Below are 72089 nucleotides of genomic sequence, written 5' to 3' on the forward strand. Positions count from 1 at the left end.
TAATACAATTCTATTTTAAAGCGGATCAAATTAGTTAAGTCATATATAAAGTTCATCAAAATTATTACATTGGAATGTTAATAGTCATTTTTTGACCAAATATTTCATAATTTTGTTGAACATTTTTAAAATTGAGTTGAAACAAAGAGAGAAGGAAATTTGTGCAAGATGATCGACTAATCACTTAATGGTGGTGAACCATTTCTAGTATTTTGTGTTTTTTTCACAATATGTGAAGAATTTTTGGTGCTACCTTTATGATGAACGACTAGTTCCATGAGACTTGTCCATCTTAAATTTAAAATTTGAATTCATTTGATTTGATTGGTTATTGATTTCAAAGGGTGTCAAATTTCTTGATTGTTGCGACATGTCAAACAATGAATGAGATGGATGTTAATTGAAATAAAATCTCTAATTTAACAACACTATAAACTTTTTATTTCAGCATTCCTCAAAATTCATTTAATTTGTCTTATTTTTTCAAACTTTATTGTTTTAAATTTTTTTTTAATAAGTATTGGTGCTGGACAAATTGCCGAAAATATCTTTGATTTCCACGTGTGCGGGGACGTTTTCGATTTATCCAGGTGGCTTCAATCTATCTATTTATTTATATCTGTTTTTTCTGGGTTAATAACATGGTTCCACGAAAGCTCCAGCGTGACCCGTGTTACAACTTAAATTTACCCAGCACGCACCGAGTCTCTGCAACTCAAAAACACTCCCAACTGAATCCTCTCTCTCTCTCTCTCTCTCTCTCTCTCAATGCTAATGTCGCTTTCCTTGCAAGCTCCGCCCTCACCAGTTCTCTCCTCTTCGTCTCTTCAGGTGAATCTCAATCTCTCTCTCTCTCTCTCTCTCATGGAATTCATTCTTGTTGATTGAACAGGAGGGAAGATTGAAGTTCTTAGCTCGATCCGCGGCTCCTCATTCCCTCTTCAAGCTTCGGAGGTCGCTTCCTCAAATTCGCGCTATCGGCTTCTCATCTTCCCTCGACGCTGGTTCTCTCTCTCTCTCTGATGTTCAAATTTGCTATCATTGATTGCGTATTAATCGCTGGTTTTCTTATATTTTTCCGGTTCTTTCTAGGTGTTAGTAGTGAGTTGGATGCTGTTTCGAGCTTCAGTGAGATCGTTCCGGACACTGTCGTTTTCGATGACTTCGAGAGGCAAGCTTTATAATTTTCGGAATTTTGTTTGATTTGTAGTAGCATTTGATAATCTATTGTGATTTTTTTGAAAGTATAGGTTTCCACCAACTGCTGCCACTGTTAGCTCCTCTCTTCTCTTAGGTATCTGTGGCCTTCCTGATAGTATGTTTAGGGTAAGTCATCAACTTTGCTGAAATTAATTATTACATCTTTGCATGCACCTGTTTATTTATTTTGGTTCATGTTGTGAGTGTAGAGTGCAGTGGAAACGGCCTTGGCGGATTCACAGTGTTATGCAGCGGAGAGTTCAGTTCGATTGTCCTGTTTCTTTAACAAGGTTGCTTATGACTGTAGTGTAATCTTCCCCATTAAGTGTATTAAAATTTATGTTATTACTCGTTTGGCTGACTGTATGTACAAAAATTGATATTGAAAGTATAGGCCTTGGTGAATGTTGGGGCTGATCTGGCAAAATTAGTCCCAGGTCGAGTCTCGACTGAAGTGGATGCACGCCTTGCCTATGACACGCATGGCATTATTAGAAAGGTAACCTTTCTTCCCTCTTCTTCCTTTTTCTCATGTTGATTTATTGGTGTTTCGTTCTGGAAATATCTGTAGGTTTTATGGTTTGTTGAGTGATAGAATTAAAACACCTGGATTTTCCTTTTTCTGCATTGAAGAAGCCAAAAATTTTTTATTGGTTGTTTTATTTCTCTTTTTTACATATTCAGGTTAATCTTGGGTTGGTAAATGATAAATTGAGAATGTATGCTAGCTCTTCCTCTTCCTCTTTCTCTCCTGCTTTTTTTTTTTTCTAGCCAAGAAGATTTGGTGTAGTGGGATGCGAGCGGAAGAGTAAAAGGTTACCCCTAATAATTTACGACCCTTCTGTACAGCTTAGAAAATTCTGAAATAATTAAATATGCCCAAAATGATGACACGAGGATCACCCCTAAAATACCATAAAATGCTGATCCTATTTCAACAGGGAACAAAAATCACAATTGGGAAATTGCCAAAAATAACATATATCTGTCAATGTCTATTGAAACAACAAAATTTGGGGTCTAAGTTGGCTCAAGTCTTGTAAATTCATGCTGAAGATCATAAAAAAATTAACACCCTTCTAGGCAGCTTGGAAAATCCTGAACTAATAGTTAAAATAAGCCTAAAAGCATGGCAGGAGGGACACTCCTAAAGTTACGTAAGATGCTGATCATGTCTCTACGGAAAACAAATATCACAAGTGGGAAATTGCCAAAATAACATACATCTGTCAGTGATCTGTTGAAACAACCAAATTTGAGGTCTGAAATTGGCACATTAAACAGCTACATTTTTGGGCTTATTGGGGCTTTCTGTGCTTATATTGTGGTCTTTATAACTCATCTTGTGTCAAGTATGACCATTTGAAGTTAGGCCTAAAACATTACTTCTAGAGACAAGATTTTTGTGATCTTGCTCGTCCATGAAATGCTACTGCAGCCTGTTTTACATCGAGATCATTGAGGAGGATTGATCCAAATTGTATCCCAATTGCATCTCGACCATTTGAGAGCTGATGTGAGACCCTGCTGTCATAATTTTACTAATAGAACTGTTGCAGGTTACCTTTCTTGTATTCATTTGACAAGGAAATGCTTCTATTGTTCATATCCTTTCTTGCATAGCTCCATTGTGAATTAATTGTTTCAAAGGATCATGTTACTTGCATAGAGAGGAAGAGAGATAGAGGGATGAGAAAACTTATGTATGTGAGAGAGAGTGAACCTACACACACATGCACACTAGTGCTAGATCCTCTTTATTTACTATTAAACAAGAGTATGCAAATGGAAAATATGCCCTAAATCCTTTAGCTCATGTATATGCGTGTGTGAGTGTGTGATATTTGTTCTATGAAAAATATCTTTTTTTAATCGATCCTCTGATCTCATGCTTCTCTTGAATAAAATGATAGTCAATCTCAACATGTTTGGTTTGTTCATGGAGTATTGGATTAAATGCAATATCCTTAATATGCTTGTTCATTCACTAGATATTGGATTAAATTCAATGTAGATGGCTGCCTAACAATCAGACATAGGGTTCATGGGTTGTGACTATTGGAAACCAAGTTCCTGTACCTTGCACCTTAGCAAAATCAAGTCACATGTAGTGTCTGCTATAACTTTGTATTCAGACTTGATCTAGATTAGTAGTCAGGGCTGGGCATGGTTTGGTTAACTGAACCATATCTGTTGAACTATTAACCGAACCAAAGTTTTGGTTCGCTAGAAAATGCGGACCGAATCGGAACCATGTCAAATGGTTGACCAAAGCTCTGTTAATCAGTTTTTAGACCAATTTCCTGTGGTTAACTGAGTCAAACCATTGGATCGAATTTAATGAGTATTTTTCATAATCAAAACCGAGCGTGACCAATAAGGTCACCAGGTTTCGTGTTTGGGGTTTCAGTTTTAGGGTTTAGAGTTTATAGTTTTGGGTTTAGGGTTTATTCTTTAGTGTTTGGTATCTGGGATTTAGCGTTTAGGGTTTAGGGTTTATTGTCTAGTGTTTAGGGTCTAGGGTTTAGGGTTTAGGGTTTAGGGTTTAGGGTTTGAGGTTTAGGTTTTAGGGATTAGGGTTTAGGCTTTGGGGTTTAGGGTTAGGGTGTAGGGTTTTTGGTTCGGGGTTTATGGTTTAGGGTTTAGGGTTTTTGGTTTAAGGTTTAAGGTTTAGGATTTAGGGTTTAAGGTTTAGGGTTTAGATTTTTGGGTTAAGGGTTTAGGGTTTATTGTTTAGTGTTTATGGTGTAGGATTTAGGGTTTAGGGTTTAGTGTTCATAGTTTAGGGTTTAGGGATAGGGTTTACGGTTTTTTGTTTAGGTTTTAGGGTATAGGGTTGGGGCTTAGGGTATAGTTTTAGGGTTTAGGGTTAGGGCTTAGGGTTAAGGTCTAGGGTTTCGGATCTAGGGTTTAGGGTTTAGGGTTTTGGTTTTATGGTTCAAGATTTATAGTTTAGGGTTTAGGGGTTAGGGTTTATTGTTTAGTGTTTAGGGTTTAGGGTTTAGGGTTTAGGGATTGGGTGTAGGGTTTTTGTTTTAGTGTTTCGTGTTTAGCGTTTAGGGTTTAGGGTTTAGGAGTTAGGGTTTAGGGTTTAGGGTTTAGGGTTTAGGGTTTAAGGTTTAGGGTTTAGGGTTTTAGTTTTAGGGTATAGGGTTTATAGTTTAGGGTTTGGGGTATAAGGTTTAGGGTTTAGGGTTTATGGTTTATTTTTTTGTGTTTAGGGTGTAGGGTTTAGGGTTTAGGGTTTAGGGTTTAGTGTTTAGGGTTTAGGCTTTATCTTTTTAGTGTTTAGGGTTTAGGGTTTAGGGTTTATTGTTTAGTGTTTAGGGTCTAGGGTTTAGGGTTTAGGGTTTAAAGTTTTGGGCTTAGGGTTTAGGGTTTAGGGTTTAGGGTTTAGGTTTTAGGGGTTAGGGTTAGGGTTTAGGGTTTTCGGTTTAGGGTTTAGGGTTTATAGTTTAGGGTTTAGGGTTTAGGGTTTAGGGTTTAAAGTTTAGGGTTTAGGGTTTATGGTTAGGGTTTAGGGTTTAGGGTTTAGGGTTTAGCGTTTAGGGTTTAGGGTTTAGGGTTTAGGGTTTAGGGTTTAGGGTTTAGGGTTTAGGGTTTAGGGTTTTAGTTTTAGGGTTTATAGTTTAGGGTTTAGGTTTTTGGTTTAGGGTTTATAGTTTAGGGTTTGGCGTTTAGGGTTTAGGGTATATTGTTTAGTATTTAGGGTTTAGGGTTTAGGGTTTAGGGTTTAGGGTTTAGGGTTTGGGGTTTAGGATTTAGGTTTTAGGGATTAGGGTTTACGGTTTAGGGTTTAAGGTTAGGATTTAAGGTCTAGGGTTTAGGGTTTAGGTTTTAGGGTTTAAGGTTTATATTTTAGGTTTTACGATTTTGGGTTTAAGGTGAGGGGTTAGGATTTTTGGTTTAGGGTGTAAGGTTTAGGGTTTTGGGTTTTGGGTTTAAGGTTTAGCGTTTCATGTTTGGGGTCTAGGGTTCAGGGTTTAGGGTTTAGGGTTTAAGGTTTATAGTTTAGGGATTAAGGTTTAGGGTTTAGGTTTTAGCATTTAGGGCTTAGGGTTTAGAGTTTAGGGTTTAGGTCATAAGGTTTATTGTTTAGTTTTAGGGTCCAGTTTAGGGTCTAGGGTTTAGGGTTTAGGGTTTCAGGTTTAGGGTTTTGGTTTTAGCGTTTAGCATTTAAGGTTTGGGCTTAGGGGTTAGGGTTTGGGGTTAGGGCTTTGGGTTTTTGGTATAGGGTTTAGGGTCTCGAGTTTAGGGTCTAGGGTTTAGGGTTTAGGGTTTAGTGTTTGGGTTGTAAGGTTTAGGGTTTAGGGTTTTGGGTTAGGCTAAGGGTTTAGTGTTTAGGATTTAGGGTTTTTTGTCTAGGGTTTAGGGTTTAAGGTTTATGGTTTAGTGTTTAGGGTCTAGGATTTAGGGTTTAATGTTTTGGGTTTAGGGCTTAATTATTAAAATTTGAACACCAATCTTAGAGTAATACAATTGTTTTTTTTTTTTTTTGTCAATTTAAATGATTAAATTTATATATAATGTTATATATAATATGTGTTTTTATGTATTTATAATATATCGTCTCAGTTTTGTTAACCATGATTGTTGAATGTGCTGAATTGAAACCAACCCGATAACCAAAAAATTAAGAATTCCAAACCGAAGCCAAACTGAAAAAATGGTTGACCAATTTTTCTATTTGATTTGTAGTTTGGTTTGGTTTTTCAGTTTTTCTTGCCCACCCATAATGGTAGTTTGTTTCTTACTTTTTTTTTGGCACCAAGTTACCACCAACTAACGGGCAATGTGCAGTATTGGATCTTCTATCATCTTGGGATCCAACCAAGTCAGCATTAGTGTCAACCATCAATAATGCCACCTGGTGTGAAATTAGGATGTATTCCCAAGAGGGGGGTGAAATTGGGTTATTTAAAATTTATATGCGGAATTCCTTTTTATTTTAACCCTTAATTATTTAAACTTCAACGATTTACACAAACAACATATCTATGCAGCGACCGTACTATACCAATCAGGAGTCTTAGATATGAATATAAAGATCAACACAAATGAAATAAAGAATTAATAAGTTCAGTGAAGCAATTATTCATAATATGATTTTTCAGCTGGAATCAATGAGATTTACAAAAAATGATTTTAGTATTGAAGGTTGGTTTATCTCAGCAAGTATACTTCAATAAAATGATTAAATACCAATCCTTTTTACTTCAGCTGATTTAATCAAAGATTTAAAACCCTAGCTATTCTGATTTTTAATCCAACATACGAACAGCAAACTATAGGAGTTCTTGTTTTAATCAAAAATTAATTTTCAATCATTCAACAATTTTTCAATACTCAGCAATATCAATGTTCGGCATTTTCTCAAATATACAACAAGATTCAATATCCAACAAGTGTTAATATTCAGCAAGTTCTTAATGAAAATAAAATCATGTACGCAGTTTATATCTTGCAGAAATTAAAAGAGTAGGGAAGAAGAAGCTGAACACCGTATTTTTACAAGGTTCGGCCGCAGCCTACGTCCTTGCCTCAAGCAACCTGCTGTGAGGATTTCCTTTCCCAATTTCGTTACCAGGTGAAGTAAAACCTCTCTCTGTTTAAGGTGGAGTTCGCCTCTCTAACGAGAACAATTCTCTCGCTAGGCAACAATTCACAATACCTGAATCGTCAAAACAATATAACCAAAGCAAAAATGCTTGTACAAGAGTAAGCTTCTCAAATGAGCAGATTAGTACACATTAGAATAAAAAATATTTCAAATAAAACAATATGAAAGTTGAAGCTCGAAAGTATATCACTAAAAATCTGATTTTAATCAGATTAATGTGAGTTTTCAGCAAGAACACAACAGCCTTTCAGAAGAGTATAACCAGAAAATTTTTCAGAGTTTGTGCGTGCCGTTGTCTCTTCTCTTGTCTCTTACCCTAATGTGCGAGAATAGTATGTTTAAATAGTGCACTTGGGTTTCAAAAAGTTTCCCTCAAATTTTCTCTCAATTTGGAAACCAATCACGCAAGTTTTGGAAACAAGATCAACGCTGTTAAACGTTTAAACATTCACCCGTCGACAGGACTCGAAGGGTCAGACGCTTGTGCTCTTTTAAAAATAGCACATTCTGAAAGTTAGAATGGGGTCAGTCGACTAGTCCCGATAGGTCAGTCGTCTGTGCCTATTCTGTTTGCATATTTTCAAAGTTAGTAGCACTACAGTCACCTGATGAATTATCATCAGTTGCCTGACCTTTCAGCAACACTTGTTTTTCAATGTTTTGGTTCCAAACTTAAATTCATACCTTGGAAAACTTAATTTGGACTTTGAGAAAATATTTTCCATGTATAAAATCAAGTATCTAAGTCTAATGATATATTATAGGAGCTTCAATCATTCAGTATTGAAATTTGAAGTACTTACATGAGACTTTCATACGATTATTCAATCTAAGTTCCTAGGTCTTCATGTTGTGAAGCTTCCAAGATTCTTCTGAGCTTTATGCACTGCTTCAACGAACTTCATGTCCCACATGATTTGATTGCTTTATATCCTTCATGATTCATGACTTTAAGTGTACATATCATTTAAGCTCTTCAAGTACGCTCACTTGATTTCACAAAAACACTCAAGTTCTGAAACTCAAATTTAAATAGACATCTTAAGTAACCTTGATTTGCTATCATCAAAACGAGATTAAGCCTTGTTAGGTCAACAGTCTCGCCCTTTTTGATGATGACAAATAAGGAGCAAACATGTGAAAGCCTTAAAAAGACTCCCCCTTACAATAAGCATATCCTTAAAAAGTCATACACTCATATTAGAATATTTCAAGTGTTCAGAATATCATGCTTTCAACATTCATATCAGCACAATTTCAAGCATTCAAAATTTTCAATAGATATCATGCTTTCAATACTCATATCATTCAAGCATTCAGAATTTTCAATATCATGCTTTCAATACTCATATCATTTAAGCATTCAAAATTTTCAATATATATCATGCTTATAACTCCCCTTGAATATATGTTCATATGTCAATCATAAATTCAATCACAAATTCTCATTTTGCTAATATTTCTCCCCCTTTTGACATCAACAAAAAGGGCAACTGAAGAAAATTAACTTGCATTGCAACATAGGACCTAAAGTCAGAATTTAGTTCACAATCATAGTCCATAATTCAGCATGCAATTTCTCAAATCAAACATTTATCAAATATTCAGGCATCATGCAAAAAATATTCAATAGAATCAAATTCTAGCATGAAAAGAGTTATATTCAAGATAAGCAAAGATAAGAAATAGTGTAAAGAGCTGTAAACAGCTCAAATATTACAACTCAAAATGTTTTAAAAGATCAAAAGTAAACAAAGCTAATCTTCATTGCCATCATTTGATTCAGTGGCTTCCTCATCATCATCATTTTCATCTTTTTCATTTCTAGAGCTTGTTTCTATTGGAGCTTTGCCTCGTGATGAAGAAGAACTATCCATGTATCGTTCAATACGACCAAGCCATTGGTCAAGGGAAGTGTAACTCGACTGAAGTGAACTGAAACCAGTACGCACTTTACCATGGAAATCAGTCAACTGCTGCTGATAAGATAAAAACTAGGAGGGGGTATCATCTGCTGGTGGTGCGTCTTGCTGGGGTTTAGGAGCCTGTCTACATCCCTTACCACCCTTGGGCAACCATCCTTGTGGATGTTGTACATATCCCATTTGCTTTACCGTAGTAGAAGAAAACGTATCGTAATGGGTTCTTTTAATGAATAAGGTAGATGGTGTGGTAAGGCCTAGATGGTCAAAAATTTGGTTTAGTATTCCCCCATATGGAATAATGACCCTTCTAGCCTCTTCTCGTGAAATCATCCACTTTAACACAAACTGTGTAGATCAAGCTTCTTGCCCTTTAACAGACACCACATCACAAAACAGTCAAGGTAGGAAATATGGTCATGTGACCCTACCCTAGGCAATATATTATACGTGACGAGTTTCTGTAAGATTTGGGCCTGCAAGTTCAGCTGATGATACAACGGAGGATGACCAAAATAAATAGGAGTTTCAATTATAATCAATGGTAAAAACTCCTCAGGGGTAAAATCTTGTGCCATTATCCAAGATGTGCCAATAGGTGCACACTCAAATTCACCTACTTGGATTCTAAGCCTAGTGGCTAAAGTTTATGGGGATACTGCAAACAATTTATCCATAATCTGAGTGAAGCATGCAGTTTCTCCTTTCACCATATTTGCATAAAAGAGTTTCACTAGATTTGGATGCATGCCCCTAGCTTGATAAGTTATGAATCTTTCCCAACTCAAAGCAGTAAACATTGGCAAAATATCTGGAAACTCATCTCTAAAGAACTCAAGATCTAAAACCTTATCAAAGATGGGTTTGGTAGAGTGAAGATGTTTTTGATAGACTTCCTTGGCGTGAGGTGTCATCAACCATCGCTCAATGTAATTTGAATCATCCCTTCCGGAGGAGGGACCTCAGTTAGCCATATGCTTGGTTCTAGGCATGGTTTTGGGAAAAATAACCGGGTAAATCCTTCAAAAATGAAATGAAATGAAAATGAAAGATAGAAGGATCTTTTGAAGATTAATCGGTGAGATTTTCTTCAAAATGGACTTGGGAACGAAAGAGATACACTTTGGGAGAGTGGAGATATACGGTCAGTTGACTAAGGTGTGAAAAGTTAGGGTTTTTACAAGCAGTAAATACTTATACCGCCGCAAGTCAGTCGATTGTGCTCGAAGAGTCAGTCGTCTGACATGTGTATTTCACAAGTCAGTATAGGTTCAGTCGACTGATAATGAATGGTCAGTCGCCTGATCTTCAGTATTTTTGACTGACATATTCTTTTAGCTCAACCACTCATTCGCATTAAAGTCTCCTTCTCAAATCACCTCTTTACTATGTAATAAGCCTAATTCTCGTCGTATTGAGATAAACTTATCCTCTGAAAGAGGTTTAGTAAAAATGTCAGCCCATTGTTCATCTGTATTTACGAATTCAAGAATTATATCTTCCTTTTGCACATGATCTCTAAGGAAATGATTGTCGAATGTCAATATGCTTGGTTCTAGAGTGAAAGATGGGATTTCTAGAAATATTTATGGCATTGGTGTTATCACATTTTATTGGTACAGCTGAATATTCCAAATTGAAATCCTTAAGTTGTTGTTTCATATATAGAGTTTGTGCACAACAACCACCTATTGCTACGTATTCAGCCTCAGCAGTAGACAATGCCACAGAATTCTATTTCTTGGAGAATCAAGATACCAAAGATCGTCCTAAAAAGTGGCAAGTACCACTAGTACTTTTTCTATCTATCTTACATCCGGCATAATCTGCATCCAAATAGCTAATCATTTCAAAGGCAGTATCTTTAGGATACCAGAGACCTAAGTCAATAGTACCTATTAAATATCTCAATATCCTTTTTACTGCGATTTGGTGAGATTCTTTAGGAGTTGCTTGAAAAAGAGCGCACATGTAGACACTGAACATGATGTCAGGTCTACTAGTCGTCAAATAGAGTAAAGTACCTATCAAGACTAATAAAAGTGCTCATTGGAGTTCCCAATGGCTTGCCACCTTCTATATTAAACTTCTTAAGCAAGTCTCTTATATACTTTGATTGATTTATGAATGTGTGCCATTCTTAGCTTGCTTGATCTGAAGACCAAGGAAATATGTCAACTCGCCCATCATGCTCATTTCAAACTCATCTTGCATGCATTTGGTGAAGTCTTTACATAAGTCCTCATTTGTAGCACCAAAGATAATGTCATCAACATAAATTTGTATGATGAACATTTCATTATTTTTAGACTTTATGAACAGGGTGCTATTCATTTTCCACCTAGAAAAATCATTTTCTAACAAGAAGCCACTTAATTGTTCGTACCAAGCTCTAGGAGCTTGTTTCAATCTATATAAGGCTTTTGTTAATCTAAATACATGATCAGGAAAATGAAAGTCCTCAAACCCAAGGGGTTGTGCAACATATACTTTTTTATTTATAAAACCATTCAGAAATGCACTCGTCACATCCATTTGATAAAGTTTGAAGTTCTTGTGGGATGCATAGGCTAGTAGCATTCTAATTGCTTCCATTCTAGCTATTGGAGCAAAGGTCTCATCATAATCTATTCCTTCTTCCTGATTGTAACCTTGAGCTACCAGTCTAGCCTTATTACGGACTACAATGCCGTTTTCATCCTTCTTATTCCTAAACACCCATTTTGTGCTAATTACTGAGTGATCAGCGGGTCTAGGAACTAACTTCCAAACCTTATTCCTTTCAAATTTGTTTAACTCCTCTTGCATGACTACTATCCATGATTCATCATTAATGGCTTCATTTATGTTCTTGGGTTCCTCTTGAGATAGGAACGCGCAATGATTGCACATATTCTTTAATGATGATCCAATGGACATTCCTCATGAAGGTTCACCAATAATTTGATCTTTGGGGTGATTCCCTACGAACTTCCACTCCTTAGGCAATTCTTGAGAGTTATCATTTAAAAGTGTGCTTATTTCATTACTCTCATATTTTATTTCCTGAATTGCTAGATCTTCTAAACTTTTTCTCACGTCTACTTCATCAACATCAATTGGTTTATAAGAGAATGGATTAGTCTCATCAAACGCTATATGAATTGATTCTACAGCTGAAAGGGTCCTTTTGTTGTAGACTTTAAAGGCTTTGCTGTTCACAGCATATCCTAGGAAGATTCCTTCATCTGATTTGGCATCAAACATTCTTAGGTCCTCTTTGTCATTTAAGACAAAGCATTTGCATCCAAACACATGGAAGTAAGATATGTTCGGTTTTCTCCCTTTCCAGAGTTCATGTAGGGTCTTTTCTAAGTTGGTCCTAAGTGAGACTCTGTTCATTACATAACACGCGGTGTTCACCGCTTTAGCCCAAAAATATTTAGGCAGGTTATGCTCATTCATCATGATTCTAGCCATCTCTTGAAGTGACCTATTTTGCCTTTCAACAACTCCATTTTGTTGAGGCGTACGAGGTGCTGAGAAGTTGTGAGATATTCCATGTTCAGTACAATAGTTCTCAACATATTTAGTTTTGAACTCTCTACCTCGGTCACTTCTAATGTTTTGAATGCCACATCCTTTTTCATTTTGAAGCTTCTTGCATAAGTTGATCAACATCTTACATGCTTCATCCTTGGAGGATAAGAAAGGTACCCTAGTAAACTTGGAGTAGTCATCAACTATGACGAATGCGTATTGCTTTCCTCCTAGGCTTTTAGTTCTGATGGGGCCAAATAGGTCTAGATGAATAAGTTCTAGTGGCCTACCAGTAGAGATATGCTTCTTCTTCTTGAAACTTGTCTTGGTTTGTTTCCCAAGTTGACAAGCATCACATGCGTTGTCCTTTACAAACTTAGTGCTAGGTAAACCTTTAACTAAGTTCCTTTTTGCTAATTTGGACAACAAGTCCATACTAGCATGTCCTAATCTCCTATGCCACAGCCAACTAGCTTCATTAACAGCTGTGAGGCAATGAACTTCTTGAGATCTTAGGTTTTCAAAGTTAATGCAATATATGTTATCAACCCGATTTGCGATAAACAAGGTGTTATGCTTTTCACTGTTTTCGACTATACATTTGTCTTGTTTGAATGTTACTTCATACCCTTTGTCACTTAGTTGACTAATGCTTAGCAAATTATGTTTTAACCCTTCTACCAATAAAACATCATCAATCTCCAAAGAGGGTTCCTTACCGACTTTACCGATGCCGATAATTTTACCTTTTGCATTGTCTTCAAAGGTGACATATCTACCACCATCCTTTAGTGTCAACGAGGTGAACTTGGACTTGTCTCCGGTCATATGCCTCGAGCGACCACTGTCCAAGTACCATTTGTCTTTTGTTGGTGTGGCCCTAAAGCATACCTACAAGAAGGGATTTATGGTGTTACTTTTGGTACCTAAACCTTCTTAGGTCTTTTTTGTATTTGTTTCATTTTTAGTTTTCACTCTCCATATCTTTTTAATTTTAACATATTTTCTCATGTATGAACTTCGAACTTTATGTGCCCCTTCTCCTTACATAAGAAACACATAGTGTGTTTATATGTATTGACTGAAGATGTATTATCATAATTTTTAGAGGCTTTTACAAAGTATCCCATGTAGAGGTTCTTTTTCTTCGTGTTCTTAACTCCATTGAAGCCTATTCCTTCTTTATCCAAAGACATTCTTTGAGCTCCAACAAGTTTATCAAAGTTCTCTTTCCCTCTAGTAAAATTGTAAATTATTTTAGTTTGATCCTTTGTTAGTCGTCCCAGCCCATGGAGTATATACGTGTGCCCCGGAGCGGATATATAATAGAGTCAAGAGGGGGGGTGAATGACTCTTTTCGCGTATTAAAAGTTTTCTCTACAAAACAAAACTCTTGGCAAGGTTCAAGCGATTATATCACAATGTATAAATTAAAACAAGTACAAGACAAGTAAATAAAAGAGTGTAGGGAAAGAAGAATCAACATCGGAGATTTTACGTGGTTCAGCACCAAGCCTACATCCACGCCTTGGGACCAACCCAAGGATTCCACCATCCAATCTCCTTCACCGGAGGAGAAGCCTTACACCTCGGGAACAAATCCCTACACTTGGGAACAAATCCATATCGCTCACAAAGAGCCTCTTCGGTTCACAAAGAACCTTCACCCAACAACGGTTCACAAAGAACCTTACAACAGAGAAATGGAAGATTACAAATCAATGCTCCTCAAATGAGCAAATATGAAATACAACTCAAACCACACACTATTCTCTCAAAAATTGAATCACACAAGATTTTCTAAGCAAGAGAGAATTGAGCACTTGGAGATGAATAACTAAAATGCAAGTGTTGAGTGTTAGGTTTTTGGAGTCAAATATATTTTTCACCAATATGATCAATAATACTCAAAAACCTTCCTAAACAAGTTTAGGAACATGTATATATAGCCCAAAGCCCCTAATAGCCATTAACTAGCCGTTGGGAGCACTCCTCAAACAAGAATAGCCATTTTCTAGCCATTACAGTGCTGGGCATGAGGCCAGTGGTCGACCATTCACTTTCTATGGTCAACCATTCACCCACTTGTCGACCATTGCCCTGCAGTGGTCGACCATTCACCTGGTTTGTGAGGAAAAATTAGCTACTGGAATGTCTGGTCGACCATTCCCCTGTAGTGGTCGACCATTTTCCTGTTTTGGTCAACTGTAACCCTAAATCAGAAAAATTCATCAACACAAAAGTTGTGGAAAATTTTCTTAGCTTTCCATAGACACCAATATCGTCCTATTTGGACCTTTCTAGCAAAACTTATGCCCCAAAAACCAAAAGGTGTTCAGGACTCGAGGCTGCACCACGTTAAACGACGATTGCTTGGTTTTTCCTTGTCAAAAGGCCTTTTGATGACTTAAAACATTTTTTAGACAAAATGTGAGAAAGATATTGAGTCTAATGAAGTTCAAAACTTATCCAAGTGAGTTTCCCCTTGATTATAAGATATCTTGTTAATAAAAACCCATTTGAAAGCTCGTTTGATATCTTATATGCTATTATGTCCTTTTATGAAAAATATACTTTACTTTCTTTGCACCCTTAGGACATAAGACTCGTTTTGATATAATCGGGACTAAGTATGAAGATATTCAAAATACCAAGATGTTTGAAAGCTTGTCCCTTTGAAAACATATCTTGAGTTCATGATTCTTTTAACAAACTCTTTGATTTTAACTTTGAAAACTATGAATTGAGTTTGTGACTTTTAATGCAATCCTATAAACTCATGTGTCCTAGTATGCATGTGCATTGCTCAACTCTTGCTCAAAGATCATGCAGAAACAAAATGCAAGAGTTACAAAAAGTTCTTACCACACACATAACCCTTATTACAAATAATTCTACAATTAAGCTTCCAGTTTTGCATGGGTCCTTCGGAGTACGTGTCCATTTGATCTTTCCTTCTTGACGTCTACTCAGTCCGATCTTTGCCTTCGATCTAGTACTTCATGTACGAGTACCTGTGCTAAGCATGATCTGCAAAGATAGGAAAACACTAGGAACAATATATAAGTTAATATCATCAAAACACTTTAAACAATGATGGTGAAGCCACCAAGGCTAACATCCTCAATTTTACTTTTAAAACTACAAATTTCTGAGTCTTTTACATTTTTACCATTCACTTGTAACTTAACTAGCTCGTGAGACATTTGATTTATTTTAATCATGAGTTCATCAACAATTGAGTCTTTTTCTTTTTTAGCTGATTTCGATGACTTTAGTTGATTTACTAGTGATTCATTTTGTTCTCTTAGTGCTATGTTTCTCTTGGACTCCTTTATGAATCTATTATGTAATGAAAATAATTCAGCTTGGATTTCCCTATATGAAGGCATACTTTCACATGATTCACTACAAGATTCATCACTAGTTTCATAAGATGAGGTTGAATAGGAATTTACCTCGTTGTCTCTCGCCATGGAGCACAGATTAGCAATCTCATGATCATTTGATTCACTCTCAGAGTCACTTGAGCTTGAGTGACTCATCCCAAGTTGCTTTCATCCCTTTCTTTTTCTTCTTCTTGGAGTCTTTCTTAAGCTGCGGACAATCAAGTTTGATATGTCTTACTTTCTTACAGTTATAACAGGTAGGGGGTTCAATTTTTGTTTCTCTCTTATTTGTTTCACCCTTATCTATTTTTGACCCTCTAAATTTTCTAGCAAATTTTTTGTTCTTATTAAAGAATTTGCCTATCCATCTAGTGAATAGGGCTAGATCATCGTCTTCTGCCTCATTGTCCTCTTCCTCACTAGAACTCTCCTTTGAAGCTTTTAGGGCTATTGTCTTCTTTTGTTTACTACCCTCAGCAGTTCTTTCATTTATCGCCATCTCGTATGTGAGAAGCGATCCTGTAAGTTCATCTAGGGAAGTATTTTTCAGATTTTTGCCTTCAGTTATGGCAGTGGCCTTAGGTACCCAAACAGGAGGAAGTCCTCTTAGAACTTTCTTGATCATCTCATAGGTAGAATAATTCTTACCTAGTGCATTAGGGGAATTTATTATGTGGGTCAATCTAGTGTACATACTAGTGATAGACTTTTCTGGGTTCATCTTAAAGGCCTTATACTCACTGTTGAGCATGTCAATTCTACTGTCCCTAACATTTACGGTTCCCTTATAGGTAACTTCTAACTTGTCTCAAATTTCCTTAGCCGATTTACAACCCATAACTCTATTGAATTTGTTGGCATCTAAGGCACTATATAGTGCATTAATTGCACTAGAGCTAATTTGTAGTTGTTTCATGTCTATGTCATTTAATTCCTTTTCTTCTTTAGGGATTTCTTTGTTATCTACATTTTTGGTAGCAATCAAGTCATCATGTGTGGCTACTTTCCATACCTTATAATCCATGGTCTGTAAGAAGATCCTCATTCGTTGTTTCCAAAAGGTGTAGCTTACACCATAGAAAATGGGAGGTCTTGATGAAGATTGGCCTTCACCAAAAGGGGATACTCCTAACTGTGCCATAGGGATCTTTATGTAGCTACTTGTTAAGATTTACTACAACCCACGCTCTGATACCAATTGAAATTAGGACGTATTCCCCAAGGGGGGGTGAAGATATGAATATAAAATCAACACAAAATCTGAATTTACAATATGAAATAAAGAATTAATAAGTTTAGTGAAGCAATTATTCATAATATGATTTTCAGCTGGAATCAATGAGATTTACAAAAAATGATTTTAGTATTGAAGGTTGGTTTATCTCAGCAAGTATACTTCAATAAAATGATTAAATACCAATCCTTTTTACTTCAGCTGATTTAATCAAAGATTTAAAACCTTAGCTATTCTGATTTTTAATCCAACATACAAATAGCAAACTATAGGAGTTCTTGTTTTAATCAAAAATTAATTTTCAATCATTCAACAGATTTTTCAATACTCAGCAATATCAATGTTCAGCACTTTCTCAAATATTCAACAAGATTCAATATCCAACAAGTGTTAATATTCAGCAAGTTCTTAATGAAAATAAAATCATGCATGCAGTTTATATCTTGCAGAAATTAAAAGAGTAGGGAAGAAGAAGCTGAACACCGTATTTTTACAAGGTTCGGCCGCAGCCTATGTCCTTGCCTCAAGCAACCCACTGTGAGGATTTCCTTTGCCAACTTCCTTACCAGGTGAAGTAAAACCTCTATCCATTCAAGGTGGAGTTCGCCTCTCTAATGAGAACAATGCTCTTGCTAGGCAACGATTCACCATACTTGAATTGTCAAAACAATATAACCAAAGCAAAAATGCTTGTACAAGAGTAGGCTCCTCAAATGAGCAGATTAGTACATGTTAGAATAAAAAATACTTCAAATAAAACAATATGAAAGTTGAAGCACGAAGTATATCACTAGAAATCTGATTTACGAGTGTAAGTTTTCAAAGGAACAAATCAGATTAATGTGAGTTTTCAGCAAGAACACAGCAGCCTTTTAGAAGAGTATATAACCAGAAAATTTTTCAGAGTTTGTGCGTGCTGTTGTCTCTTCTCTTGTTTCTTACCCTAATGTGCGAGAATAGTACGTTTAAATAGTGCACTGGGGTTTCAAAAGGTTTCTCTCAAATTTTCTCTCAATTTGGAAACCAATCACACAAGTTTTGGAAACAAGATCAGCGCTATTAAACGTTTAAACATACACATCAGTCGATTGGACTCGAAGGGTCAGTTGCCTGTGCTTTTTTAAAAGTAGTGCATTCTGAAAGTCAGAATGGGGTCAGTTGACTGGTCCCGATAGGTCAGTCGCGTGTGCCTTTTCTGTTTGCATATTTTCAAAGTCAGTAGCACTACAGTCGCCTGATGAATTATCATCAGTCGCCTGACCTTTCAGCAACACTTGTTTTTCAATGTTTTGGTTCCAAACTTAATTTCATACCTTGAAAAGCTTAATTTGGACTTTGAGAAAATATTTTCCATGTATAGAATCAGGTATCTAAGTCCAATGATATATCCTAGGAGCTTCAATCATTCAGTATTGAAATTTGAAGTACTTACATGAGACTTTCATACGATTATTCAATCTAAGTTCGTAAGTCTTCATGTTATGAAGCTTCTCAGATTCTTCTGAGCTTTATGCATTGCTTCAACGAACTCCATGTCCCACATGACTTGATTGCTTTATATCCTTCATGATTCCTGATAAGTGTACATATCATTTAAGCTCTTCAAGTATGCTCACTTGAATTCACAAAAACACTTAAGTCCTGAAATTCAAACTTAAATAGACATGTTAAGTAACCTTGATTTGTTATCATCAAAACGTGATTAAGCCTTATTAGGCCAACATGGTGCACTATTGAGATACCTGAAAATCCAAACAATTGCATCCAATAACTTGTTTTTGGTGCATCAAGAAATTGTTTGACAACAGTTACAAATGATAAATCTTGATATACATGGTTGGCCCATAATCTAACAATTTAAGTTTTTAGTTGAAATGGTAGCATGGTGTTAGAGCTATGGTTGCTAGGTGGTCTTGGGTTCTGGTCTTGTTGTTGCGTTTATTTTTTGGTGGTTAAAAGTTATCTTAGTCCCTATAATTGATGTTAATTACTGTTTTTTTGTGGGGAGTGTTAAATCTTGATATACATTGTTGGCCCACAAGCTAACAGCTTAAACTTTTAGGTGAAGTGGTAATCTAACAACAATAGAGAAGATATATGGTTTTTCAATTTTCCAACCAACATTCTATATGGATCAAATAGCAGCTTGCCCTCACAGGTACAGGTTTTGTGTTTGCATTCATTGGAGTATCCGCTTTACCCCCAATATTCCTGTTTTAAATTGGTAGAAGAGATAGACTATTTAAGTATTTATGCAGTGTAAGTGGGGGTATTTTCGTCTTTCTATTTTTTTATTATTATTAATATATAAGAGAGTAGACCTGGAGCTGAATGTAAGGCTCCTAGGGCTTCGAGAAATTGCCACCTCCTTGTTTTTTTTTTCCCCTCTTGCTTTCTTCTTCTTTTCTTCTTCTCTCCTCCATCTCTAACTTTACAACATGGTATTAGAGTGTTAATCTCATCTAAATCTGATTCATATGAGTTGTTTTTTAGACTCTGATTTTCGTGTTTTTTTTTTCCCCTTTCCATAATCAGATCTCAGATCTACTTTTTCATCTTGGTTTGGCTGTGCAGCATTCTTGGTTATTTTTTGATGTGAAGTTAGTTATATTCTATTTATGGCATTCTTCTGTTGCTCACTTGTTGGTTGTCATGATGATGCTGAGTGTTCATGATTGATTGCTTGCAATCTTGTATCAGTTTTTGCTTTTGTTTGATGTTCAATGACTATTTCCTATTCTTACTGGCACTTCTAGCTGGTGCCAGCCATTATACCTGTTGCTGCTGTACTGTCAGGTCGTTTATCAAGTGCCTGTGGTGCTTATTGTGGTCTGTCCGCTTCTGCATGGTCAAGTAATTGCTTGTAGGATGTTGCAACTTAAGTTCTGTGGTCAGAGCAACCGCTTTGAAGTTCTGAAGTTCAGATTCTTTGCTTGTGTGTGTTGCCTGATTCGCATTGTTGCTGCATTGTTCATTCTTAATGCTAGTCTACACTTATTGTGGCGTATTGAGGGTGCTTTTGATGGCCTACAGAGAGAGCTTTGATTGATACTGCACAACCATTAAATTGGTTGGATCCTCCAACTACAGTTGTGGTTTGTGTGTGTATATTAACGCGAAAGGGAAGTCCAAGTGTTTGCTGCATTCTCCTCCTTCTCTAGACTCCAAAATTATGAAGATTGGATAAAAGAGAATTGACATATTGCTTGTGTGGTTTGGTATAGCATGGAGCCAAGATTGCTACTAGTGTGATGTTTTGTAGAATAGCCAAGGTTGTATGGGATGATCTCCCTGAAAGCTCTCCCAATATAAAAATCAAACTTGTGTTTTTGACCTATATGAGAAGTTTTTAAATATGACCAAGAGGGTAGGTCCATTATTGAGTTTTAAACCTTGCAAAGTAATATAAGAGCAACTCAACATCTATAAACCAAATTAAGAGGTAAAGGGGAGAGTTCTTGGCTACCAATTTTTTAGAAGGGTTGAGTCCAGAGCTTCAACAAATCTGCAACGATGAATCCTTACCATATATGGATTAAGCATATGCTGGAATTGATAACCAAAGATGGCTCTCAATGTTCTTTTAAGGCCTCTTCCTGTGATTGTTCAACCATGGTTAGCACTACGTTTAACTGTAGTTGGGGAAGTGTTGGAGGACGAGGACGAGGTTTTGATGGCGATCGTGGAAAAGGTAGTGTATCAAGGCGAGGAGTTAGTTTTGGAAGTTCTCACATTTGCATACATTGTGACTAGGACAATCGTACTATTGATAGTTGTTAGGATCTCGAATGCAAAACCAACTTAGGCCAATCAATTAGTCTTTTGCTGAAGGTGATCCTAGTGACACTTCAAGTGCACTTGGACACTCCCTTGGGGAGTGCTATTGTGGCCCATTCAGGTACAACCAAGCTTTTATTGATGTTGGTGGCTCCTACCATATGACAACTAGTCTTAATTTATTTCTGTCCATAAAACCCACTAAATTACACTCCAAGTTTGGTGCAGTTATGCTGGCCTTTGATGTTGTAATATTCTTTCTTTTGCTTTTATTCCTTGTTCTTCTATGTTATATGTGCCTAAATTTCCCTTTGAACCTATTATTAGTTGGTCAAATAACTATATCTTATAACTATTTTGTGACCTTTTCATCTCATTGTTTTATTCATGATCTCCAAACAAAGAAGAGGATTGGTGGAGGGTTCAAGAAGGATGGTATGTACTATTTTAATGTGGTGTTGGTAGATCTAGTTCTTGTCATACGACTTCTTCAATTTCTACCCGTGGTGTTTCTTTGGACAAGTGACGTGCTTGTTTGGGTCAACCTTTGCTTCAAAAACTGCAACAAGTTTTTCCTATGTTTAAGTCCACTTTTTGTTTTGGGTGTTTTGCATGTCAAGTAGGAAAGCATATTAGGACATTTTTTCGTTTAGAGTTAAGAGTCCAGTGGAAAATTATTGTTTTCTCTGATTAATTATATATTTGGGGTCCATGTAGAGTTAATAATTTGACTCGTAATCAATACTTTGTGTCTTTTGTGGATGATTTTTGCATATGACTTGGATCAATCTGGTAAAAGATGTCTGAATTTCTTAATGTATTTACTCAGTTCTATGACAAAAACCTAGTTTGGCATTAGTATTCAAAATTTACAATGTGATAATGCACCTGAATTTGTTCAAAATGAGTTTCAATTTTTTCATTGGCCAAAGAAATTATTCATTAGAAATCATGTATATACCCCTAGCAGAATGGAGTAGCCGAAGAGAAAAACAAATATTTAGTTGACATAGCATAGTATGTACTTTTTCATACGCATGTTGTTAAAACCTTTTGGTTTGATGTTCTTCTTACAACCTTTTTTTTCTTAATAGAATGCTCTCAAATGTTCTAGGGGTACAAATTCCCTTCTGTATCATGTACCCAAAAACATCCATGTTCTTTATTGTGCCTGGTGTCTTTAGGTGCACTTGTTCTGTATATTTCTTGCATACGGGTCAGGAAAAGTTCTCTCATTGGGTTGTGAAATGTGTCTTTGTTGGGTATTTTAGAACTTAGAAAGGAATAAAGGATATAGATCTTATGATCCTCACACTCGTAGGAAAGATGTTAGTGCAAACGTTACCTTTTTTTAAGGGGACACCTTATTACTCTAGTATTGGGTCCTTTAATGATGATCTATTTTGAATCCAATGATTTTTTGATTCCCTTCATGCATGGATCCTCGTGTCCCTACCCTTATCCCTCTAGAGAGAACTTCTGCGCCTCTTCTGAATCCATCAATTATCTACCCAAAGAAACTATTAGATTTCCACTTTACCTAAAGGCTTAAGCTGTGAGGTTATGGGCTAATAATGTATTTTAAGCCTTAACAGACCCCTGCATATGCAGTTTGACAACATGTGGAACGATAAATGACACCCATTGTAGAATACAATAATTTTTAAACTCCACATAATAAACGCGGGCAATGAGACTATAACCTAGGACCTCCTAGTAACCAGCTTTGATACCATGATAAATAATTGGGTAAAATGGAAGACATAATCACAATAACAGCTTTCCCCCTCTATTTACAATATATGTCAAGTACTTAACAATGACCATAATACCCTTACTAAATCCCACTTGTTAACATACCACTAACACACTAATAATGCTAAATGACTAAAATAACCATCAACACTCTTTGTCAAGCCGGAGCAAAGATATATCATATGCTCTTAGTTTGTCACAAATGAATTTAACGAGCATCCCCAAGGTTTTAGTAAATAAATCAGCAAGCTACAAACCAGACTTCAGATTAGTGGTGGTAATGAGCTTCTACACAAGTTTCTCTTGAACAAAGTGGCTATCAACTTCAATGCCTTTTTTCCGTTGATGGAAGACTGGGTTGGAGGCAATATGAATGGAAGCTTGATTATCACTCATCAACTCCATATTCTATTGACTGAACACTTGACTTGTCCATCAGAATTTGTTTCTTATTCCTCCAAGAAGCCAAATTACAACCAATAGAGATAGAGTACCTGGTTGTGGATCTTCTGTCGAAAGGTGACCCGACCCAATCTGCATTAGTATATCCCTGATATGAGTGTGACCTCGATCCTAATATAAGAGACCTCTCCTAGATGCACCTTTGAGATATCTCAATATGCAAAGTATTGCATCCCAGTGACTTGTTCTTGGAGATTCAAGAAATTGGCTCACAACACTTATTGCGAAAGACATTATTTAGCCAAGTGACTATGAGGTTATTCAACTTTTCAGAAAGTCTCCTATATCGTCCTGGTTTGGGAAACAAATCACCAATATTGGGTACACTTGTTTTTGGCATAACATTTGAGTTTGAAAGATGTTGGTCCGCCACCAATTCTCGATCTCTTTAGCCTTGTGGGAGGAGAGCATACGTCAAAGCACTAAACAGGTTCTCAAATTGCCATCATCGTCTAAGTCACTTGGAATTTTTGTTTCAGCTTCTACTACTTGAGTATCATCGTCATCATCTTCTTCCTTTTCTGCAATAGCCATGAAGTTAGGACATTGTGCAGCTTGATGTCTAAAACCTTGACATTTAAAGCATTTGAATGATGGTTGGCTCTTAGAACTTGTTTCAGAATGGTCAGGAGTCTTCCAAGAGGTATTAGTCTGAACACCTTTACCCAATTGATCAACTGTCTTCTCTTATACCACTCCACTAGTACTCTTTCAAACTGAAGGGCTGATGTAGCCCTAGGAGGATTGCTTGCATGTCTTCCTCGATCTGAGTGGCAACCTGTGCTGCATCCCCAATTGTGATGAGATGACATGCAGCAAGTTTGGAGGCAATAGCTGGCTTCAACCCTTTTGTGTACAAAGCTATCATAATGTTCTCTTTCCATTCTATATCGGCACGAGTAGCCTAATGATAGAATCTACTAGTGTACTCCATGACTGTCTTTTCTTCTTGCTTCAAATCAAAGAGCTGGAGATGAACATGCTGCTGATAATTGGGAGGCACAAATTGCTCTTGCATGGCTCTCGCTTCATCTCATCCCACGTTGTGATCTCACCAAATCTCCTTCTTTTGAAGATTTCCCTTTGTTTAACCCACCAAATTCAAGCAGCTCCTTTCAATTTTGATTCAGCAAAGTTTAACTTTCTAGCCTCATTCATGTCATGCCATCAGAAATAGTACTCCAAAGAATACACCCAATCATCAAATTCATTGAGAGAACCATCACCATTAAAATCTGAGACTTCTACTTTAATTCCCTTACATAAATGATTATTTCGGCCTCCACACAACTCAAAAACATGATTGACAGCAGCTATTCCACCATCTTGTTTGGTAGGAAATTCCATGGGCCTTTTACATAAGGCTGCAACTTTGGTTGTTAGCCTATTCAAAGCATCAGTAATAGTCCCCAAAGCATTTTCCATATTTTGTATCCTACTGAATAACAACTCCATTTTTGCCGACAATTCAACATTGGTCACCATGATGCTCTTATATGAAGCAAATCACAAACTTCACTTTCAATTATTTAAGAATATTCTTCAAGTTGCCTTTAATCTTAGTATCACGCAAAAATGAAACAAATTCACTAGAAAAACTCACAAATAGCAGCAATAAAACCTGACTTTTGATGCTGGCAGCAACAATTTGTAGGGTTTCATGCCAAATTATCATGCTTGTTTACAAAAATTCAAGTTAGGAACCGAAATATCATGCTGCAAATCAAAATATCATGAGAAAACACCAATTTCTCGTGATTCTGGCGGCAGGAGGGAAGTATGACAGAATCCCACTCGCAGTCGCCGGCGTGTGGGGCGCATGAGTCGCCAGCGGTGACTTTACGGCAATGATTTTCTGGTGAGTGGTAGATCAAAGAGTGGTGGTGGTGTTGAGAAAAGCTCCAACAATGGTGGATTTTGAAGGGGGTGGCGGCTGGAGAACTTCAGGTGGCGCGTGGGGGTTCACAGCTGGTTGGTTGTGATGAAATTTTTAGGGGAAAGGTTTTGGGGGGTTCTGTTTTTGGTGGTATGGGCGGTGTTGCAGGATGGTGACTGGGAAGTGGCGTTTTAAGAAGTGGGGACATAGATGGAATTTTCTGAAAAGTTCTGAAATTGCAGAACTGCTTTTCGGTTTTGTTTTTTTGTTAAACTGAAATTTCAAAAAGGAAATGATGAGATGAGAGAGTAATAGAGAAGAAGAGATTAATGGAGAGATTGGAAGATGAAGAAGAAAAGAAGAAGAAGATGGAAGAAATAGAAAGATTAATTGCTGGACAGAGACTGCTGCAAGTAGAGGAGATAGAAACAGAATTTAGAAATTAGATAGTTTAGAGAATTATGGAAGAGAGTTAAGAGAAGAAGAAGAAGAAGAAGAAGAAGAAGAGAACAAGAAGAGAAACAGACAAGAAGAAGAGGGCAGACTGCTGCTGGGAAGCAGGGAATTATAGACAGAACAGGAGATCAGAAACAGAGAAGAAAGAAGAAGAGAAGGAAGAAGGGGAAGAGGAGGAGAAAGGGAACAGAGGAGAGATGAGATACCAGGGGAAAACTCACATTCATTTCAATTCAAATTCATCAACAATTGCCTACATCATGGCTTTCACACACTATTTATAAGAAAGCCGCTAAACATATGAAATTACACATATACCCCTAAAACTACATTACATAACAAACATATGCTTAAACAAGTAAATAACAAAGCACATTTGGGTTTTGGATCCAATAAACCATTCACCCTATTTTTTGACATAGGCCTCCTAATTGGGTCGAAATGATCCATCCAAATAACCACTTCTTGCCCTACACCACTTGGCCTGCCATCTGGTCCAGTCATGCAGTAGAATGATCCACCTCCAAGCAGTTATTTAGGATTTTTGTATGCATATGGAAGATGATAGTTTTAGGCAAAAGAGTATGCATTTGTGATGGATGAATGGGTGATGAGCTAGTCTTAGCGCATGTACATGAATGTTAGTCCTTTTCAAAAGTTTCGCGGGTCACCAGTGGGGTAGGGTTGTATGAGTCCTTTTATACAATTTTGCATTTCACTATGTAGGGTGGGTTATGCAAGTCCTTTTCCACAACTTTGCACGAATGGGGGGAACATCCTTCAAAAGTTGGAGAGGCTTGTCAAATTTCTTACCTCAGTTCAAGTTTCTTTGGATCCCCTCTCTTGTTGCATGTAATCTCAATCAGATCACACTCATCAGCGCACTATTTTGTTCATGGTGCAAGTCTCAAACCATTTGAAATGTTGTTCCACTATCTCTATTTTACAAGCACCATTCCTAGTCTACCACGGATGTGTTCATTTCTTAGTTTACCTTTAGAGTAAGATTTCTAATTCATCTCAACATCTTCATTTAAGACGCGCTTCTTTTTTTATTTTACTATCTTAAGTTTGGAAACAATTTTTATGGAGCATATTTTTACATGTTGATTGCTATGCTTTTGGTTTCTTCTTTTTAGCTTCCCATTATCAACATGTACACTAACGACTTACCACTTGTGTTTAGAATATCTATATGGCAGTGTGACATGCTATTAAATTATATTCAGTTTTTAGTGCAAATTGGTTATATAATGAGTTATCTTTCATGCAACATGCTGCTGATGCTAACTGTTCAGTACGAATGTACTGGGCATGTTATGCCTATGTTGAAGGCTTGAGATAGGTATTCACTTTCTGTTTATTGAAAAAATGCCATTTAAAGATGTCCATCAATATATATTGTAGTAAACATTTTTCAAATTGTTTTGTCATTTGTAAATGTTGTGGAATTTGTTTCATAACATTGCATTGGTTGGATATTGAAATATACTTGGCATTTTTTGCTTTCTATTTAGTCAGAAAGAACTAGTTTGGGATAGTCAAAGCTAGAATGCAGCCAGAAAACTGGTTAATAACTCATAATTTAACCTTCTAATTAATTGCTTTGATTAGTAATTTAGTGCTCTACTACTCTCTCTCTCTCTCTCTCTCTCTCTCTCTCTCTCTTACTGATTAGTAACTTCTTATCCAAAAAGCAGGTGCATGACCTGCTGAAGCTGTATGATGATATCAAGGTCCCTCCTGAGCGTTTGTTGTTTAAAATTCCTTCAACGTGGCAGGTCAGTACATGAAAAAAATGTCTAAAATTTTGTTCTTTCCTCATAAACATGACACATGGAATAGAATGTTGCTTATTGTTTTTTTATTTTTTATTTATTTTATTTATTTATTTTATTTTCATTTTTACTTTTTTTTTTTTAGGGAATAGAGGCCTCAAGATTGCTGGAATCAGAGGGCATACAAACACATATGACTTTTGTTTACAGGCATGTTTGTGTTGCCTACTTGTCCTTTTTGTATCTTATTCCCTGTTTTCTGATGTGGAAAATGGTTTCTCATAATTTGTGAGAAAATTGCCGTGATTTTTTTTTTATTGGTAAATGACTTGACGATGGTGCCTCGAATGTAGCTCAGCATGTAAGTTTCCGAGGTCGAAGTATTTCTATTGTTCTCTGTGAGTCTGCCCAAAGTTTTTCATTTTGTGTTTTTGTACCTGTTCATGAAAGGGGTGCACAGATGCATCATCGACCATTGAGACTTTATTGCTAAGATGTTACTTCTTTTAAATTCAATTAAAGACTGAATTGCTGTCCTCTGTTTATATTGAGATAGTCAATTGAGAGAGATAGATTACAGAAAAAAAATGTTAAATTGCTAATTTATGATTCAGCTCCTTCCCTTGTTTGGGAATTGGGCTGTATCTTCCTTCACCTGCATTGTATCCTTTTCTTCACATTTTATTGTCTTTCTGACTGGCTTTATATATCCAATGACAAACATTTTCTGTCTTTGTAGAATATACAACTATAGCAAATTGCAATCTAAAACTTGTCTCTGGATTATTTGACCATTTAATGGTGGTTCTTCAGCTTTTCTCAAGCTGCGGCTGCAGCTCAAGCTGGTGCTTCTGTCATTCAAATTTTTGTTGGTCGAATTAGGGTAACTTACAACTTTCTAATATATGATGATTTGTATTGCCTGTGCCTTGTCATTGACGGAGTCTTAATGTTGTTCAGGATTGGGCACGCAATCACTCTGGTGATCCTGAGGTAGAAGCTGCTCTCAGAGAAGGAGAAGATCCTGGTTTGGCTCTGGTTAGGTTTACAAAATTTCTGAATTTAGGTTGACTAATAACTACCAAGTCTCTTAACTCAAGAGAGTAACTTGGGAGTAGATAACTATCAAATGCTTATGTCATGTATGTTGTCCATAATTGCAGGTAACGAAGGCTTATAATTACATCCACAAACATGGTCACAAATCAAAGTTGATGGCAGCAGCAGTTCGGAACAAGCAGGATGTATTCAGTCTTCTGGGGTAAGTGTGGGGCTCATTTTTAGTAGAAGCTTTCTGCATATCTCATTGTTTTCTTCTTGTTCAGGATTGACTACATTATTGCACCATTGAAAATATTGCAATCTCTCAAAGAGTCTACCACGTCTCCCGATGACAAGTACTCTTTTGTGAGGAGACTATCGCCCCAGACTTCCGCCAATTATAATTTCACTGAGGAGGAGGTATGCCTGCATTCCATTATTGCATTAAAGCTTTTGATATAGTTTACTAAATAAAACAGAATTATAAAAGGGCATGTCATCCATTATAATAAAATAGAAATGAGTTGAAATAAAGTTCTCTCCAAGAATGCATGCATCAAAATGTACCCAAATTAAGGCTCAATGTAAGGTGGTTCTAAGGTTGTCCCACTTGTTGACACTTTACTTTGTCAGGGAGATAATTTACTGAAGAAAGAGAGTTCTTAACGGTTATTTTGGTCATTTAGCATTACTAGTTTGTTCTAGATTATGTAAGTGTTAGTAAGGGTATTATGGTCATTGGGATGTACCTGACATATATTATAAAGAGAGGGAGAGATCTATCATTGAGCTTAGGTCTTCCATTTTACCCAATTATTCAACATAGTATCAGAGCAAGATCTGATCTAAATTCTAAGTTCAAACCAAAATCAAACCCTAAACCTCAAACCAAAACAAAACTCTAAACCTCAAACCTGCTGCTGTAGAAGGATAATCTACACCACCAAAGACCTGAAGCAAAGTCCAGGAGTTGCTGGAAGACATTGTGGTCGATGGAAAAATCCTGGATTTCAGAAACTCAAAGAAGCACTTTGTATTTTGCTAAGTTAAAGTCACGTTCAGAATCTGCTGATCTGCTGCCCGTGAAATTTCACAGCCGTAGAGTGTCCCATGCACTGCCACGTGCCGGCCGGAAGCCAACAGCTCCAACTCCACGTGCCAGCACATGAGTGTTTTTGAGCAAGATTTCTGCTCTCGTTTTGTTCTAAATACCTCCATGCATCATAATATCAAGTTGTTCGCTATGTGTTTTGTTAAAAAATTGAAATTTTTTTGATTCTTCACTCAAGGCACTTTGTTAATTGTTGTTTGGTACTGCTAGAGCTGTGTGCTGGTTTCTTGGGGCTGTGTGTAAGATTCTTGGTGCTGTGGAAGCATTATGCTGGTTTAGTTGTAACTTATACGTGGTAGGTCACCTTGTTCGTGGTTGTTCTAATTCCTTCTTGGTGCTTTGGCAACCTTATGCTGTTTATTTGTGACTTGTTTTGGTGGGTCACCTTGTTCGTGATTGTTCCAACTGTTAACTTATTGTCATTAGTCTAAGTTTGTAAGTATTGGGATGGAGTCCCAAATCCCAAAAGTATGTTTCCCTTGTTACTTGATTCACTATGTTTCCCTTGTTACTCGTTTGAGTGAATCACGTATTGTGACTATTTTTGAGGAGTATTCAAGGTTTTTGCATCCAACATTTTATGTCATCTAATATCTCTCCCACTAGTTCGATTTTGTTGCCATTGATCGTATGATAGGTATAACCAACTTATTTTTTGTCCTCTAGTATCCTAAAAATCTACCCCTAAGTTACCCTTGCTGACGGGTCCACTACTACTGTTAAGGGGATAGGAATAGTAAATCCTACTCCTTTTCTTTTGTTTTGCACATTCCTAGATCCCCTTTCAATCTCATGACAGTTAGTAACCTCACAAAGTCACTAAATTGTTTTGTAACCATCTTTCTTGATTATGTGGTTATTAAGGATCTGAAAAGATGAGGAAGGAAATTGGCATAGAACACGATGCCGTAGAATTTACTATTTTTAAATTGCTCTCTCCTCCCATTGCTTGCCACAACTACACCACCTCAAGTCCATTTTCTCCTTGGTCATTCATCCTTGGACAAGTTGAAACAACTAGTCCCTATTTTGAGTTTTATGCCTAATCTTGAGTGTGAGTCTTGTCAATTAGGAAAGCATCATCGTGTTCCCTTTGCTTCTTTGGTCAAAAATTGGGTGGTTAGTCATTTTATACTAGTCCATTCCAGTGTTTGGGGTCTTAGTCATGTCATGTCAAAGTTGGGGTTTATGTACTTTGTTACAGTTGTCAATGACTACTTCAGGATGACTTAGTTGTATTTAATGAGAGATTTTTTTGAGTTTTTTAATATCTTTTGTGCCTTCTGCTCTCAAATAAAGACTCAATTTGATATGACAGTCAGGATACTTTGTAGTGATAATGCTAAGGAGTACTTCAATACCCAATTCACTACCTATACGATTAACATTGGTATGATCCATTACTCATCTTGTGCCCACACTCCATACAAAAATGGAGTCTCCAAAGTTTTTTGGAGTGATGTCGTGCTCATTACTTTTTCTCATCAATAAAATGCCATCCTCTCTCCTTGGTGGTAAAATCCCATATTCAGTTATCTTAAGGCTCCTCGTTCTCCTTTCCTTGTATATTCCGCTATATCCTTTGTCCATCATTTAACTATAGGAACAAATAAGTTTGATACTTGTGCTATCAAATGTATTTTTTGGGGCTATTTCTATACTCAAAAGGGATATTGATGTTGTAGCCCTACTTTACATCGATTATTTGTCTCTGTTGATGTCACCATTTTTGAGTCTACACCATACTACTCTGATGCCTTGAATTTTGTTGACCTTGAGAGTCCCTTCCTTTGCCTTACCTTCTAGATCCTAGCCTATTATTTGTGTTCAATCCTATTGCATCTAGTTTGAAACCTTCTCATCAATTGGATCATCCCAATTTACAGGTATATGCATGGCGACCCAAGGGATGACAACCTTCTCTAGTTTCTACTTCCATGCCTTTAATTCCTCCCTCAAATGATCCTAGGTTAGAGGATTGGGCACAAATCCTCATATTATGATTTCTTGTCACCTCGTATTATTGTTTTGTTAGTACTTTGTCTTCTATTGCTCTTCCAAAATCCATTTTTGAATCCCTATCCCATTTTGGGTGGAGGACTGCAATGGTTGAAGGGATGCATGTGCTACATGATAATAATACTTGGGATTTGGTACCTCTTCCTCCTGATAAGTCTATGGTTATGTGAAAGTCAATCTTGATGGTTCTATGGCTCATTTGAAGGTGCACCTTATTGCTATGGGATATACTCATTTATATGGTTTGGATTATTTAGAGACATTCATTCCAGTTGCTAAACTTGCCTTAGTACGTTTTGTTCATCTCCTTAGTCACTACTTGTCACTAGCCTCTAAATCATTTAGATGTGAAGAATGCTTTCCTGTATGGTGATCTTTAGGAGGGGGTCTATATGTAGCAACCACTTGGGTTTGTTGCTCAAGGGGAGTCAGACTTAGTGTATTACCTCAAGAAATCATTAGATGTTAATAGTCTTCCAAAGCATGGTTTGGTCGATCTAGTGGTCTAGTACTTGAGTTGGCCTTTGACATTGTGCAGTAGATTACTTTGTATTTTGTTGTCATACTCCATTCGACAGAATATTGCTTATTGTTTATGTGGATGTGATTGTGATTACTAATGATGATGATCAAGGCATCTGGGACCTAAAGCTTTTCATACAAACCAAGTTTCAGGCCAAGGATTTGGGACCATTGAAGTACTTCTCGGGTATAGAAGTATTGAGATCTCATATTAGAACCATCTTGTTACATAGGAAGTATGTTTTTGATCGTTTAGATGAGATTGGGCTATTGGGATCCAATCGTGACTTGTTCATACACCCATGGCTCTCAACTGTGAGTTAGTGCCAGATATGTGTGACTTGTTGCCTACTCCACGATGGTGTCAGAGACTTGTTGGAATGTTGAATTATCTCACAATTTGTCAACAGACATATCTTTTGCAACAAGTTTTGTGAGTCACTTTTTAGATTCTTCAAGAACAAGTCATTGGAATGTAGTAATTCACATTTAGAAATATCTTAAAGGTGCACTTTGGAGAGGTCTCTTATATCAGGATTGGGGTCACACTCATATGTAAGGATATGTAGATGCAAATTGGGTTGGATCACCTTTCGACAAAAGATCCACAATTAGGTACTGTATCTTTGTTTGTGGTAATTTTATTTTTAAGAAGAGTAAGAAACAAACTGTGGTGGGTAGGTCAAGTGTTAAGTCTAAGTGTAGAGCCATGGCTCATGCTACATGTGAATTTGTTTTGGTTGAAAAACATTTTGGAAGAAATGGGTTTTCGCATTCTCATTTTATGGAATTGACATGTGTAATCAAACTTCAATTCATATTGCCTCAGACCTAGTCTTTCATGAGCGCAAAAAGCCCGTTGAAATTGATTGCCACTTTGTTTGGAAGAAATTTGTGTAGAATTCTACTCATTACAACCACTCATGTGAAGTCTAATTTGTAGTTTGCTGATTTATTCACTAAAGCCTTGGGAGTTGCTAGTGTTAAATTCATTTGTAACAAGTTAGGAGCATATCAACGTATATGCTCCAACTTGACGGATAGTGCTAATGGTTATTTTGGTCATTTAGCATTATTAGCATATGGTAGAGTTATGCTAGTAAGTGTGGGTAAGTAAGGGTGTTATGCTCATTGGTATGTACTTGACATAAATTAGAAATGGAGGGAAAGACTTGTCATTAGGTTAGATCTTCTATTTTACCCAATTATTGAGCATGAGTTTTTACTCCTTTCTCCTATACGTTTCGCATTAGTTTCAAAAATCACTTTAAAATTGAAAATTGAGGGCTTAAATAAGGGTTTGTGTGTTTTTCTCAAACAAGTTTTAAAATTGTTCTTTTAGTTAATCTTTTTCATCAAAATATGTTGGAAAAATTTTATTGTAATGTGGGTTTTTTGGATTTTGAACATGTTCTATAAAAAATTTCCAAAAAGTTACAGAAAAGGATAAAAGTAGTGAATTTCGAGTTTAATTGTCTTAGTTGTAGTCAGGGTCATAGATTTCTATTTTGGAGGGATGCTCTTAGTCTCTCTCCTCCCAACCTCACTTGGATGTCATTACATTCCTCAAATTGGGCATAGAATTCCAAAAAAAAAAAAAAAAAAAAAAAAAAAAATGTACATTCACAGGCATGAATTTGATCAACAACCCAAATTATTATGGGCCATTTAGATGTTCTTTTATGTTGTAATGATTCATCATAATTACAGTCTATTTGATAAACAAAAATTGCAAAACATAAATAATAAAAATAAACTAGTGCTTGTGACTTGGCTTCTTTGTCTTCAATTAGGGAATGTATGCCCTCTTGGGGCCATGTGGCAGCACAGAATTTCTATTTTTTGTCCCTCTCTCAAGGTACCCTACTATGCCACTCCTGCTAAACATAGAACTACTCCAAGAGAGAGGAACAAGCCATACACAGAAGGGAAAATCTGGAAATTAACAGAAAAAAGTTGTGAGCATTGGAGCAGATTGGGAATAATGGAAGAGTAAAAGGAAGAATTTTGCACAAAAGGACAAGCAAATATACAAGGATAGATTAGGGAAAAGTTAGTGGTTTGTAGAATATAGGGGTAGATTTGACATATGTAGGCATGATGCATGTAGGGAGGGGTCAGAGCGTATTCCCTCGCTTAACTAATTTAGACATTTCGCAGTCCATTTAAATAAATAAAATGAGAAAAAAAAGCAGAAAATATGCTGCAATGGGAGATCCTCTGATTGCCTATAAAAACCCACAGAATCCCTCTACATAGGGGGAAGAAAGATGAGCAACTACTAAAAATTACTAGGCTCTCCATGCATTTCTTCCTTTTTGGAATCTCTCTCTCTTTGGAATTCCTTCGCTCAGGCTCACTCAACCCCCTCCTCTTGGATTATTAAGGACTTGCACAATGTCAACACGTGCGGATCGGGTGTCCAATGTCTCAACAGGGATGGTGGTTCTAAAATGATCTTTGTGGGGTGTTTAATTGTGTTTAAGAGTTCCATGGAGTTGCCATTAACCTTTTATTTGCCTAAGTGTGGTTAAGTTGACCTAATACTATCAATTAATTGTTCTATAAGTTAAACCTAGGGTCTAAGGAGCTGATAGTCAATAGTATGCATACTAGGGCCATGCTCAGGAGTACAATTGTGTGAGGACACTCCCTACACACCCATTCCATGAATAGTACCTATTGTGTTGATACATGTTAATTGTCCTTTATTTAATTCTTATTATCCTTCCATTTAATGTTGTTCACCTTGCATTCCTCGCGATATTCTAATATAGAATGCATGACTTTCCCCTGCATCAAGAAGATCGATAGAGGGTTTTATTGCGTCCATATATGACATCCATTGTTAGATTGTTTCAAATATATATATATTTTAAAAAATATTTGTTAATAAAGTGATCACACTAATCAAAGAAAGTATAATAATGAAAGTAAGGAAAGCAAGATCTAAATTCCATGCTAACCTAAACAACATAAATGTGTAGTAATGATAAAAAAGGAAACTAAAATCAATTGTCAAATACTAATATAGCTAAACAAGGAAAGTGTAATAACTAAAGAAAAGGATACCTCCATTATCTTAAAGTTAAACCCTAGATTTCATCAAACTAACTCAAGGCAAATAGGATCAAACTTTTTGAGGATGATAGATAATGCTTTATGTACAACAAGCAATTTTAGTTTATATTTATGTATTAATTTTTATGTTTTTTATGCATTTTTAATAACAAAAATAAGGAAACTATGATCAATATTTACCATAATATAACAAAGGCTACCACATAAAGTCAAAATATAAGTTTCCGAAGTCACAAGTTCTAATCTTACTAAAATAAGAAAGAAAGCAAGAAAGAAAGGAACATCGCAAAATCAACTCTTTATCTACAAAAGGAAACAATTCCTTCTTGATTTTTTTTTATTTCTTTTATTGGTCAAATAGAAGATTCTATTATGTGAAAACACACAAGAAAACTCTAGAACCTATAAATCAACCATATAATTTCTTTTGGAATTTTCTTCAAGTTTTGAGTTTTTTTTTTTAATGAAAAATTAAGGTGTTAAAAAAAGCCATAATAACAATAATAATAATAGGAAAAGTTTGAATTTTTTTAAAAAAATTATGAAAAATTAAGGCATAAAAAAACCATAATAATGGAAATAAATTTTTTTAATTAATTTTCATATTTTTAGCATTTTTTTTTTAAAAATATTTATTTAAAGTTGTAAATAAGAACAATAAAAAATTTTTAATAAAAAAGTTAATCGAGTCGGGTTTGTTCCCCTTTCTCCAAAACCCTAACATGAAATCTTTCTAAAACACTCTCTCTTTTCGATTCAAGACTTTGACATTGTAGTAGTACATGTATGATAGAATGCAAAAAAGCATGAGGAAGAACAATCCATGCTGTAAATAATCTCTTCTTTGCACATACGCACAATTTTAATGAAACCATGGAGGTATTATGAGTTGAAATTTACTATATTAACATGCATAAGTGTCATGAGCTAAGCTTGTTTAGGGCATTATGCTTGCCTGTGACTGCTTGTCTTGTGTGCTTGGGATGATTTTCCATCATGTGAATACTAGTGTAGGGTTATTTTCTACTAGTAGTGTCTTTGTATGCCAAATAAGGCAGTATGACTCCTCGGTCACTTTGATGTTTCCTAGTATCAGGATGATAATTATATAAAAACCTCTTTAGGGGAGGGTGAGTGTTCATCAGTCATTGTAAAACTCACTAGCTTTTGTCAACGTGTTTAGTCTACTTGCCTCCCTCGCTAAACACACATTGTCAACGGAGGTGTTGTTAATGAATTGCGTAGTTTCAATGTTTACTACTTGCGTACCACTACTTTCATGATTGCTTAGTGTTTCCATTGCCATTTGATTGAATGCTAATGAAAGTGTTTCATGGATGAATGTTAGCAAATGATAGGCTGGCTCGTTAAACAAGAGTGTTTTAGCTAGCGCCACATGGCCCTTTCACAATGGTGTGAAAATAGTCGGTCCGTGACACTTGGTATCAGAGCCAAGGCTTAGTTGCTACGAGAATTTAGTAACCTTCGTTGTGGGATTTGGAAAGTTTTCTTAAGTGACCATGGCACCAAACAATGCTGAGAGGATCAGTGTGCTAGAAGCACAGGTTGAGGCAACAACCAACACTGTGGCCGTGGAGGTGGCCCAGATGAGGGAACTTGTTGATGAAGTGATGGGATCACAAAAGCATCAAGCAAGTTTGCTAGGTGAGATGTCAGAGGACTTTCACCATACAGGGGAAACTTTGCAATCGCGAATGGTTGATCTGGATGCAAAGGTGAATTTGATGGTTCTTGCTATGGGGAACTCCAACACTCCGGGTGTTAGCAAGACCAAGGTACCAGAACCTAGGACGTATGCGGGTACCTGTGATGCCAAGGAGTTAGAGAACTTCTTGTTTGATGTGGAGCAGTACTTTCACGTTGTGAGGATGACCTTAGAAAAGGTGAAGGTGGATACTGCGACCATGTACTTGGTTGGTGACGCCAAACTGTGGTGGTGTACCAAGTACAAAGAAATTGAAAATGGAAGCTGTGTAATCGATAGTTGGGCAGACTTGAAGAGAGAGCTCAATGCCCAATTCTTTCCTAAGAATGTTGAGTATAATGCAAGGAGAAAGCTGAGAGATCTCAAGCATACGGGGTCAATCAGGGAATATGTGAAACAATTTTTTGCTTTGATGTTGGATATTCGGGATATGTCGGAGAAGGACAAGTTGTTTAATTTTCTAGAGGAGATGAAACCATGGGCAAGAACTGAACTTCATAGGCAAAGAGTTCAAGACTTGTCTACTGCACAAGCTGCTGCGGGATGCTTAACTGACTACATTGGTGATGATACCGCTTCGTCCAAACGGTTTGGCGGGGAGGGAAACAGTGGAAAGTCTTTCAAGAAAAACAAACCCAAGAGTGGGGGAGCCGACTCTAAATAATCAATCTCAAAGGAAGTTTCGTCGTCTCAAGGGTTCAACATACTCAATGGAAAGGGGAAGAATAAAATTTTGTGCTACTTGTGTGGAGGACCTCACAGAGTGAGTGTCAACACAAGGGATACTCAATGCTTTACAAGCTTCCACTTCGGGACAAGTGGTGGAAAGCGAGGGGGAAGAGGATGATGCCCCAACAGTGGGTTCAATGCGGTTGGTGAGCGCATTGGAAAAGTAGGCGAAAGCACCAAAAGTTACACGAGCAAAAGGGTTAATGTTTGTGGACTTGAGGATAAATGGGAAGAGTACCCGCGCTATGGTGGATACGGGGGCTACTCATAATTTTGTTTCAAAGTTAGAAGTATGGAGACTCATCTTATCCTTTGAGAAGAATACAGGATGCATGAAAGCAGTTAATTCTGTAGCCCAACCTACTTTGGGAGTAGCCAAGCAAGTGACTGTAAGTGGGAAGGTCATACAGATTTCACAGCGGTGCCATTGGATAACTTTCCAGTCATTTTGGGAATGAAGTTCCTAAGGGGGATGGGGGCAGTGCTGATGCCTTCGGTTGGTTCCCTGTATCTGATGGGAGATTACTCGTGCATGGTGCAAGTCGTTTCAATGAAAGGAGACGATGGGAAGTCCGTTTCAGCCATACAACTTAATGAGAGATTGGGGAAGGGTGAGCAGACACGTCTAGCCATGGTGGTGGTAGACAAAGAAGTAGGCCAAAAGCTGGAACCATCCAAGCGGTGTTAAATGAGTACAAGGAGGTGTTGCCGGATAAGCTCCCTCACAATTTGCTTTCACGGAAGACTGTGGAGCATGAGATCGAGTTGTTATCAAGAGTGAAACCACGTGCAAAAGGGCCATGTCGGATGGCGCCTTTAGAGATAGCAGAGTTGGAAAAACAACTTGATATATTGGAAGCGGGATGTGTTCGTCCTTCCAAAGCACCGTTGGGAGCATTAGTGTTGTTTCAGAGGAAACATGAAGAACATCTACGGAATGTGTTCGACAGGCTGATGGGAAATAGTCTGTATATGAAGAAAGAGAAGTGCTCTTTTGCTCAGTGGAGTAACAAATTCCTTGGTCATGTGGCTGAATAAGGTCATATCCAGAGGGGTATGGAGAAGGTAAGGATGATTCAAGAACGGAAGATCCCCACGACAGTGAAGGAGTTGCATTCTTTTCTTGGCCTTGCTAGCTATTACAATAAGTTCATTGAGGGGTATTCGCAGAGGATGACTCTAATGACAGAACTACTAAAGTAGGGGTAATGTTGGCCGCCTATGCATGATGATGTGGTTGATTATACCCAGACTTGTCTCATTTGCCAACAAGACAAGGGGGAGCGGAGGAAGTTTGGTACGTTCAGGGCCGCACCAAAGGATTGTTTGGCAAAGGAGACGACACAGTTGTTCCTTGTAATTGTTGTGAAATATTGGGGTGTTCCCCAAGTTATTATTTGTGACTGAGACTTAATGTTCACTGACAACTTCTTGGCAGAATTTTTGAGGATATTCTGGTCACATCTTGACATCTCTTCGAGTTCTCACCGATAGACAGACGAACAGATGAAGAGGTTCAGAGAGCTACTAGAAGAGTGCTTGCGTCATTTTGTCAATGACAACTAGAATTGGGTGCAACTACTTGATGTGGCCCCGTTTTGTGGCAACACCCAAAGGAGCTCAACAACCAACAAGAGTCTCTTTTGAGCTTGTTACAGGCTAGCAGCTGCTGTTACCTCACACAATGGGCGAGTCGTACAGACGAAAGAGTCCCAGGGCATAAATCTTCACCAGAGAATGGAGACAGAATGTAGAGTTTGCCCGACCCTATTTGGAGAAAACTTCTAAGCAGATGAAGAAGTGGGTAGATTAGGGGAGAAGACCGCAGCACTTCAACCATATGAAAGTGCATCATGTGTTTCATGTCAGCTGCCTAAAGCCATTCAACGCTAACGTTGATGATTTGAGCAGAAGTCAGTCAAACAGAGCAGAGTTGAAGACTGCGACTTGACAGACATGAAGTTGAAGAGATCCTTGCAGACAGAATGTTCATATCCTCAAGGAAGAAGTGGCAAAAATTCCAAGTGAAGTGGAAATGCCTTGATCACAAAGAAATAAGCTAGATTTCTGCGGAAGATATACAACTGATCGTGGACAAAGTTGAAGTGTACTTTGTGCCAAAGTCTACGAGGACATTGACCGCATAAGTGGGGGAGTGTCACGAGCTAAGCTTGTTCAGGGTATTATGCTTGCCTGTGTCCGTTTGTCTCGTGTGCTTGGGATGGGTTTCCATTATGTAAATACTAGTGTATGGTTATTTTTTGCTTGTAGTGTCCTTGTATGCCAAATAAGGCAGTATGACTCCTCGGTCACTTTGATGTTTCTTAGTGCCAGGATGATAATTACATAAAAACCTCTTTAAGGGAGGGTGAGTGTTCAGTCATTGTAAAACTCACTAGCTTTTGTCAACGTGTTTAGCCTACTTGCCTCCCTCACTGAACACATTGTCAATGGAGGTGTTGTTAATGAATTGGGTAGTTTCAATGTTTACTGCTTGCGTACCATTGCTTTCATGATTACTTATTGTTTCCGCTGCCATTTGATTGAATGCTAGTGAAAGTGTTTCGTGGATGAATGTTGGTAAACGATAGGCTGGTTAGTTAAAAAAGAGTGCTTTAGCTAGTGCCGCATGGCCCTTTCACAACGGTGTGAAAATAGTCGGACTGTGACAATAAGCATTGAAGAACATATCCTAGTGCTCACAGTTCACATTAACCCTTCACACTTAATAAGCAAAAGTCTACAAACATCATAGAAAAATTGAAAAGATCATACCTTGCTTTCTCCTTCAAGAATAAGAAAACCAATATAATCCAATAAGGCTTAGAAAACCCACTAAACAAATATAATATCCTTTGCTTCAATCTCCTTCCATTTGTGTCTTCTTGCTTGTAAATCTCTCCCAAACACTCGATAGTTCTGCAGCCATGGGTGAGATTAGAAGAAATAGAAGAGAGGAAGGGGAAGAGATGAGAGAGGAGATACCGAGGGGAACTCTCATGTACACTCAATTCAAATTCAACATCAACTGCTTACAACATGGCTTTCACGCTATTTATAAGAAAGCCTTTTCACATGAAATTACGCGCATATCCCTAGAAGTACATTACATTACAAACATACCCCTAGAATACACAAATACTACAAACAAGACCCCAAATACACATAATATTATACTAATTAAACTAAACACATAATAAACTACTAACTAAATAGAATAATCCTTGATCCAATTCTTCTTAAGTATTCTCCAATAATGATCTTCCTAAGGTCTTGCTTCTTGTCCTACATCAACTCTTCCCTAGTTAGAAAACATTTGGCCTCTAATTTTGAGATGTTGGAGGATCAGAAATAAGAAGAAAACTTGGACTCTTTGAAAGCTAGTGCCTTGAGTGATACAAGAAACCACAATCTTTTAGCAACATCATAGACTTGAATTGAGAGTTGGTATTCAATGAACTCGTTCGGGTTGATAAACTCTAGAATGGGGATGTTTGAAAGACTTTGGATGTCTTCAAATACATTCATTTCCCTGTTCGTAGTGTCTTCACATTGAGTATCTTTAACAGATTCTCTGTCTTGTTTGGTTGGTATTACAAGCTTCAAGATGATCTTCTTACCGTTATAGCATAAGACATGCGTTCCCATGTCCTTGAGTCACACGCAACTCATCCAACCAAGGAGAACAAAGGATTACATGCCCAATCTTTATAGGTATGATATCACACTAAACATTATCAAATAGTCACCCATTTGGATGGGAACCAAACATCTTTCACAAACATGTATTGTAGTGTTATCAATCCAAGATGTCTCATAAGGCTCTGGGTGAGGTTCTGGATGAAGTTGGATACAAATGACCGCATTTCTAAAAACCATATTCATAGAACATTTTCCATCAATGATGAATTTGCATACTTTTTTACCATATTTTGGAAAGGTATGGAATGGCTTGATATTATGCTCAGAGTGTGACAAAAGCCATTCATTCTTCCAGTAAGTTGTCACCATATTGCTGGATTTATTCATATGTACTGCAACTATACATCACCAAAAGTCATAACACAATATTCCCACAAGCCTTCCTCCCAATTTCTCAAAAACTATCTTCAATTCAGCTTTGATATTGATTGTTGTGCTGAAATAAAACAAATTCACAAAGAAAACTCACAAACACAGCGATGCAAACTGATTTGTTATTTCTGGCAGTGACAAATCCACACTCCAAAGGGCTGATGGTACAATAATTCTTCAATTTTTAATGTTTCATGTCAGATTATCGCACTTGCTTGCGTTATGTCGTGTCCGCGATCAAAATACCATTGTTGCAGATTAAAATATCGTGGAGAAACCCAGAATATCGTGGCTCCGGGCAATGTTTTGCAAAACTGGCAGTTGTAAGGACTCTGAAAACTTTTCTCATGCACGTCACCGGCGCGAGTCTGGCGGTGATTTTCCAGCGATGATTTTTGGGGTCGAGGGAGATCAAGGAATGTGGAATACAATGGTGTTGGTGCACTGGAAGTTAGGGTTTTCAAAATGCTGGCAGCTGGAGTATGTTTGGCTGGCACAAGGGGCAGCATGACTGGTTGGATGGTGATGCAATTTTGAGAGGATGGGTTTCAGAGGTGTTGCAGGATTGTGGCTGGAAAGTGGTGTTTGAACAAATGAGGGCACGGCTGGAATTTCAGAAAAAGTTCAGAAACTGCCTTGTCATTTTTTTTTTTTTGGAAATTTCAGGGAAGAGAAGAATTCACAGAGAATGAAGGATGAGAAAGAACTAAGAGAATGGAAGATGAAAGAACAAGTTGCGTTTGGGAGCATGGATTCTAGACCTTGGATTTGGATTTGAACTAATTTCAGTACAATTCTATATTGCATCTTATCCAAATCCAAGGCCTCTCCAAACATAGGGTAAGAGAATTTCACAATTTCAGAATGCAGAGTATAGATAGGAGAAAACAACAAGAGGAAGAAAGAAGAAGGTATAAGGAAAGAGAGGAGGATGAAACTGCCGCAGGCAGAGCAGTGGGTTAAATACATAGCATAAAATAGAGTGAAGGGGCTGCTGGACAGCAGAGAGAACAGAGAAAGAGAAGGAATGGAGAAGGCAGAACTTTGATTGTGGAAGAAGGGAACAAGAAGGAAGAAGAAGACAGGAGGAGTAAGAAGAATAAAAGAGAAGAAGAGTGAGGGGAAAATGGGGGACTGAAATGGCAGAATAGAGATTGATATGGGGCTCTGATACCAAATGATGCAGGGGCAGCATCAAGGTTCTCCAGCCATGGGAGAGGTTAGAAGAAATATAATAGAGGAAGGAAGGGGAAGGGAGGGGAGAGGAGATAACCAGTGGAAACACTCACGTTCACAGCTCAATTCGAATTCAACATCAATTGCTTACAACATGCCTTTCACGCACTATTTATAAGAAAACCTCTTCACATCAAATTAAACACAACCCTAAAACTACATTACATTACAAACATATCAATTCGAATACACAAATACTACAAACACAGCCCAAAATACACATGATATTATACTAATTAAACTAAACACGTAATAACTACTAACTAGACCCAACAATCCTCAATTTGATTCTTTTTAGTTATTCTCCAACAAGGATCTTCCCAAGGTCTTGCTTGTCCTACATCAGTGAGTCCTCCTCCTACCATTCTTGAGCATGTATTTCCTTTTTAGCCTTCAACATATGCTTCCGATAGAGTGTCCCCTCCAACTGAACGTGTAAGCCCTTCTTGCCCTTTCCTCCAAGCTTCTTTCTATAAGCAAAAGGCTGGAGTTTTTGAGAAAAACCTAAGGTTTCCTAAAATATCCTTAAAATGCATTCCTTTTTACCAATTTTCCATAGTAATGAAGCTAACCTTGGCTCATCTGCACATTCACCCTAAGTTATTGAAATTAAGCCCAAAATTAGCCCAATTCCAAGATTTAGTGCCTGAAAAGGAAGGTGTAGTCCCAAGAAGAAAGGGGGGGGGGGGTGTGAATTGGGTTTTAAAAGTTTCTTTTAACTCCTTTTATGGATTCTCAACTTATTGTAAGTTTAGTACTCAAATAAGGATAATTTGAATTACAATATCAGCTAGAAGTCAATATTCACTTTTAAAACTTTAAGAATGAGTAAATCAATTTGATCTTGCAGTAATGTCAATTAACACCCAACCAATAAATTGATTCAATCAACACAAACCAATAATTCACAATGTAATGCTTTCAGCTTTTGAATAATTCAATCCTCTCAACAAGATGACCAAAACAAGTTTCACACTAAAGAATGAATTCAGCAAAGCTTCCAAGATTCAGCGATTGAGTAACTGAAAGTAGAGTTTGATAAAAACCCTGTTTTAATGAAGCACAATTGAAAATTCTAACACTCTTACAAAACTCAGATTTTAAATAAACTTTCAATTAATGAGTCTTGGGTGTTAATCAATCAACATACTCCCTTATGGTTTCCGCAAAAAGTATTGATCAACCAACGTACTCTCGTTTGCTTTTCGCAATCCCAAAGTCAAATTAATTTTTGGTTTATTTAATACCCAATCCACAAAATTTATAGATTTGAAATTAACAACCACGCAGTTATATATGTGCAGAAAATTAAAGAGAGTTTAGGGAAAGAGAGTGAGACTGAGTTTTTTATGAGGTTCGTTTTATACTTAGCCTACGTCCTCGCCTTAGGCAAGACCACCTAAGGATTCCACTATAGCGTTCCTTTACGGGCGGAACAAACCATTACAATCCCTCCTTTAGGGTGGAGCCCCCTTTCCAAGCAATACCCCATGCTCGGTACAACGATTCAACCAACCTTGAACTATAAAAAACTACAAGAGAAACAAGAAACAATTTGGTGTACAATGACACTCTCAAAAGAGTAGATTAGTACAATTGAAATCTACATACTTCACTCAAAATCACAATATAGAAAGATGAAGCTCAAGTATATATATCACCGGGGTTCTTTCTTAGGTTGAATAACTCAGTAAAAATGTAAAGACCTGTGAGCTTTTCTTAGCAAAATCACAGCAAGTAATTCAACAAGAATATAGGCAAGGTAGCTTTGAAGAGTAGAAAGAATTTGATTGATTTGCTGCTTGTAAGTTGTTGGTGTATTTGATCCTTGGATTTAATCATGTATTTATAGAGTTTAAAGAGCATTTTTCGTGTTGCCCAAATTGCTTGGAGTATTCCCCAAGTTTTCACAAAGTTTGGTGGCCAAGAAATCACTTTTGGAAAGTTTCCTAGCTGTTAAAATTTGAATTTCGAAGGTTCAGGTGTTTGAACTCAAGGGGTCAGTTGCCTAAACTTTAAATTTCAGCGTATTTTTGAATTAATACAGGGTCAGGCGCCTGAGGTTACAAGGGTTAGGTGCCTGAAGTGGTTCTATCTGCTGTTTAGGCGCCTTATCAGTTACCTGAAGTGCTGTCAGCTTTGACCACCCTTCAATATTTTGGTCATAACTTTTTCTACTCAACGCCAAATTAGACGTTCTTGGTATCAATAGAAAGTTAAGAGAAAATCCCACAACTTTCATGTTGAACACTTTTTAAGATAAGGAGTTTTTGATATAAAAAAATGCTCATCAATGCGGATATAGAAAAAATAACAGAATTTGGAAAATCCTGTTTTGGTTCTTTTCATTCCAAAAATAATTTTAACCTTATAAAAATAATTTCCAAGTATTTTAAAAGATATCTAGGTCCAAGTAATTAACCTAAGAACTTCATGTATCCATATTAAAATTGCTTGAAGTACTTACATAAAGACTTCTTAAGACTTTGACTTTCTAAGCACTTCAGTCTTCATGCTTTTCCATCTCTTGAGTCTATCTTGATTTCCAACTTCAATTCACTTTAAGCTTCATCAAATCATCTTTGAATCCATGCTTTAATAGTATAGGCTTTATGAGATCTTCTTTCTTTGGAGTGTATGAGCTTTCAATAATCCCTGTGTGCACTTGACCTTGTATTCACATACTTGAGTCTGGAAATATCATCACTTAACCAAATATGTTAAGTTTCTTTGCTTTGTTATCATCAAAACAAGATTTTAAGCCTTGCAAGGCCAACAGTGCCTAATGAAAATATATCAACTCCTTAAATTTTAAATTTTTAAAAATTTAAGTACGAAATTAACCCTGACAAAAATGGGTGTTTGCATGCAAGACAAATTTCAATCGCTAAATATATTTTATACTACTAGGTATTCTTGATTCTCTATGACTGCTAAGAGATGTTTTATGATATTAATGTGCAATTGATGCTATGAACATAGAATCTGCCATAGGTGCATGCAAACACTTTCTCTCTCTCTCTCTCTCTCTCTCTCTCTCATGCACACATTTATAAGGGTTTTGTATTGTTAGTGGTCTTAACAGTGCGTTCTAATTGCTCTTTTTGTGGATAAAAAGGGTTTCAACCAATTTGAACCAAAGAATGCAATGCATAACGATATAGAGAATCATGATACACATGGTTTGATATAATAATCATGGGAGTAGAATTGTTAGAATATAAATTGAGTGTTCAATTCTAAACGATATCTGCTTGGGTTTGAAAATATGATGTTCAATAATCCGTTTATGTCTCAAGAAAAGGGATCTAATTTTAGAGGTGAAGAGAAAATTTGCAACCCTAGAGCGGGATCCGAAAATATCTAGGCTACATTTGGATCTAGATAAGCCTTTTTGAACTCGGGTTAGCTTGACCCAAATGCCATATCCATTAGAATTTAGACTACCCATGAAATTCGGATCATGATCAACTGGAGCCAAACTCATGGACCATTTAACTATGGGTTGACCCAAGTGGTGGATCTGGATGTGAATTGATAAACTCAAGATGGACTCAATCAAACCTGTCTATTTGGCAATCAAGGATTTTTTAAGAAAATTAACCAAGGGAGAGGAAGACTAGAAAATAAAAGAAAAAATCATGTTTTCCAAGAAAGAAAAATAGAAGAAATAAAAATATATAAGCATGTTGGGAGACATAGAAACCTAAAAAATATGAGAGGAGAGTATCAGGTTTTAGAGGGGAGGACCTAGTGTATCCGACTTTGTTGAACCTTCCTCTTCCCTTGTTTCATAAGGATAAAGAGATAATGAGATTAGATCGCCTGAAGCCCAGCCTTATTTTAGTGTTATGTAAACTTTTGTCTTTGTTGCCTGCACTTCACAATATTTGGAAAAAGGGGGGGGGGGGGGGGAGAATTTTCTCAAAAAAGGTGGCACATTTGACCCCAGGTTTCCCGTTCAAATAAAGCAAGCGATTAGGGTGTTACTGGACTTACTGTTGAGTTTAAATTTAGGACTGGCATAGTCTTGTGGGTAGGGCTTGGAGATAATTCAATTTGTACAAGGAACTAAAGTTCATCCCTACGATAAAAGACCTTTATTGATTCTTCTTCAAAATCTTGTCTAGATCCTCAATGGTGATGTAGGAACAAAATTGGACAAGATGGGTGTTGAAGGAGGCGTGAGGCTTGGGGGGCCATGTGAAGTGGATCTCTATGCTGAACTTGTGGAAGAGGTGTAGTAGCTGCATAAGGTATGATAGGGATTGTCCACCTGAGAGGTGATGTATGAGAAACCATTGTTGGATTTGAGGTAGAAGGATTTCTTTAAGTTGGCGGCATGTCTTTTTCATGCCTTACTGAAATAGGAGGATCAATAAAGTCATTGTTCCCATGTAGTAGTGAATTATCAGGAGGGGTTCAAGGCAATCCCTTGAGGTTGTGATCCCAAGGTGGATGTAGGAACCATATGATTGATAGTAGCAACTACTTGATTAAGAATTTTCATATTCTTTTGAAGAACAAACACCTTTTCTTGAAAGGTTTGAAACATATTAATCATTCGTGACATGTAGGAGGTGAAGCCTAGGGATTCTACATGCTCAATAGGATGAGTGTTGATTGTGGAAGGTGGAGGTATTTTGATGGCTAAAGTGATTCTCTGAATTAGTGAGAATCCAACGTGGAGGGTGAGAAAGAGCGAGCTTGATGGTTCAAGTGTCCAAAAGATCCGCTGAAAAGAATAATTAGGGAGTATCTGTAGAGGAAAGATAGAATGTTGTAAGGTGTCATATTCCAATAATAGATTGACATGTCACATCTCAATTAATGAAACGTATATATTATTTAATTGAATCCAGCAATGACACATGGTTTGAGTGAGAAATAAAGAAGGAACATGTGACACGAATGACATGCGGATGCTTAAGCAACTTAAGCAAAGGCTAAGGGGTAGGAATCCAGTTAGAGAAACCCCGACTCAAGCCCGCCAAGTCAAAACTCTCTAGAACATCCCAAGATTGGGATTGTTAAAGACCCGCCATGTGTCTCTATGGCCAATTTTGGCATGCGACATCAATATTAACCTCTTGCAAGAATGCAAGCATAATATAATTGATATTTAATTTACTTAATATATTCATGCAAGATTGGCATGGATTAGGTCAACAATCTAGCGTAAAGTGTTAATTTTATGCATTTACAGAGAGCAAAGATTTGGTTTTTGAAAATCAGGCTCTCTCTATTGAGTAGATTGTGGTTAGAACAGTAAGAGACAGAAGCTACATCTCTAGTGAAAAGAGATTTAACAAAATCTATTAGGTTGTTGTTTGCTGCTTGTTGAGTAATTGGGTAAAATGGAAGACCTAAACTCAATGATAGGTCTCTCCCTCTATTTATAATATATGTAAGTACAATAGGAATGACCATAATATCCTTACTAACTCACACTTATTACAAATAAAATTCTTAACACATAATAATAATAATGTTGAAAGACTAAATGACCATTAACACTCGCCCTCAAGTTGGAGAATATATATCATATGATTCTAGCTTGTTGCAAATGAATTTCACATGAGCACCTCCCAAGGCTTTAGTGAACAAATTAGCAAGCTGAAACTTAGACTTCACATGAGTGGTCGTAATGAACTTTTGTTCAAGTTTCTCTCGAATAAAGTGGCAATCAACTTCAATGTGCTTTGTCCACTCATCGAAGACAGGGTTGGAAGCAATATGAATAGAAGCTCGATTATCACACATCAATTCCATAGACTGAGAATGTGGAAAACCTAGTTATTTCGACATGTTCTTCAGCCAAACAAGTTCACCAGTAGTGTGCACCACAACCCTATACTTTGTTTCACCACTCGACTTGGCAACCACAACTTGTTTCTTACTTTTACAAGACACCAAATTACCACCGACAAAAACACAATACCCGGTTGTGGATCTTTGATCAGATGGTGATCTGACCCAATCTGCATCTATATATCCCTGAATATGAGTGTGACCTTAATCGTGACATAAGAGACATCTCCTTGGTGCACCTTTGAGATATCTCTAAGTGCGAATTATTGCATCCTAGTGAATTGTTCTCGGGGAATCGAGAAACTGGCTCACAACACTTTTTGCGAAGGATATATCTGAACAATGAATGTGAGATAATTCAACTTTCCAACAAGTCTCTGGTACTGACTTGGGTTAGGCAACAAATCACCCATATTTGGAATTAACTTACTATTGAGATCCATGGGTGTATCAACAGGTTTGGATCCCAACAACCCTGTCTCATTTAAAAGATCAAGAGCAGCATACTTCTTTTGTGACAATATAGTTCCCATACGAGATCTTGATACTTCTATGCCCAAGAAGTACTTCAATGGCACCAAATCTTTGGTCTGAAACTTACTCTGTAGAAAAAGATTTAGGTCTTGGATGTCATGATCATCATCACCAGTGATCACAATGTCATCCATATATACAATAAGCAAAATACTACTTGATGGAATGTGACGATAAAATGCAGAGTGATCTATTGCACACGATGAAATCCAAACTCAAGTACTACAACACTAAAATGGCCAAACCATGCTTTTAGAGATTGTTTTAATCCATAGAATGACTTCTTGAACCGACATACTAAACCTGACTCCCCTTAAGCAACAAACCCAGGGGGTTGCTCCATATATACCTTCTCATGAGGATCACCATTTAGGAAAGCATTCTTCACATCTAATTGATGCAAAGGAAAATGACAAGTGGTGGCTAAAGAAATAAAGAAACGAACTGAGGCAAGTTTAGCAAATGGGGAGAGTGTGTCTGGGTCATCCAAACCATACACCTGAGTATACCCCTTAGCAACGAGGCGGGCCTTCAGACGAGCCATAGAACCATTAGGATTGACTTTCACATTGTACACCTAGAGACAACTAATCATAGACTTATTAGGAGGAAGAGGTACCAAATCTCAAGTATCATTATCATGTAGTGCACACATCTCTTCAACCATGGACGTCCTCCATCCATAATGGGATAAGGCTTCAGAAATAGATCTTGGAAGAGCAACAGAAGACAGACTCCTAACAAAACAGTAATAAGAGAGTGATAAGAAATCATAACAAACAAAACTAGAGATCGGATGTTGGGTACAAGTGCATTTACCTTTTCAAATAGCTATTGAAGGATCAACATCATGAGAAATAAGATCTTCCCGCGAGGGAACTAGAGGCATAGTAGTAGAAGTTGGAGGAGGTACTTCCCCCTTGAGTCGCCGTGTGTATACCTGCAAATTGGGATGATTCAAGTGATGAGAAGGACTTAAACTGGATGAAGATGTAGGAGGATTGGGCGCAGATACTAGGTTTGGATCTAGAAGGCAAGGCACTCATCAAGGTCATTAGAACTCAAGGAATCATAGTAGTATGGTGTGGACTCAAAAAAGGTGACATCAGCAGAGACAAAGAATCGATGTAAAGTAGGACTATAACATCGATATCCCTTTTGAGTATAGGAATAACCTAACAAAATACATTTGATAGTACGAGGATCCAACTTATCCATTCCTAGAGATAACTGATGGACAAAGGACGTACAACCAAATTTACGAGGAAGGGAGAACAAAGGAGCCTTAGGAAAGATAACTGGATATGGAATTTTACCACCAAGGATAGAGGATGGCATTTTATTGATGAGGGAGCAAGCTATGAGCACAACATCACTCCAAAAGACTTGGAGACATTCATTTGACACAATAGGGTACGAGTGACTTCATGAATATGTTTGTTTTTCTACTCTGCAACAACTTCTTTTTTTTTGTGGAGTGTGGTTACAAGAGGATTGAAGGATTAATACAAGAGTTAAATCATATAAGTACTGAATTGGGTACTGAAGTACTCCTTAGCATTGTCAGTACGAAGTATCTTGAATAACATGTCAAATTGAGTCTTTATTTGGGAACAGATAGCACTAAAGGTATCAAACGACTCGGAACGATATTTCATTAAATATAACCAAGTCATCCTAGAGTAGTCATCAACAAATGTAAAAGTATTGAAACCCCAACTTTGATGTCGCACGACTAGGACCCCAAATATTTGAATGGACAAGCATGAAAGGACTAACCACCCGTTTGTTGACCCGGGGAGCAAAGGGAACGCGATGATGCTTGCCCAATTGATAGGACTCACAGTCAAGATTAGACGCAAAACTCAATGTAGGAACTAATTGTTTCAACTTGTCCAAGGGCAGATGACCAAGACGACAATGGATTGAAGTGGTGTAGCTGCGACTGTGCATGTCCAAGGACAGATGACCAAGATGACAATGGATTGAAGTGGTGTAGTTGCGACTGTGCAGGCAATGGGTGGAGAAGGCGACTCAAAGTAGTAAATTCCACGAGTCTCGCGTCCTGTGCTAATTATCTTTTTCCGTCTTCAGATCCTAAATAACAACAGAATTAGGAAGGAATGTGATAGAACAATTTAGTGACTTTGTAAGGTTACTATTTGACATAAGATTGAAAGGAGATTTAGGAATGTATATAGCAGAAGAAAGAGTTCCTATCCCCTTAACATCAATAGTGGTCCCATTAGCAAGGGTAACTTGAGGGAGATTTTTTAGGATATTGGAGATCAGAAAAGAAGTTGGTTGCACTTGTTATACGGTCAGTGGCAGCAAAATCGATAATCCAAGGATACCAGATGACATGCAGACTATAGGATTACCTTTTTGGGTAAAAGAAGCAATGTGATAAGATGCTTGTTGAGACAATTGATACTGTAGAAACCTAGAATACTCCTCCTTTGATATAGTCATAGTATGCGGTTCACTAAAACAAGTGACTAACGAAGGAATCATACTATTGTGATGTGCAAACGTCATTCCAACATTCACAAACTCAAACCAATGATCATAAGATTAATTGTTGTGACAATTGGAACAACCACAAATAAGGTGACCCACCATGAACAAGCCATAGATAAATCAGTACAAGGCTGACATAGCACCAAGAAACTCACATGCAGCCCCAAGAAAGCAACACTCAGCACTGGAACAATTGGAGAGATGAACCACTGAAACTACCATGAACAAATCACCAACAACCTCAGGTGCAGCCCCAAGAAAGCAACACTGCCACAGCCTCACACAAAGAAAAGTCTTATGAGCATTGCCACCTCCCCAAGAAGGTTACCAATGACCATTTCTAACACCGAACAACAACTAGCGAATTACCATGAATGCATTGTCACAACAAAGATTAGATCTTGGAGCAAATACACATGCCCAACAGCTTGATATTTTAGTATATGGAAGGAATTAGAATAGTGGTTCAAAAAACACAGCAAATCCCACTGTTTCAGACCTAATAAACTCATTAACAATTGATAAACAGCTTCACAAAGCATCAAACAACCATTCCTTGGATGCCGCACTGCCACAGATGAGGTGAACAACTCACCAACGGATATAGCACTGCCACTGATGCGAACCTCAAACGACACGCGTTGAGACCCAACAACCAATATTGGAATGCTTGCCCAAGAAAGCTAAAATTCAGATTTTGGATAGATATGAATGGTAAACCTCGACCCGTTGTTTACGACAAACAAGAATTTTGGTATATATGACCTCAACCCATTGTTTAGAGCGAAACACGAACCTTGGTATAAGGAAGACGCCACAAACGGTGGTGGAAAGCCGTTTGATAAGTCGATAGTGAACGCCACGGGAAATCTCGATAAGTTCGAAAAGTTCTTCAAAAGAACCAAGAAGAAACAAAGCCTCAAAGCCTCACATTTTTATTCCTCTTCTTCAATCTTACAATGGTGAGATATATATAGCTAGTATGGGAGACAAGAACATTAAACACTTAGCAATTCCCACACAAACATGGGAGACAAGAACATTAAATACTTAGCAATTCCCATACAAACATGGGAGACAAGGACATTAAATATACCAACTTACTAGACACATTAATGACTCTCACAACTTACTAAAATACTATGCAAGCTAAGTTGCCTTGCAATACACCATTAAGTCAAATCCCATATTTGAATTAGCACACAATTATTAATAAGGAGATTAGAGTCATTAAGTAAGATTAGCTCCATCACAAACTTGAATTAAGTTTAGCAAGTCTTCATCTTTCTTTGGGCCATGCTTGGAGTGTCCCATTTTTGAATAAGCCCAAATATCTTGAATCAGCCCGTGAAGTATTTCTTTGATTTTCTTGGATCTCGCTCTGATGATAGGCCCAATTGAAACATATAATGGATCCTTCCATGGTGCTTATTGATTCTCATCAGCCACAGCCTCACAACTGAACATATGAATGCTGCCACAGATCCAAAAAACTCAAAAAAAAAGCCTTCACAAGCCTTGACCAAACATTAATTGTAACGACCCAGCCCTTTACACGGACGCAGGTGTCACTATCATACATCAAATACCTATACTTGTTCAAGATATGGAAACAACCCGCCCTAAACAGGGACATACGGGTGTAAATCATACATAATCATGATGTAAATGTTGCGGAAAAACATAAACATCCATTGGGATTACTACTAGACTTATACCAAAGTTTACTAGTACATCCACACCATTTCTCATAAAGTCATACATAGGATAAAAATTCTTGTTATTATAATCCTCCAACAGGACTTTCATCTAGGTTTAATACAAGATTTAGATGCTTACGTAAGCTAACCAAAGACAATCTCCCCAATCCTTTTAGCTATTAGGACCGACGCACTGATGAACCTGAAAACAAAGGTTGTATGATAGGGTGAGACACCTCTCAGTAAGGAAGAAAGAGTTACAACAGTGTGTGACTGCATACGTGCATATTTTCATTCAACATCTGGAATATAAATCAAATATTTTCAATACAGTAATGCATCAGGTATATCATTATTCATATTACAAAATTCCTACATCTGTCTTTCGACCATTTAATGATTTATCAGATGACCAACAGCAAAATATCCCTATAACCAGTTTTACCCCGTGTCCCGGGTTGTGCACTGATACTCGTCCAATGCCCTGTTCGTGTAGGCACTGTCGAGTACCTACTTACGATTCGACTGCCTCCATTGGCCCAATATCAGCCAATGGTTTCACCCTGCTAGCCGACTATCTTGGTACCCACATTGTTTAGTACGTGTGGTTGCACGTGTACATCTAGTTACGATATCGCGCCATATCATATGACAGTAGTTTATTTCAACCCTGCAAAGAAAGTATTTTTCAACCCTCCTGGGACTCTTAAGCTGTGGTTCCGTGTATCATAAATTCAATTTATACAAATATGATAACCTGCGCAATTCCAGTATTTTTCACAAATTCAAATAATAGCATTGGGTTCAAATCGGCGTCTTTCCACTCAGTTTACCCCTCTTTGTTTACTGATTTAGCTCGGTGTATCATCGGCCTCCGTTTATCACATTCTCAGTATAACAAATTTGGAACTTCGTTCCCATATTCTATATCAATAGTATAGAAAATTCCATCTATTTCCATTTCAACATATATCCCACAAGTTTACTTCAAAAACTCGCTAAATGATAGAAATTCAATATACATAGTTTAACTGAATAAATAAAGGATTCGAGTCTCTCCTACTATAGTATAAACACAAATAAACAATATTTGTAAAATTTGGAGATCACACGTCGAAATCCTCGTTTTTACCAAAAATCGTAAAATCGTCAAACCGACATTTCTACTCGGTAGAATTTCACAAATAAGCAGTTAAATCATACATAATAACATAAACTAGCTTTTTAGCGGTTTAATTTTCCAAATATGCTGTTGTAATCAAATTCCCCTTGCCTTATACTCGAAATGAAAGTTCGTATGAAAACGGTCCAAATCGACAACCCGAGATCCCGAAAACCTAAAACCACAGAACATAAACTTACTATGTTTTCTATTGCTATCCAAATATCCAATCAAAATTAGGATCAGATTCCTACCTCGATTCTTGGGAAAACCCGAAACTCTCCGAAACGACGATCCGATCCACTAAAAGTGTAAAGTTTCCTCTTCTGATTTACGCAGTACCCTCCGTTTTTGGAAATGGATGACGAACGGCGAAGGATCTTAGAGAGAGAGAGAGAGAGAGAGAGAATAAGAGAATTTATAGAATAAAACCTAACTTAGCTCTTAAGTAATCTAAATAAATATCTCCTTCAAGATATTTATATATAAATATCTCAAAATATCTTCTCCAAAATATCTTTTTATTTATTTATTTTTTTTTTCTTGAGGTCGGGTTACTACGTTAATGGAATGCTGCGAGTGCATGGTTGAAAGAGGTTGAACTGTTGAGAAAAAAACTGACCTAACAGCTTGATAATATAGTCTAGAGAAGGAATCAAACCATGGCAGAGGTTTTAAAAAAAAAAAAAAAAAAAAGGTGGCTGAAATTCACTCACGCCGGCTCATGAGACCGTCCCTGCCAGCATTTGGCTGTCATGTGGGGACTCCTCCGGCAATGGGATTTTGTGGGGTGAGTCGTCCCCCAGGGGGGGGGGGGGGTTTGTTTATGGATGTATGGTTGGTTTTGTGAAATAATATGGGATGGAGGTGAATCTAGGAAGGACAGCCGTGGGAATGGTGTTTTCCAGCGATGGCTGAGTAGGGTTTAGTTTGGATCACGCTTTGATACCATGTTGAGTAATTGGGTAAAATGGAAGACCTAAACTCAATGATAAGTCTCTCCCTCTATTTATAATATATATAAGTATAATTGGAATGACCATAATACCCTTACTAACTCACTCATTACTAACAAAACTCACATAATAAAAATAATGCTAAAAGACTAAATAACCATTAAAACTGCTGCTTTCTTTGTCTGTTGTGTGCCTTTTTTTTTTGTTTAAATTTGATTGTGGTGGTGTCTAATTTGTGCTAATATATTCTCTTACCTTCTAAAAAAAAATCCAAAACATAAAGCAAGCTAGCCCTTTAGGAATTGTTTTTGTGCATTTTGAGCATTGCACGTCTCTTTTGCATGTTCTGTTATGTGTCCTTTCATATGCATGCACATGCGTCTCTGGTGGGTGCCTCATGATGAAGATGAGAGACGGTGTATTAGACTTCATTTAGTTTATTTGAGGGGTAGATTATTTAGTGAAACTCCCTTCTTGGAACATTTTGGTTTGTGTGGTCTTTTTCATAGAACACCTAAAATCAATCTGATGACAGAACATGGGGTGGGACAATTGTGTCTTGAGATTTCATGAAGTGTGATGAATGAAGGGGCAATTGTATACTCTCGAAATCTCATGAGGTGAGATGAACTTTGTGTGCTTGCATGGAATTTTTAGATTCACATAAAGGAATTTAATATTAAAATGGTTGGTAATTGAAACATTAAAACATTTGGAGCTAATTGAACTCCATTGATTCAACTTGGTTTATTTAGTTAGTTTGTGGAATGGGTGTTTTAAGGAATGCTAATACTTTTCCCTTTCATAAATGTACTTTTGAACCTAATTTTGGTATCAGACTGAGAATACTAGTTCTTTGAACTTAGGGTTATCCGAGAGAAATCAATTGAAAGTGATGAAGTGATCTAACAATACTACAAATAATAGGTTAGTGGCGAATTTGTTGTCTTAATAGATCCATTTCTCATCCTGTTTTTATACCATCATATTCCCAGTCGAGGCATTGGACCCTCAGTGCATACATTGTAGCACTGCCATTTGGAGTTTGGACATACAAAATGCAAGAGTTATAAACTAAGTGGCACTGATACCAAGTTTGCCGTGACAATGGAGAGTAGAACCAAAAATAAGGAATAGGGTGTGACAGTGCAACAAAATCTTACAATAGGAGAGTTGTATTAGGGTAGTAATGGTGGAGAGATGTGTAGAGCTCTTGCCCCTTGGGCCCTTAGAATGCATTTGTACGCTCTTATGGAGACCTGGACTTTCAGAGCCAGTCATGCTCCTGCCTAGCTTTTTTGTGCAGATCAATCTGCTAAACATGCATAGCTTCATAAAAAATATTAGTGGGTTGATATGCCAGAAATGTTTTGAAGAACTAAATATGCAGTCATGAATTATTTAAATGTTAACTGCTGAAAATTTATTCAAATCAAGCTTCTGATTTATTTTTATTGCACAATGATTAGTTTTATTACATGTTTGACATGCAAGAATGAAATGGGATTGAATTTATTTTTTAAATTTGTGCATATTTTTTGTTCAGTTTTTCTTTCCAAGCACACCCGATTTCATTTTTGCATATTTGTTGTTTAGTTTTTCTTCCCAATCACACCCAATTTCATTCTGCAACCGAAACATGGCTAAAATGGCTTGCAATTGCAAAATTTTGGAGACTTGGGGTCTTTGAACGAGTTTAAGGAAACAACTTCTCTATATAAAAGCAGTGGTAAGGCTGCATACCGATGACCCTCCCTTACCCTAGCAAAGCGGGGAGCACTGTGGCCTGGGATGCTTCTATTTATTTTTTTTTAAAATAGTTTTCATTCGATTCTTGGAATGTCGAAGAGACTGGTTTATTTCAACTTTCTTGTTTTGTTGTTTCCAGCTTGTAATGTGGGATCAATTAAGCTTTACATCCGGTATGGGGCCTGCAGCTGTGGAGCTACTGGCAACTGGAGTGGAAGGTTACGTTAATCAAGCCAAGCGAATTGAGGAATTCCTTGGGAAGGTCTGGCCTCCCCCAAATGTTTAGGTGGTTTCGTCGATTCTGAAGCAAATCTCTGCCCAAATAAAAAATGATCACTGGTTCAAAATGCCGTTCAAACCCCATCCCTGCTTCTCCTTTCCCACCTTTTTCTTTCATGTCATGTGTTTGTCTTCCTCATTGTGGTCTTCTGCTATTTATTTTCACGTTTCTTTCCAGTAAAACTTAGTTGTTTCAACAATTATCAGTTTTGGGTGAATTTTTTGCCCTTCATTTTGTTTTTAAATGACCACTAGACAAGAAATTCCTTGTAAAGAGAGGGGTGGGGTTGCATTAGCAGTTTTTCCATTTTGGGAGACACGGTAATTGCCTTTTTGATCGCGGTGGAAAGGGTGGTCAAAGCCTGTTCCACTTACAACCAACAAATGGCCTGAACTTCGACCCTGAGCATGAATTTGGGGTCTTATACTTGAATTGGTGTGGATTTAGATGAAGCTGTTGGGAATTAACAATAAATTTTTAAAACCTGCGAGAAACAAAATAGAGAAAGAATATATGCCAAAGAAAAAATTAATCATATGGACAAGACAATATTTACGTGATTCGATAATTTAAAAAATTAATCATATGGACAAGACAATATTTACGTGATTCGATAATTTTGCCTACGTCCACGGAGTTGTAGAGATTTCACTATTAAGAAAGAAAATATAGTGTGGTGATACAATATTCTCTCTCGCGAAGTGTGACGACTTTAACCTAATCACATAAAAAATAATTGTTTTATACGCCGCGCACTAGGTTTCATAGATTAAGCCTTAGAATAGAAATCTCTCATTAAAAAAAATAGGTTTCATAGACTAAACCTTAGAATAGAAATCTCTTATTAAAAAAAAGTCAGGTCATCATCTAGATTGGACGCAACTAGGCTTTACAAAGTTTAATAAAATATTAATATATCAAGTTTCATTGTTTAATAAAATATTAATATATCAAGTTTCATTGAAATTCATATTAAGACCTGCAATTTATGCTACCAAATACTAGAAAATTTACATTTGCTCGCCTAGAGGTGATAGGATGAGGTGGCCCCACAGCCCTTTAGGATTCCCATTCTTTTGTTGTTCAAATTCAATTTTCTATCACAAAGGGGGGTTTTTTTTGTTTTTTTCTTTCCGCCCTTGGGTCTCTAGGTCTTGAATGTGATACATGGTGGTCCTGCCTTAGTATGATTGGGTTTAGACTTTTCACAAAAGTTGTGCAACCGACCCAAAGATATAAATATGCTATTTTGGTACCTATGCCCTAATGATGTAAATGGGTGTTATGAGGATGATTTGTTTGCATATCATGTTGAATGACGTGTATTTGATGAGCATGCTTATACATGTAGTATGATATGATGGCTAGCGTAGCACCTTGATGTGATGAACAAAGGCATGCCATGTGGCACGAATGTGCTAAATCTGAGATTTTAAGTTTGAGGTGCATGCATGGTGATCATAAATCCATGGTACAATGTGAGGCTATGAGGTATCATGACAGTTGAAATGGTCATACATGAAGAGATTGTGCGAAAGACTTGTCCCTTATAATTTTAGATCTTAAACATGTGGGTTTTATATTTATTAATATCAGGCGAGATTTATTTTTAACACATAAAATTTAAGAAATAAACACATATACGTGGAGGGGCAGTTCTCTTATATAATTTTCTTGATACATGATATGATACGATAAATAAAATGAACAATCATATTGTGATAATGTGATATGCATGTATGCATGAGTTGCATGATATAACGAGACATGCATGATAAGTTAGATGATTTGTTAAAACTCAGGTAAGGTATTGTCTAGTTTGATTCATTGGTCTCATGGATTTGTCTTATAAAAGGCGCGTCTCTTAGTTGGAATTCAAACCCTCCTTATAAGTCGATCTTCCTATTATACACCCGATGGGGAACTGTGACATATGTATGCCTATGCATAGAACATTGTTTGTGTTCAAAATACTCTGATTCTATATGAGATGATCGCTGATATGATATGATATGTTCATTTAAATTTATATTGTGCACAAACATTCTTGGTATGATCATATGTCGGAAATAGTATTCGAGCATGACAAGCTATAACATAGTAGGATTTACTTCATGTTTGATACGTGAAAATGAATTGAAATTGAGGGGAATATAATCAAATTTCTTACTTAATTTTATCAAGTTTTTAATTCAAATTTTTATTCTAATTTTTTTTTTATCCTATTTTATTTTACAAACCAAACATGAGCGTAGGGCTGCCCCTTCCTACTCCATTTGTATCATTATTCCTCCCAACACAATTTTGCCAATATCGAGTTATTTAGCAGTTGGTGAGTTGGCTTGTCATGGTGAAGGGTTGTTCTGCTGGTACCATTCTTTAGACATTCATGAGCGTATGGATTGCTTTGCCAGATACAATGTACTCCTTTTGTGGGGGACAATATAGGATTGACAGTATTTTCATATTTGCTTTCAGCATGAGCATGAATTCTCCCACATGTTCCCTATATCTCTTTTTGGATATCCATGCACTATATGGATTCTCCAAAGGCTACCTCGGAGTGCTCCCGCCTATATATGTTTTTTACTTGCACTCTGCATTTTCAATGGATTTCAATTACGTTATTTTCTCTAGATCTTTTAGTCCATGTTTGGAACGGGACTGTTTGAAACAAATTATGAAAAAGTAATTTTTTTTTTTTTTAAAATAAAGTTAATAAGTGTTGATAATATAGTAATTTGTTAGTTATGTTTAGTTTTATTGTCCTGGTTTGGTTGGTTGTTGGTGTTCTTTTTGGGAGGGTTTTATTTTATTTTTCTATAATTTCCCTTTTGCTTATCTTGTAACTATGATATTTTTCCGTCAAAAGTAAGGGTGTATTAATAAATAAATGAAGGTGTCATCCTCTTTTAGTGAAAAAAAAAAAAAAAAAGTATTGATAATAAGCGTTGAATTGAAAGTGTTAAAAGTTATAAGTGATTTTTAGTTATGTTTACATATTTGGATATCTACTTTTATTGTAACATTTTAATATATTTTAAAATAAAGATATTAATAATTTTTAATTATTTGTAATTAAATTAAAATAATTTCTATTAAAAAATAATATGAGATTATTATTTTTAATTATAATAACCTTGTTATTAATGTATATTTATAACATATTACTATCATATTAAATTATGATGAAAATAATATTATTAATTAAATTTGAAATTTTTATTTATTTAATATTATTTTAAATTAATAAATAGTTCTTATTTAATCTAGAAATGAATTATAATAACTAATATACATTTTTAAATATATTTTAAATAGAAATATTAATATTTTTATTGTTAAAATTTTAAATTGACAATTATATTAATTTCTACTTAAAATTTAAATATTTTTCACAGATTAAAATAATATAATTCTATTTCTTAATTAACAATAATCATCTTATTGATGTATATTTATAACATATGATTATCATTATTTTGTGTTAAAAATAGTATTTATAACTAAATAAAAAATTTCAGTTTATTTAATGTTAATCTAAATTTATAGATGTTTTTTAAAAAAAAAAAAAAATTATTTATAGAATTTAATTATATTTTATTAATAATTAATAGGTTACAGTGCATAGTAAAATAATATGTGATTAATTTTTAGTTAACAATTTTACTAACAATTATGTTAGCTGTTATTATTAATTAATATCTAAATATTTTTATTACTTTAAAATGTATAACATATGATTATTATATTAGTTTATGTTAAAATAATATTATTAATTAACTAAATAATTATGATTTTTAATATTAATTTAAATTAATAGATGGTTCTTCTTTAGAATACCATAATTGAATTATATTAATAATTAAAATATTATATAAATAAAAAGTAATATATAATTATCTTCTATTATATTTTTTTAATTATGAAATAGCCACTAAATTTTTTTATATTTATAAAATTGACCCTGCCTATGACCACTTCATGGTCAAAAAGCTATCATAAATTGCTTTTTAAAATTCACTTAAATAGTTATAAAACAAAAGTGGTTTTTGAAAAGAACATTTTACAATTAGTGTTTGTTGTAATACTCAAGCACCAAATTTTTTTTTATAAAAATATTCAGTGTTTTTTCTAAATGATAATTGCTAATAGCATTTTTTTTAAGTGCTCCCATATGGAGGCTAAATATTTTATTTGGAAAAAAGGAAAAGAAAAATAAAAAGAAAAAAACTTAAGGTCTGTTTAATTGTGAAAATAATTTTTATTTTTTATTTTACTTTTAAAATTTTTTATGAAATAAAATAAGCAACAATAAATAGTTTTGGCACCATTTTCTTGTAAAAATAGTTTTATTCTTTATTTCTAACTTTTTAAATATTGCAAAAATTCATGAAAAATACTTGTGGGGGATAGTCCTTCTATTAACTTTGGTGCAATCCCAAGAGGGGAGGGGGTGAATTGGAGATTTAAAAATTTCTTCCTAGGTCAACCAGTCTAACAACAGTATTACGCAACTTAGGGACAGTTTAAGTTTGTATGATGCTGCAAATATGATATATATTAATCAATTTCAGTACATGCAACATAATTCCAGTATCCCTTGATTACATTCAATAACATGTCAATCAGATATGCATAATATTCAACAAGGAAACTAAATCAAGCACAACGCAGAATATAATGCAGAAAAAGTAAAAGTAACATTGAATATGTTATCGGGGTTCGGCCAATACTACCTACGTCCCCCCCGCCTTGACTCACAAGCACAAGGATTCCATTAAGGCTCACTTCATAGGTGGAGCGGCACCGTATACAACACCTTACCAAGATGGTGCACCTAACTTTCCTAACAGGGTCAAAGCCAATTCAAGACTTTTCACAGGGCAAGCCTCCCTCTTCCAAACACATGTCGGGTATACAATTAATCAACTCAAATTTTGACGTACAAATAAAGTGCTTCTATACAAGTAGATATGTATCACAATATAGTCTAGATAAAAATGCACACACAAATGATAGAATTTATGCTTAGTGCAAATGAAGTGTGCTAACACTCAATCTAATGTAAATATACAATCAAGTCGTAGAGTGTATTTTCAAACAATCTTTGAAACAAAGTATCAATATTAATCAATCACCACAAGTTTCAAAGAGTTCCAAGTAGAGTATTCAAAGTATCTCAAAGATAATTTTCTCCAAATAATTGTTCAAGAGATATTTGAAAACTATGCTTATGAAAAAGATTTTGCACAATCAAAAACCACAAACTTGTTGAGTCTTACAACAAAGATGCAAAGACTCACTAGCTACAAAGGTTTTCCCACAAAAAATTTATTAGTTAAACCGGGGGAAAAACCTTGGCTAAAACTCTCAATAAAAATAATCAATTAATCTAGAACAAGGAGAGTTTTTAAGCAAATGGAATCACTTAAGAACACTCTTAGGAAGTTTGATTTATCAAAGGAATGACAAAGGAAGAGTGAGTTTTGGATTTGATAAATGTGCACTCAAAAAATCAGAGAATTTTTTAGGTTAATCCAAATGCTCATCTTATGTTAATTGTGCAAATGAACTCATATATATAGAGAAGGTCAAAATTATAACCATTGGGGACACTCAGGGAATTATTAAAATTATTTAAAATGTGTTTAAGAAATTAACCTTATTTAACCCCAATTAATCGTGGTAAAAATTTGGCCAACTCGAGAGTTTCGGTTGACTGAGCCATAGGTTCGGTCGGCTGAACAGACACATGAGAAAAAATTATTTTTGAAGTTTAGGTGTCTGATCAAGGGTTCAGTCTGCTGACCAAGGTAATTTTCCAATCTGTTCGAGGTTCGGTCGCTTGGTCTCAAGTTCGGTATGCCGAACTTTCACATTCGGTCGCCCGGGGGTATTTTGAATGTGAAGTTCGAACATCAGAGTTATTGGAAAAAGTTAGGGTTTGAGTTTGGTCGACTGTGGACACTTAGTTCATTCCGAGTTCGGTCGCCTAAAGGCAGGTAAACTTTTTGACCAGTCATTCGGTCGACCGAGGCAATTTGACTAGCCTAGTTTGGTCGCTCGAAGCCCTTATGATTTTAAGCCTATGTTCCATTCTTTAATTTAAATTTACTCCTAATGACATGTGAGTGTAGTGGGGTCCTGTGCACTAAATGTGTAGGAACCTAAGGTTAATTTAGGGCAACATGAGCATAAAGACCTATCATGCATGATGCAGTTATTATAGATCATATTAGGTTACAGTTCAAAATAAAGAATATAAAAATTACAAATACAAATTAAGCACATTATTCTTCATTCTCCCTTGGAGTCACCATATGCCATCATGATATAACTTTCTTTTTAATTCAATGCATATAATGAACCTACATGCAAGCTTAGGGCAAACATCAGTACCAATGTATTTGTCATTATCAAAACGAAATATGACTAATTAGGTCAACAAATTCTATGAAGGATTTAAGTCCACCAATGACAAAATATTAAGTCAATGATTAGACCAACTAAAGCAATATGACTTACGTTAGAATTGACCTTGGTCAATACTTTTCACTTGTATGGGTGCAAGTGATAATGTGCCATCTTATGATTTTTAAATCCCAAGTGGATTGATGGTTGCTTACAAGTTTGTCTTGATTGAGACATTATTTTTTTAATTTTTCAAATATATATAGAAATGTTAAAAAATAATTTCTTTTGATCATTTTATATTTCTAACTCTTTGCGTATGAAACTAGGAATTCAAAACTTAAATTTTAATTTGTGTGAATTATGTATAAAGTTTCTTCTAAATCTACATAAATCTAAAATTTAAGCTCCAAAATCCATGATTTTAGGTATTAACTAAAATTATTTTTTAGAAAATTGAAAAACAAATCATTTACATTTTTTTTTTTGTAATCATTTCGAAATCTAGGAATACAAAATGAAAAATTATTTTGTGCATTTAAACAAATTATTTTTTTTCTTTTTAATACTAATCTTAAAAAATGAAAAATATAAACTAAAATTTCTATAATTTTTAAAAATTTAAAATAAAAAATATATTTTTTTCCTTTTCCCAAATGTTTTCCAACCTACAAACGCGGCCAATGAATTTCTTCCACTAAAATCTCTTCGATTTTCCTTAGCTTCTCCTTGGATTTTTTTCCTGCATTTACATTACTTCCACAATTTCTTCAATTGATACTATAAAAGGAAGGTTGGTTGAGGGAACTCCCACAAGTTCAATTTCTATTTTAAGTGATAAATGTATGGTTGCAGTCGATAATTGAGTCAACCCATAGTAGCAATTGTTGCTAACGAAATTAAACGGTTCTTGCAAATTATTCTTCGACCATGACCATTTGAAAAGAATCAAATGTGAATGATTTGGAGGACTCGGGGTGTACTCCGAGGGATCACTCCGATGCTGAAGTTAGAAACTTGTGGGAGGCTTTGAATTGCAACAATAGAAAAAAGTAGACAAGAATGAGATGCTTACCTCCTCTCAGAGTACCCTTTTAGGGTGGTGGAGGTTGACCCTCTTTCAATTCGGAATTGATGAGCACATTATTGTGCTTATGGGGGAGGGGGGTTATGAAAATTTAAAGGTATCTATGTGGAGGTTTTAATTGCAGTTTTATAGGCATTTCCTCTCATGAATGAGCATATTAAATTTATCATGTCGGTTATGAAGAGGTGTTAATGGTGGTTTCGTAACTGTTTCTCCTTGTGAATGAGTATCAATTTTGGCTATATTAGTTGCCCCTCCTAGTTTCAAAATTTTCAAACAAGTTTCTAAAGTTCAAACGTTTCAAGGCCTGTTATTTCATTTGAGCCAATTTTTTTTGCTTACTTTGAGCCCTATTCTTTACAGTTCAGCTTAATATGAGTCGATGCAATCATGTTTGACTCAATCCAAGCCGCTTATTTCTTCTTTCAGCTTCAATCCGAGCAGAATTACGTCTCTGTTTAGCTCAGTCTGAGCCACATTGCGTCTTGTTCGAATCAATCTGAATTGGACGCATCACTGTTTAGCTCAATTTAAGCCTATTGTTTCATAGTTCGACTCAATCCTTTTAGCTCAATCCAAGTAGCATTGTGTATTTTTTGGGCTCAATCCAAGCCTAATGCATCACCGTTCGACTCCATCCGAGCCCACTGTTTCACAATTCGGATCAATCCAAGCTGAATGCATTATCATTAGGCTAAATCTGAGCGCATTTTTTCACAACTTGACTCAATTATTTTGACTCAATCCAAGCCGCATTGCGTCTCTGTTCGGCTCAATCTGAGTTGAATGCAACACCATTCGACTTAATCCGAGCCCATTGCTTCACAGTTTGGTTCCATCCAAGCTGGATGCATCGACAATTCTGCTCGATTCCAAGTTGGGTGTTTCTATTTTTGGCTCCATCCAAGCGAAATGCATCAACAATTCTGCTCGATTTCGAGCCAATTTTTGCACTTTCTAGCTCGATTCGAGCCCGGCGCATCAACATTCAGTTCCATTCGATCCAGATGTTTCACAATTACAATTAATTTGAGTTGGGTGTTTCTATTTTTAGCTCCATCTGAGCCGGATGCATAGACAATGCTGCTTGATTTTGAGTCAATTTTTGCACTTTCTAGCTTGATCCGAGCCAAACCTTGGTAAATGCTTCATCGTCTTATGATATATGCTCATTTTTACTTACCTTATGAGTCGTGCTCATCAATTGGGCGTGTATTTGAGCCCTCATGAGCAGTGCTCATCAGTTGGGCCATTTCTAGTGAGCAATGCTCCCTCTTTGTTTGCCTCATGAGTTGTGCTAATCAAATGGACTAGTCTTTGCGCCTTATGAGTTGTGCTCATAAGTTAGGCTATTGCTGATGAGAAGTGCTCACTCTTTGTTTGTCTCATGAGTTTTGCTCATCAAGTGGGCTAGTTTTTGGGTCTCATGAGTTGTGCTCATCAGTTGGGTCATTCTTGGTGAGTAGTGCTCACGCTTTGTTTGCCTTATGAGCTGTGCTCATCAAGTGGGTTAGTCTTTAGGTCTTATGACCAGTGCTTATCAGATGGGCTATAATAATGTGTCGTTTTGGGATTCTTGCTACAAGTATTCATGCCATTTGAATTCGCACCATTGGGATTCGTGCCACTATTGTTCCATAAATTGCTTTCTTCACCTCATTCTTCTCTTGTCTCCGTAGGAAGCCCTTCCATAGCCAGTAGGTGTGTCTTCTTCCCTTGTCTTTTTATTTTTGCCCTTTAATACTTTGTTTGTATGAGTTTTTTGTTGGCATGCATATGCACCCTATGTGCTTTTCAAGTGTTTTTGTTGGTGTGTTCTTCACATGTTTTTCACGTTCTTCATGTTCTTCGTGCGTTCTTCAAAATCTTTCCAAGGAAGCTTTTTGATCTTTAGTTGATGAGTAAAAGTATTATTCTATTGTTTATTCTTCTTTTAGGAGCCTTTTTTAGGATGGACACTTTTGAGGCTCACTCTTCAATAGTAGTTAGTTTAAGGAATGCTTGATCTTGCCTTTCTACGAACGATCTGTTGAGCTTACACATCCTATACTTATTCCGAGTACCATTCAATTCAGGGTTCTCGGTGGCTCAAAATCAGCACTCCAGCTAGGCCTAGACGAAGTCTGCTTGTATGCTGACTACTTTGATACTGGTCTTAGGCTGCCCTTCCATCCTTTCATTTATGATGTTTTCAGTTTTACAATTTATTGCCTAGTCGGCTAGCCCCCAACTCATACCCTACTCTAGTGTGCTTCGTAACTCTTCTCATCCCCAAGGGCCACCAACCTACGATCAAGCTATTTCAATCTTGTCATTAGATGAGAAAACATTTTGTTGAAAAGGAGGTGTTTTATTTTAACTGCCTCCCAAAATTTAAACTCTTCACCCCTGGTGCTTCCTCCATTCATCAATGAAAGTCTAGGTTCTTTTTTAGGTCCAGGGAGTTATTCATTCATGGGCCTCGCACCTAGTCAACCCCTCTTGATGTTAACATCTCCTATAATGTCCTTCCTTTTATTTTTCTATTCATTTTGCTTTGGATCTAATTCTGTTGCCTTTGCAGCCTAGTAGCATCACCTGCTCCCTTGTTTGTCCCATATGGAGCAGGCCATCATATAGAGCTCTGTCTTGGGGCTCATCAAGAAATCGTCCCTTGTACCGAGTTGCTCAAAGATCAAAATCTCATGCGCTGTGGCTTTAGTCATGTTCCATTTAGTACTCACCTCACTTTTCATTGTCTGGATTTACCGCCTTTTAATATATGTGTATATGATTTTGATATGTGTTTCTTTTTCAGACATGGATTGGATTGATTTTGAGCAGATGATAGCTAAGAAGAAGAAGCGAAAAGACAACAGCAAAAAGAAGCTTCACTAAGGGAGTCTTCCCAAGTGGAAAATGTTCCTAGGTTTGCTGAAGATGTTCTTGCTTTGCCACCTTCGATTGTTGTACTTGAGGGGTTGGCTTTGCATGATTTGATTGTCTCTGGTACTTCTTTTCGGCACATCGTGCTCCCAGAAGATGCTTACGAGTTGAGGATAATGCTCCCTGAAGCTCTTACTTCAGTTGCTCGCAATGCAGCTTACCGGGTATGTTCCGGGTAATGCTTATAAATATGTGCTTGCTTGTTCATCCTGCTTATCGTTTTTTTTTTCTTTTAAGCTTGTAGCCATTAACCTCACCCTAGAGGACAAAGTCAATGAGATACACAAGGACTTGTAAACACAACTGAATGCTAGTGCCTCTCGGGAGAAAGCTCTTGAGGAAAATATAGATCGGATTTGGAGTGTGGAGATACTGGCTACTGTTGAATCTGCCATAGTTGGCTATCATAATTTTGAAGAGTTTCTGCTTGACAGTAAGAAATTTGGGGTCTAGTCAAATCATGGGGGATTTCACAGGTGCAGAAAGTAATTCAAGATAAAGTACCCCTAGATCGATACATCTGGTATTTATACTGTCGGGTATGGCAACGTGAGCTCTCCATCGGAAGAGGAGGATAAAGAAGATGAGGAAGTGGGGAATTTTGGGAATTGAAACTTTCATTGGAGGATTATTATTATGAATTTTCTTTAAAAAGCATACAAATTATTGATAATATTTTTTTTAAACATATCTGAATTTCATGTGTTATGAATCTCTATTCCCCAAAGATCTTTTAATATGTATGTTCCTAGATTGATCTATGTTGCAACTTGATAAGGCCCTTCCCAGTTGGGCTTCAGTTTTCTAGGTCCTGGATCACCAAGATTATTCTGCACTTTTCTTAATACCAAATCTCCCAGCTTGAAAACTCGAGCTTTGACTCGGGAGTTATAGTATTTAGTCACCCTCTGCTGGTATGTTGCCACTTTGATTTGGGTTTGGTCCCACTTTTCTTCTAGTAGATCTAACTCTGCTCTAAGCTTCTCATTGTTCCCTTCTTTATTAAAGTGTTGTCTTCACCACAAGGGATTCCTACCTCAGTGGGGATGACTATTTCTGCTCCAAAAGCAAGTAGGAAAGGAGTCTCTCTCATGGCTGTTCGTTAGGTGGTATGGTATGCTTGTATGATTAAGGGGAGCTCTTCCACCCACCTGCCTTGTGCTGATTCTAGGCGTGTTTTTAAATTGTGCAGGATTGTTCGTTTTACATTTTCCACCTGCCCATTGCTCTGCGGGTGTGCTACAGACCTCAAAAGGCAGTTTGATGCCTAAGTCGAAGCAAAAGGCTTTAAAATGATTGTTATTGAATTACCTTCCATGGTCTGTCAATATTGCCCAAGGAACCCCAAACCTGCATATGACGAAAATCCAAATGAACTTGGTGATATTTCGCTCTGTGATGTGCGAAAAAACTTCAACCTCCACCCATTTTGTGAAGTAATCAATGGCAACCACTAGGAATTTTCGTTGCCCCACTGCTTGGGGCAACAAACCCAATATGTTGAGCCCCTATTATGTGAAGGGACACAAACTTGTCTAGGGAGATAATGCGTTAGTGGGTGAATGGGGTATATTAGCATATCTTTGGCATCAGCCACACTGCTTTTCCAGTTCTAGAGCATCTTTTCACATGGCGGGCCAATGGTATCCCTGTTGTAGAGTTTTTTGAGCCTGGGCTCTCCCAGCTAGATGATTACTGCAAACCCCTTCATGGATCTCTCCTAGTATATACTCTGCTTCCTTATTAACCAGGCATTGTAAATATGACAACGTTAAAGGCCATCGGTATAGTTCTTTGCCTATTATTGTATACCTTGCCACCTTCCTCCTTAGCTTCAATGACTCCCTCCTATCACTAGGTAACCAACCATCTTGGAGATATTTTACCAGGGTTGCCCTCCAATCTTCTTCTTTTATTGTGGTTATGGCGATTTCTTCATAGGTTGGTTTACCTATTTTTTCTAGGTAGACCGCATTCTCCCAATCTGGCTTTGAAGCTAAAGCTAGTTTTGCCAGTGCGTTAGCTTTGGCATTTTCTACTCAAGGAATATGCTCAATCTTGAACTTGAAAAATGTTGTGATATTTTTTAGCACCTTTTCCCGATAGCTTTTCATTTTCAGTTCTCTAGCTTCAAAATCACCTTTCACTTGTTTAACCACCAGCTGGGAGTCACTCACAGCTTGAAGCTTTCTTACTTCAAGAGATATAGAGAGGCGCAACCTTACCAATAGTGCTTTACACTTTGTGTCTTTATTGGTTGCTGCACATTCCAACTGCAACACTACTGCACCTCAGATCCATCTGGGTTTGTAAGGACCCATTCACATAGAGTATCGAGACTTCTACATCTCCTGACTTTTCGTAAGCTTGTTCAACAATGAAATTTGCTAGGACTTGGGCCTTGATTGCGAGTCTTGGCTTGTAATGGACGTTAAAATCTCCCAACTTGACTGACCTCTTTATCATCCTTCTTGAGGTTTTAGGCTACTGGAGGGTTTGTCTTAGTGGCATGTTGGTCAACACGGTTATTTTGTGTGCTTGGAAATAAGTTCTTAGCTTCCTAGCCGCACAAATGATGGAAAAAGTAGCCATCTCTATTGGTGTGTAATTGATCTCTGCTCCATGCAACACCTTGCTAGTGTAATATATGGTCTTGCGTTGCCTATTTTCCTCTCAGACTAGGACTGCACTCATCGCCCACCATGTGGAAGCCACATACAAGTACAAATCCTTTCTAGTACTTGCTTTGGTCAAGAGGGGTGGAGAATTGAGGTACTGCTTAAGTTGTTCAAAGGCTTTATCCTACTCTTCACCCCATTCAAACTTTCCAGGTTTGCGTAACGCCTTGAATAATGACAGACACTTATCCTTCGAATAAGAGACAAACCTACTCAAAGATGCAATTCTTCCCGTTAGAACTTGCACTTCCTTCTTTGTTTGAGGGGCTTGCATCTTAATCAAAGCTCTTATTTTATGTGGATTCACTTCTATCCCCCTGTGGGTCACCATGAACCCTAAACATTTTCTCACTGATACACCAAATGCACACTTGGTTGGATTCAACCTCATTCTGTACTTGTGTAGTAATTCAAATGTTCTTCCTAAATCCTTCACATGATCATCAAATTTCAAGCTCTTCACTAGCATGTCGCCCACGTAGGCCTCCATGGTATTCCCTAGTAGATCCTTGAAGATCTTGTTCACCAGCCTCGGATAAGTTGCTTTCGCATTTTTTAACCCGAATGATATTACTTTATAGCAATAAAACCTCCTTTTGGTGATAAAGGCAGTTTTTTCTTCATCTTGTGGGTGCATGCGAATTTGATTGTAACCTGAATATGCATCCATGAAACTTTAGAGTTCATGTCTAGATGTGGAGTCCACCAACTGGTCAATTCGTGGAAGAGGAAGTTGTCTTTAGGACATGATTTATTTAGATAGTTAAAGTCAATAAAAGCCTACCAATTCCTATTTGACTTTTTTTTACCAAAACCACATTGTTGAGCCATTCTGTGTAGTTGACTTCCCTAATGAAATTGGCTTTTAAAAGTTTGTTTACATCCTCATCAATTATCTTCATTCATTATAGAGCAAAGCTCCTCTTCTTCTAATTTATAGGACTATGCTCGATGACCACGTGATTGATCACTGACATATCATCAGTAGACTAGATAAAGATGTCTACATACTCATCCAATAACCTCACCAGCTTTGTTTTCAATGAATTTGGTAATTGGTTTCCAATCTGAATGCATTTTTTTGGTTGTATTTAATTGGGAAGCTGACCAGCTCTCATTTAGTGTGCTGATATGAGAGTACTCACCTTTCACCTCTAGTTCCTTTCAACACCACTACGTAGCAGTTGCGATCTGCCATATGATTTCCTTTTAATTCTCCCACTTCGTCTGGGGTCGGAAACTTAACCTTAAGATGTTAGGTTGATGTTATAGCCTGAGCTGCATTGAGTATTGGGTATCCCACTATTATATTGTAGATAGAAGGACGGTATACCACCAAGAAATTGGCATGAAAGTGACTTACTACGAGGGTGTCCCCAGGGTTAGGGGAAGTGTGATTGTACCCAAAAAATGGACCAGGTCTCCTCCAAATTTGGCTAAAGGTGTTGTGATAGGCTTCAAATGTTCCCTTTCTATCTTCATTTCTTGTAAAACCAACCAGAAAAATTATGTTTGCTGAGCTTCCATTGTCTATTCGCACCCTCCTTACCCGATAATTGGTGACGTGTAGAGATACCACCAAAGTGTCATCATGTGGTTGTTGCACTCTTACCTCATCTTCTTTGGTGAAGGTGATGATATCCTCTTGCTTTTGCTTTTTTCTGGAGTTGCATATGATCATTCGTTATAAAAACCTACTTTGCATATCTCTTCCTGTTGTCCCCTTTATTGGCTGGTCCTCCAAAA

The 72089-nt window shown here is 36.8% G+C and overlaps 1 protein-coding gene and 1 long non-coding RNA gene across 2 annotated transcripts; both read left to right on the forward strand.

The window, feature by feature from the left end:
- Nucleotides 1–623: 623 nt before the first annotated feature.
- On the forward strand, nt 624–57512 carry LOC131163850 (uncharacterized). The gene is made up of 13 exons (XM_058120647.1): nt 624–831; nt 893–1004; nt 1093–1171; nt 1251–1326; nt 1410–1490; nt 1595–1699; nt 26911–26991; nt 27134–27198; nt 27802–27871; nt 27949–28026; nt 28152–28249; nt 28314–28449; nt 57099–57512. The coding sequence occupies exons 1-13, from the start codon at nt 769–771 to the stop codon at nt 57243–57245; spliced, it is 1191 nt and encodes a 396-aa protein (XP_057976630.1). The 5' UTR covers nt 624–768; the 3' UTR covers nt 57246–57512.
- LOC131163851 (uncharacterized) lies at nt 6668–17480 on the forward strand. The gene is made up of 2 exons (XR_009139143.1): nt 6668–6787; nt 17334–17480. It is a non-coding gene; the product is annotated as an uncharacterized LOC131163851 (long non-coding RNA).
- Nucleotides 57513–72089: the final 14577 nt, after the last annotated feature.

This window comes from Malania oleifera, chromosome 9 (genome assembly GCF_029873635.1).
Source record: "Malania oleifera isolate guangnan ecotype guangnan chromosome 9, ASM2987363v1, whole genome shotgun sequence".
In the NCBI taxonomy this organism is placed as follows: Eukaryota; Viridiplantae; Streptophyta; class Magnoliopsida; order Santalales; family Ximeniaceae; genus Malania; species Malania oleifera.

Excerpts from the sequence above, each read along its gene's own strand:
- LOC131163850 (XM_058120647.1), top strand. The coding sequence starts at position 769 with ATGCTAATGTCGCTTTCCTTGCAAGCTCCGCCCTCACCAGTTCTCTCC. Across the intron at positions 1,005-1,092 it reads CTCATCTTCCCTCGACGCTG|GTGTTAGTAGTGAGTTGGAT; the intron begins GTTCTCTCTCTC and ends GGTTCTTTCTAG. Across the intron at positions 1,491-1,594 it reads TGTCCTGTTTCTTTAACAAG|GCCTTGGTGAATGTTGGGGC; the intron begins GTTGCTTATGAC and ends TTGAAAGTATAG.